This window comes from Squalius cephalus, assembly GCF_949319135.1.
Source record: "Squalius cephalus genome assembly, chromosome: 4".
Lineage (NCBI taxonomy): Eukaryota > Metazoa > Chordata > Actinopteri > Cypriniformes > Leuciscidae > Squalius > Squalius cephalus.
Window position 1 is genome coordinate 15094343 of NC_137125.1, and position 72089 is coordinate 15166431.

The window sequence follows — 72089 nt, forward strand, 5'->3', positions numbered from 1 at the left end:
CACAAAATCGACGCCCCTCCCACGATGGCTGATTGACAGCAGCGTTTCAAACACAGACCCGCCCTCGTGAGCGAGCTGTCAATCATAGCACGCGCCGACCGGCGCGTTCATTGTTGATAGCTGGAGTGCTGAGTAGAATGGCGTCTAAGCGATTCTGGTGTTCTGTTCATGGGTGTAATAACGAACACAGCAGTCATATTGATGTTCCTAAATCCGAACCGCTGAAGACGCAGTGGCTGAGTTTGTTTTCGAAGGGAATATTCCCCCCTGATCAACGTCAATGCTGTCATGTTTGCGCGATTCATTTCACCAGACTGCTTTACAAACGAGGATCAGTAAAAAGCTGGTTATTTGCTAAAAAGCTGCTCCTGAAAAAAGGATACCAAATTCGTGTTCCTGCTGAACCTCCAGAAGAACAAGTGAGTGTAACGTTTTATTGACCTTTATATTAATCTTTATATTAATCTTTGCAAATAGCTTGCACGCTTCACGATGAATGTGGCTATTTTTACACTCAGGGTACATTATGGCATGTTTTCTATGTACAACATTATCAATATAATTCATAATCCCACGTTTATAATGAACGACGCAGTACGCACAGAACAGAGGGGCGGGATGAGCAAAGCTCATTATCATTTAAAGACACGTGCACTTGAAACGGCGTGCTGAAAACAGAGCTGTTTTTGACCAGGTAAAATTAGTGTTTTCTTACAATACTAATGAGAATTTTTAATTAAAGTATATTACAAACTTTTAATTTAGACCCTAAAGAATCATATTAGCTTGTACAAAAATGACATTATATGACCCCTTTAATTGAGAGGGAGATGGCCTGCTGTGACCCTCAATTCACACAACACACTTAATATCCACACACACACACCCACCCACTCTGGTGTAGTCGGGTCACTCAATAAGCACAGCACTCATTGTGAACCCCATTAAACAGCGGCTAAACCCCTCCTCTATACACTTTCTTCGTCAAGCTGTTTACGAGAAAAAAAAAGACAAACAATAAACATTATCTGGTAGGAGCCAGCCCCCAAAGAAAGAAACAGTCAGTTCACAAACATAAAATAATAATAATAAGAATACACAAAAAGAATATTCATTTCAATCTTGTTCTGTAACTCAAAAGTAAACTTAAACCTAAACAAAAGGAAAGGAAATTACATACAAAACACACAAAAATGAGCATAAGACAAAATAAAGAAAAATCTCAATTACAATTCGGAGCAAACAAGAAACAAATCAAAATGAAACAAACAGGGCCACGATCGCCCGCACACAAAGAGCAAGCCAGTGAGAAAACAGCCACGCTTCCACTTTAGTTCTTACTGTGCGTTCACACCGGACGCGAATAGCGCGTCAAATTCGCGCCTGCCGCGTCTAGTTATACGCTTGACCACTTTGTGTTAATTCGCGCGTCAGAGGCGAAATCCGGAGGCGAAAGTTTCGAAACCCGTTGGCGGCCATCTTTTTTAGATGTTTATCGAGCATTAGCATTAATTGAGAGAGTCACCGCTCGTATATGCTCTGGAGAGCAGAAACAGCTGCGTAGGGACATCGTCGCTGTACTCGGGTCCACCAGACCCTCCGGAGGGTTTCAGGAGTTTAACAATTTGCTCCAGGAGCTAGGTTTGGTGGACCTAACGGTGAGGACGCTGACGAGGACAGCGTAGGCCGTATAAGCCTCGGCCTCGAGTGGTCTCTGCATGACAAGCCCGCGCTGTACAGCCCAGCGCGAGGTTCACCCTCGCCCTCACCCACCTAATCTGTCACTTATTTTTGTTTTGACAATAAATGGAGCCAGCCTCCAAAAGTGAAACCTGCCCTGTGATTTTTGTTTTTGTTTTTATACACTAAATTGTGTTTGTTGTCTTTACCAGTGATGGGAATAACGGCGTTATAAATAAACGGCGTTACTAACGGCGTTATTTTTGTCAGTAACGAGTAATCAAACTAATTACTGTTTCCTCCGTTACAACGCCGTTGCCGTTACTGTCAATAAAAATGCGGCGTTACTATAATTGAGCTCACTGAAGCGGTTTTCATCCGAGTGGGCTCTCTCTGTGTGTGTGTTTATGAGGCGCCGGACTGGACAAAAGCGAGGCGAATGCCGCGAGCCAGCGCGCTCGACAGTGCGCGAGAGAGACCGAGTGTGTCCGAGAATGCGCTCGACATTGCGCGACAGAGACTGAATGTGTCCGAGCAACGAGCATAAATACTTTATTTATAAATAAATTACACATTTCAGCATTAGAATAATCTCTGTAGCATATTGGTATCATATGCAATGTTTTAATTAGTTTATATAGCCTAACATAAACTCCAAAATAACCTGCAGGGAATGTTCAAACATTTGTTTGACCGGTTGTTGTGCGGCAAACACGACTAGAATTTGGCTAATAGTAGGGAGGTTAAGCCCAAAAAATAGGCCTTTGACTTCAAGTCATGATGCAAAGGTCGTCTTTGGTATGGAAGTACCTTAGGGTCATACAAATAAATTTATCCTAAGACACAAGTGAGATCACACTTTGTATCAGAAATAAACTTTGCTTCTGTTATCACTATAATGACACATTTGGTGTCAAAGTGTACATTTTTGGGGTCAAGGAATCCAATAAAATTGGTTTCAAGTTTAAAAAAAACAAACATTTTCCCCATACCATGACAATTGGGGGTAAATATGCACATTTCACATAAAAATTGTGTCATCAGAGTGACTTTACTTATCTTTTCCTTCAAAAACTTTAATTTTGTATTTAAGCAGTGCAGCTACTTCTGTACATTACATTTGTCCTAAGTAGCATGAGATTTCGACCAGTCAGGAGTAGCCTATAGCAAATCAGTTCCTGCAACAACACATCCCATCTGCACCAGGAGCTGTGACAGCTGTTGAAGGTCAGAGGTGACAGGTTAACACTTTGAGGTTCGTATGACTTCCTCATTAAATAGAAAAATGCTTTTAATGTTAGATAACTAGTAACTAGCTAACTAGTAACTAGTTAGCTTCATTATAACTAGGTCGCTAGTAACTAGTTAGCTTCATCATAACTAGCTAGTGACTAGTTAGCGTCATTTTTATTGAAGCAAGCACATAGCCTACATGTTGCTAGCTAGTTAGTTAGCTTCATTATTTGATTTTTTTTACTTTTGCGAATGCTTGTTAATGCTCATATTATCTCTCTTATGATGTTAAAGCAACTTCATTTCTTTTTTCAGATTAGCCATAATGGAATGCCGTGACTAGAGTTTATGCTTCCTATGTCAGTCCGCCCTAAAGATTGAAAAAACATTAGATCCCTCTTAAACCGAGGACCGTGACGTCGCACGGTATGGCGCAGCCGGGGCCCCACCCTGGAGCCAGGCCCGGGGTTGGGGCTCGTATGCGAGTGCCTGGTGGCCGGGCCTCCCCCCACGGGGTCCGGCCGGCCTCAACCCGAAGGAGCGACGTGGGGCCGCCTTCCCGTGGGCTCACCACCTGCAGGAGGGACCGTAAGGGGTCAGTGCTGAGAGGATCGGGCGGCAGTCGAAGGCGGGGGCCTCGACAACCCGATCCCTGGACACGGAAGCTAGCTCTAGGGACGTGGAACGTCACCTCGCTGGCGGGGAAGGAGCCTGAGATTGTGCGTGAGGTTGAGAGGTTCCGACTAGAGATAGTCGGGATCACCTCTACGCACGGCTTGGGCTCTGGAACCACACTCCTCGAGAGAGGATGGACTCTTCACCACTCTGGAGTTGCCCATGGTGAGAGGTGGTGGGCTGGTGTGGGTTTGCTTATAGCCCCCCAGCTCAGCCGCCATGTGTTGGAGTTCACCCCGGTGAACGAGAGGGTCGTTTCCCTGCGCCTTCGGGTAGGGGATAGGTCTCTCACTGTCGTGTGTGCCTACGGGCCAAATGGCAGTGCAGAGTACCCGGCCTTCTTGGGGTCTCTGGGAGGGGTGCTGGAAAGTGCTCCAACTGGGGACTCCGTCGTTCTACTGGGGGACTTCAATGCCCACGTGGGCAGTGGCAGTGACACCTGGAGGGGCGTGATTGGGAGGAACGGCCCCCCTGATCTGAACCCGAGCGGTGTTCAGTTATTGGACTTCTGTGCTAGTTACAGTTTGTCCATAACGAACACCATGTTCAAGCATAAGGGTGTCCATCAGTGCACGTGGCACCAGGACACCCTAGGCCGTAGGTCGATGATCGACTTTGTGGTCGTTTCATCTGACGTGCGGCCGTATGTCTTGGACACTCGGGTAAAGAGAGGGGTGGAGCTGTCAACTGATCACCACCTGGTGGTGAGTTGGATCCGATGGCGGGGGAGGAAGCTGGACAGACTCGGCAGACCCAAGTGTACTGTGAGGGCCTGCTGGGAACGTTTGACCGAGTCTCCTGTCAGAGAGATCTTCAACTCCCACCTCCGGTGGAGCTTCGACCGGATCCCGAGGGAGGCTGGAGATATTGAGTCCGAGTGGACCATGTTCTCCACCTCCATTGTCGAAGCGGCCGCTCGGAGCTGTGGCCGTAAGGTCTCCGGTGCCTGTCGAGGCGGCAATCCCCGAACCCGGTGGTGGACACCGGAAGTAAGGGATGCCGTCAAGCTGAAGAAGGAGTCCTATCGGGCCTGGTTGGCTTGCGGGACTCCCGGTGCATGTTGGACTCCGGCAGGGCTGCCCTTTGTCGCCGGTTCTGTTCATAATTTTTATGGACAGAATTTCTAGGCGCAGCCAGGGGCCGGAGGGTGTCAGGTTTGGTGACAACACGATTTCGTCTCTGCTCTTTGCAGATAATGTTGTCGTGTTGGCCTCATCAAACCAGGACCTTCAGCATGCACTGGGACGGTTTGCAGCCGAGTGTGAAGCGGCTGGGATGAGAATCAACACCTCCAAATCCGAGGCCGGAAAAGGGTGGCTTGCCCACTTCAGGTTGGTGGAGAGTTCCTGCCTCAAGTGGAGGAGTTTAAGTATCTTGGGGTTTTGTTCACGAGTGAGGGAAGGATGGAACGGGAGATTGACAGACGGATCGGTGCAGCTTTTGCAGTAATGCGGTCGATGTACCGGTCTGTCATGGTGAAGAAAGAGCTGAGCCGCAAGGCGAAGCTCTCGATTTACCGGTCAATCTACGTTCCTATTCTCACCTATGGTCATGAGCTTTGGGTCATGACCGAAAGGACAAGATCCCAGATACAGGCGGCCGAAATGAGCTTTCTCCGCAGGGTGGCTGGGCGATCCCTTAGAGATAGAAGCTCGGTCACTCGGGAGGAGCTCAGAGTAGAGCCGCTGCTCCTCCACATCGAGAGGGGTCAGCTGAGGTGGCTCGGGCATCTGTTCCGGATGCTTCCTGGACGCCTTCCCGGGAAGGTGTTCCGGGCGCATCCCACTGGGAGGAGACCCCCGGGAAGACCTAGGACAGACTATGGAGACACTATGTCTCCCGGCTGGCCTGGGAACGCCTCGGTGTCCCCCCGGAAGAGCTGGAGGAAGTGTCTAGGGAGAGGGAAGTCTGGGCATCTCTGCTTAGACTGCTGCCCCCGCGACCCGGCCCCGGATAAGCGGAAGAAGATGGATGGATGGATGGATGGATGGATAGATCCCTCTTCATCATTCAAACTGAGAAACAATCCTGAAAGATTGCAATCATGTTACAAAGAAGCTTTAGATAACATCCAGGAGCTGAAGGCATTATGGGATCTGCCTGAGTTTATAGAGGACATTAGTGGTGGTAGTCAGGATGTAGTTTAGCTGATGATTCAAAATCCTATGGTGTGGCACAAAAGCTGCAGTAATGCGATTGATAAACAAAAAGTTGAGAGAGCAAGAAAAAGAAAAAAGCATGAAGAGTCTTTGAGTCCAGTAAAAACATGGCGCATGAGTGACAAGTCCACCACACTCGCTTTACCCAGACCCTCAACATCATCATGTGAACCATTTGGTAAACTGTGTCTCTTCTGTGGTGAAGTGGGCAAAAAAAAGGAACTGAGGAGGGCTGCCACCCTTGGCTTGGATAGAAAAGTGAAAGAATGTGCTCAGGTGGTGGGTGACAGGCATCTATTGGCTGAACTAGCTGCTGGTGACATGGTTGCTATTAATACTGTTTATCATAGTGCATGCCTGACTAGGCTATATAGAAAAGCAGAAACTGTTGGATGTGACTCAACTGAAAGTAATGCAACTCAGGTCATCAGAGCACATGTCCTCAATGAGTTGCTCGAATACATCGAGGACTATCGTCGCTTAGGGGAATCACTGGCAATGTCTGACTTGACAGCCCTCTATGACGAGCGCATTGCTGATCTTGGATTTCCAAACATCAAATGCAACACCACACGCCTTCTGAAGGATATTGAACGCCTGATTCCTGACATCAGATCAGTACAAATAAATCGTGTCTGGTCTGTTGTATTTGATGATGACCTGAGCAAAGCTGTTGCTAACATGAAAAACAACACTTCTACCGATGTCTCCATCATCTTCAAAGCAGCCAAAATCCTCCGGCAAGAGTATCTCCCCATAAAGAATGCTTTTACAGGTGCCTTCTCAACTTCCTGTGAAGCTGATTCTATCCCTCCCATGCTGAGATTGTTCTTACACATGCTTCTTGATGGATCAGGTATTGATCAGCCACCTCCTGGACCTGAGAAGCTCCAGGCTGCAACATCCATTGGGCAGCAAATAATTTTCAACTCTGTAAGATGCAGATCCAAGAAACATGGCAGTGTTCCTCGTCACATAAGAGAGAGGGAAACACCAGCTTCGCTATATCTGGCAATGAAACTACACCAGCAAAGTGGTAGTAGATATCTGGTGGAGGCCATGCATAAAAGAGGAATGTGTGTCATATGACCGCTTGAAAACATTTAGCATAGATATAGCGAATTCAGTGATCAGTCACTAGGAGCAGATTGGTGTCGTGGTCCCACCTCAGGCAGTCCACTGAATAAAACGGCCGATTTTGTCAAATAGGGTGTCAAATTTCGTTCAACCTACCCTCCATTAGATGGCAGACATGTCATACTTCATCCCCGACTCAAAAAAACGTCATGCTTCTATACAAAATCTTCGAGCTAGAGTGCATTGAATCAGTGCGAACAAAAGCGGAGCTAGTGTGCGAGTGAGCCATTTTATCAGAGTAATATTGTCAACGTTAGCGAGTATTTTCATTAGATTATTATTATTATTATTATTATTATCTAATGGCATCAATAAAGCTTACCCGCAATGAAGTGTTGGGTCTTCTATTCGTGGACCCTGATTCTGAAGGGGAATATCTGCCTGATTCTGAAAGTGAAAGTATAGCCCTACACCAAGCACAAACGGTGAATCCTTTGCCCAATTTAGATGGTCCTTTACCCAATGTCAGTGGTGGGAACAATGTTTCTCGGGGTCGGAGTGTTCATCGCGAAGTTAGCAGGCGTGTTAGTGTTGTGGGGAACGAGGCGGGAGATTTTTACCGTGTGTGCCTCTTCACAATCGCGACAGTATTGTGGTGGAAACTTTGTTTGTCTAATGCCACTGGGTATGTTAGACGAGGTCGAAGTATTCATAGGACAGTTAGGGGGCAACGTGGAGGCAGGGTGGGGAGTCGCAATGACAATGACAGTAGTCCGAGCTGTCCACACTCGGCGTGCGCGCGAGGCAGATCTGGCCGCGCTGCTCGCAGCAGGAGCAGAGACGGTGTGACACGGGGCAGAGGGGCTATTATGCATAGTCTATCGCAAGCTGATGGGAATGCCGGCTTTTGAGTACTTGGCCAATGAGGATGATTTACTATATGTAGTAAATAGAAAATCTCTACAGCAAAAGGCCAACCGCTACTTGCATTCGGTTTGTTTCTACCATTTATTAGTAATGATTTACACAGTTTGTTTACTACTTACTATGTACCTGAGCATTCAGTATTGTGCAATATAGCATTCGGAAGGTGAGGGACATTTTGGGGGGAAAGAAGTGCTGCATTTGATCATTTTATCATTTAAACGTGACTTTTCATGAAAATTCTATAATCCAAGATGGCCGCCACCATAATGACGTCATAATATGCAAATTAGATGGGAAAATGTAATCCCTACATAAACTTTGGGTCATCCTTAATATTTCTCTAATTTACAGAAAGTCTCTATCTTTTATCACTTTTAAGATATAGCCTTTTGAAATTAAGATGTCAAAATCGAACATTTTAGGAAAAAACCTCTGGTGCCGAAACACTGTGTGTTTGGCATGTGTTTTTTAATACAAATTGCATACTTCACCTCCAATTGTCATGGTAAGGACAACATTATTGTTTTTTAGTCTTGGAACCTATTTTATTGGACTCCTTGACCCCAAAAATGTACACGTTGATACCAAATTTGTCATTATAGCTATAACAGAAGCAAAGATATGGGCCTCTCAAGTATGGTCGGCGGCCATTTTTAAAAAATGTGTGTATATAAGATACAAAATGTGATCTCACGTGTGTCTTAGGATAAATTTATTTCTATGGCCCTAAGGTACTTCCATACCAAAGGGGACCTTTGCATCATGACTTGAAGTCAAAAGTCACTTAACCTCCCTACTATAACCTCTGATGATGACGTTCTCTGTAGGTTATAAAAATAAAGCCCCAAAAGATTATAAAGATTATATTTTATTATTATTATTTATGTTGGTACATTGTTCAGTATTATATTGCGAGCTTGCTTTTGTTAAACTTAATATTGTGAGGAAGAAAATACTTCAAGTAGGCAATACAGTCTACCAGTTGTAAAGGTGTGTGAGTTTTATCATTTTAATGATATGCACTAGTGTATGTGTATGTAGGCTATACTATTACTATTTATTTATTTTTGGTACATTTCTTAAGAAGCATGTTCTATTTAGTGTCCATTTAATTCATTTAACATTTCATATTGGGGGTATTTTTTTTAAGTAACGCAATAGTTACTTTCCCTGGTAATTAGTTACTTTTGTAATGATGTAATTCAGTTACTAACGCAGTTACTTTTTGTGAGAAGTAACTAGTAACTATAACTAATTACTTTTTTAAAGTAACTTACCCAACACTGGTCTTTACATTAGATTAATGTTTCATATAATCTAGAATAGATATGGAATAAATAGCATTCAATACAAAATGAGTATCTCTCATTTATTGAAATCGAGTTTTTATGTGAAAGATTTGCTTTGTTGTGCATTTTAGTCATATTACAAAATAATTTATTTAAACATAAAATAACAAACTGTCACTTCACCACGTTACAGCAGCAAGCAGGCTCCTGATTGGTTAACGCGGCGCGAATTGACGCAGAAGTTCGGATTTTTCAACTCGGGCGGCAGACGCGAATTCACGTCAAACGCGTGAATGCGTTACGTCAACAGACGTGGATCTCGTCCCGCAATATAGAGATGAAACCCTTGCTCTCGTCACTCAATCTGTCGAACATGAAACAGAAAAGTTACTAATAAAACTATAAGACAAACCACGCGAATGGCTCTCATACATACCGGAAACGTTCTCAGCGCAGCACTATGCGTGTTCGCTGGCCTAAACATGCCGCCGGTTGCTCGTCAATGAACTACAGAATCAAAATAGTAAATACACATTCCATTGACGAAAATCCTCAAAACAGACGTAGGTTACCAACCTCAAAGCCCAGGGCAGCCTGTGCACGGCCGCACAGAGCCGAGACGGCACTTCAGCTACTCTCCCATTCATAAATGGCGGCCTCCGTAAAGGGGCGGTACGGGTGTCAACGCATCCCAAGTGACAAAGACCTCCCCATTTTATACCATGACACCAGACTGCTGATAGGTTCAATGTTTTCACATGACATTGGCCAATGATCAACACGGGTACACTTCACCCTGCTACATAAACATTCACCTCAGGCCTACACACATCTAGAAGACATCCAGATGGAAATGAAAATACCAACCAAGCACCTAAAGCAAGATGTAGTAGGCTACTGAATGGGAGGGGAAAAAAAAATCAGAAACCCCCCCCCAAAAAAACGAAAATCCCCCCCATGTTGAAATGCAAGTGGTTGGACTATTATAACTAGGATTGGGTACCGAAACCAGGCACCGATATGGAACCGGTGTTGTGCCGAATTTCGACTCCTTGCCAAATTATCACCCCCCTCGTTGAAGTCAGTACCTGATTGCCTAATCCTAACCCCTCCCCCACAACTAATCTAAACCTACCAATACTAGGGGGGTAATAAATTGGCGGGGGTCGAAATTCAGCACAACACCGGTACCCAAGTAAACCAGTATGTAACCGGACCGAATCAAAACGCGGATTTCATTGCCTCATTTCGGTGCCACTTAAATTAAATATTTGCCATCTGGTTCTTCTAAACGGACGTAAGAAGTATCATCACCACATGTGATCGCTAGTTAACCATTCAACGCATACGATCGATCACACTGATTAGAACGTTCAGATCGCGTGATCATCAACTTCTAAATTCAAATCTGCCTTCGCGTGTTAGTTGGCACTGAGCCCGAGAGACAGCTCAGCGCTGTCATATATCACAACTATACAGTATTTTCAACCACATAAAGAATATTTTAGGTTTCATAATTTTAAATACACATAAGAATAGTTAACAAGTTAACTATTAATAGCATAATAGCATTTCTTTTTTAGTGTTATGTAGTGTTAAATTACTGTAGTTGGTTAGGTGACTTATGCTTTATTGTGAATTTGTCATGTAAATTTGTTGTTTTCCATTTAGGCTACTTATTTAAATATATTTAAGGATACTTTAAAATTGTAATATATTGTTCGATTTTAAGAATTTTTTATATATATATATATTAATTTTTTATTATTACTTTAGTAAATGTCTTGACTGAACTTAAATGTCAAGTTGGCATAATTAATATTTTTATTAAAAACCATTCTTTCAGTGTAGGCCTATTTGAACTTAAAGCCCCACTGAAGTGCCTTGGAACGCACAGCTTTGTATGATGCGTTGACGTAATTTCCACTGAAACAGGAAGCTATAATAATAATAATAATAATAATAATAATAATAATGTTTCTTTTTTTTCAATAAAAAAAAGCTGTTCTTTGATGTCATTCACCATCGTTTTGAGGCTCTTAATTATTATTATTTTTTGTAAGTAGGCTATCGGTTCAGACACCGGTATCGATTTGGTATCGATTTGGCACTGGTATCGATTTGGTATCGGTATCGAAAAAAACTTAAACGATACCCAAGGGGCCGGAGGAGGGGGGGGGCCCAACTGCAATGAACCAGCTTTGGGGGGGCCCAGCTTGCAAAAGGTTGAGAACCCCTGTTCTAGAGCAACAGTGTCTATGCTGACCATAACCTTCCAGCTACCAGCTTTAAACATAAAGGAAAGCGGTGAAGGAAAGCGGTTAGGCAAGATTTTTCCTCCAGTGAACACTTGGACCCCCAGATAGTGCTCTGAATCCCTGTGCAATTCAGAGTTCTTTTGGCACCACTGGATAGGATACAGCGCTTCGAAAGAGTTGGTAGCTAGCATCTGATCAAATGAGGACCCGAGCGAGACACTTATCACACTTACAGCCTTAGTGACAACGGGATTGAGGTATCTCGAGTTGTTTTGTTTTGCTTTGTAACGACAATGAGAAGAAACCAGCCACAGATTAATTTTCTTCCAGAATATTAATTCAAACAGAATATTAATTCAAGATTTGGTCAGGACTTCTATCCTCATCCATCTTGTCACGGGATCCAGGCGCCGACCAGTCTGACTAATTCCAAGAGCCCCCAGCACTAACACATAACTGGTCAATGGCTAGCTTTGTGGCCGACTACAGACTGGTTAAGATAAAGACAGAGTCCTCACATTCCAGATTCAAATTACCCAACCCCGAGCCATGAATCATTCACAGTCTCCAGAAAGTCTGCTAACCAAAGACTTTTATTGGTTAACTGAAGGAAGAACTGGTCAACGTTTGATAGTTTTGCAAGACGGATCAGTTCAGAAAATGGTACTGCTGACCCCTGCGGCCAACGGACCCCATCTTGGTCCCATAAGAGATGAACAAAACCTCTCTTCAGCAGGAACTATCCATGACCTCAGATTGGAATGTCTAAACTTTACACACCAAAAAGACTTTACCTATCAAGATCCATAAAACTCATTCAAGAACAATTTTCAACGGACTTAAAAACATCATACATCATTCTATGTGTTTCTACGATATATGTGTCCGTTTAATATGCTTTGATCCCATATAATTCATGTAATTGTTATAATTATAATTATTAGACGTGTGAATGAAAGTGTGTACTGTTTCATATCAATGCTATCTTACGAACACAACTAGCAAGATGACTGAAATTAAATCTGTGTAAAAATGTTCATATTCTGATAATTAGAAATCATGCCTAAAATGTTGCATCTGGTCTTTTAGTTTCATTAGAGAAACCCCTCAGGGAATACATGATTTATGACTTTGAAAACAAAGAACAGTGTCTAATTGGTCCGCTCTCTTCAGAAGGGGGGGACAAATTTTAGTTTAAAACAGACCCAAAAACAACTCTCTCTCTCTCTCTCTCTCTCCAAGTTCGCTCTCTAAGTTCGTTCCTGAGTTCGTTCAAAATGTTGATAGAGAAGAGCTCTCGACAAATGCAGAACTAAGATGAAGAAGAGCAGACGATGGTTATAGCCTAACCATGTAACAGACGAGCAGATCAACCCAAATTAAGATCCGATGGGTTAGATTTCATTTCCAGTCATCGAGCTACTTTCCGTATCTTATTTTCTTTCTTTCTTTGTGTTATTCTTTCTTTTCCGATTGAAAGTCTCGGTTTTAAGTTAAGTTTTGCTGCAAAGTTTCGGTCCACGATTCACGGCTGCAACGCACGCTTTCAACTTAAAAAGACTTTTCAACCATCCGACATCCACGCCACAGACATTTATCCAAGCACGAGGAGGCCAGCCGACGAACGAGGGAAATCCCCTTTGACGCTCACCAAAGGAATTCCCAAAAGGAAAAGCAAAGACGCAAGTACCTCCAGACTAAAATCTTAACTGGTGCAATTGATATAAATTTAATAACCTGCTGAAAACGATAGAAGGGTTAAATTAATGATTGATGGTTCGTTCCAGGTCATGTCTTAAGTGCATATAGAATCTTGAGATTTCATCATCTCACTCATCATCATCTCACTCTCTTCCTTTCTGCAACTCGTATGAATGTGTGTGTGTGTGTGTGTGTGTGTTTGTGTTAGTGATTAGCTTTATGTGTTAGTATATAATCAATAAAGTATTGTTTGTATTTGAAAAGAGATTACTTGTGTATCTGCTTACGAATTTATTGTCTTGAACTTCGATCAAAGTTACCTATGCTTTTACCCTTGATTATTTCTTAATTTATTGTTAGCTGGGGGATTCTTCTTTCTTGGCCAGGAAGATATTATATTTCCTAGAGTTAATAACTGTTTATGCTTTCTGTTCATTGGATGAACTGATAGACTGATCATACTATTGATTCTGCTACAGTAAATTCTGAAAATAATTAAATTATTAATTATTGATCATAATTCGTTATGAATAATAATTAATTCGATTTATACGGGCGTATAAACGCTACAGCTTGTTAGAGTAAAGAGGCCAGTTTGTGTTTTATTCAGCCACTACTCACCCTAGCAACAAATCAGGCCTGCAAAAGGTGCCATTTATACACTACACCCTAGTGTGTTTGGGTCCACAACCTCTAGTTTCACACCATGTCTGAATGTGTTTATAATTCATTTCACCGCTTTATGGTGCTTATGAAATTTGTACATAAGACAGATTTCCCTGACCATAGAAAGTTACTGATTTATATACCTGGCAGCCAGCCGCTACTTGGCTTCTGGAAGCTGATGTTGCCGGCTAAGGTCAATGATAGAATTTAGCTGCTAAAAGCTATCAATCTAACGTGCTGCTCTTGGTCAAAACTACGAGAAAGAAGTTTTTACTGATTGTGAAGAATAAATTAATACGTTACCTCCTCCACATGTTCATGGAGGCGGCCAGCAGCACCACGAACAAAACTGTCCAGTCAGGAGAAGAAGTGAAGTGAACAGGCACGTCAGCTGAGCTGAGCTGCACCTGCATCAGTGGCATCAGTGACGTATCCCAATGTTACAGTTGTTGCAGTGTTATGAACAGAGAAGCGTGTAGCCAGCGCAGCGGAAGAACGGCTAAATTTAACTCAAGGTTTTCAAAAAAAAGTGGTGGGTACAAAATGACTCATGACGAAATCTGGTGGTACCTGTCCCCACCGAAATCGACGCCTATGAATTTAGCAGTTGATCACGTGATGCACTGACCATTCTAATCACACCGTGTGATCGTACGTGCGGAATTCAAAGTGGGAGTACGAGTATAGACAATCTCTTGTAGCAGCTCCAATTAAAGCCCTTTCAGAACTGGACTTCCTTGATAAAAGAGTGCCTTGCCATTTTATTTCATTTTTTCGGATTGTGAGCACACAAAAAAAACGTGATCTGGACATCGCTAATAGACATAAAACAGTCATTATGTTAGAACTAAGTTAGAACAAACAATTGTTTTATGTTTTAGCCATGTCTTTATCCCAAAGTGTCATACATCTTTATGAGAGATATCCTTCCACCGTGAAGTGCCGAAATGTGACTTGGACGTTGAGTAACACAAGACACACGAGTTCCAACGTTAGCTGATATCTTATACTTTATTTCTAGCAGAAAATAGTATGATTTTAACCATAGTAATTTTGGTGTAATTGTCCTAGCCAACAAATAGCTTTTCAGACATATGAAGCTTCTGTTTTTAGATTCAATGGGCAACAATCTACGCTTTATTTGACAAAGTAAACAATGACAAAGTTACCTAAAGAAACAATAATCAAGAAGGGCTAAGGCCCTAGAATGAACGGGACAGAGCTTTTGGGGTGGGCGTAAGGGTGGGAAGTAGATCCGGGCAGTGCTCGGAGTGGAAATACATTAAGTGCTAGTAGATCCGAGTGTTGAAATGGCCTTCCGGTGGGGTTGGAGTATGTGAGAAGAAACAAGACAAGGCTTCTGACTGAGGGTCTGTGGCAGGAAAAGCATCCATAACGAGGGGCTGGATCAGCGATGTTGTGATCATCCACGGTGGTATAGGATCCACTTAATTGTAGAGCCAGCTCCACACACTGGCAAAACGTTCCTTGAGGACCATCTATGGGAAGAAGTGATTCTTATAATTCTGTTTATAATTCTCTTATAATAATTTTATTAGGCATAAATACACAAAGGAAATGTGAAACTAAACTAGAAACAGGTTGATTAGCAACTAAAGTAACCATGATCGTAATTTAAACTAAGAGTGCCTTGCTGAAAAATCCAGAATAAACCAGCATTGGTCCAGGCTGGTTTATGAAGGTATAGTGCTGGTCTAGCTGGTGGATCAGCATAGTCATGCTGTTCTCAAGCAAACCAGAGTTGGCGAAGCTGGTTGACCAGCATGGTTTTGCAGGGTTGAATGTGAGTTAAAGGTTAAAACGTATGATTTGTTGAATTGTGATTATAACTTTGTCATTTATTTTGCTCCCTCTGCTGAAAGTGAACTGATTTTTTTTTATTGTTTGTTATTGTTTTTTTATTTATTGTCATAATTAATGTAATTATGATTACATTATTAATCAATGTTTCTGGTAAACTGGTTAAAGGATCTGTACACAAATCAGTTAAAATCAATTAAAAAGAGCTTGTGCACATTGCAAAACAAGAAAGAAAAAAAAAAAAAACAAGAAAAAAATGCCTAATAAAAGCATAATCATAAGCGGTTTGTTTAATAACGGGTGAGTATGAGAAGAGCTCTTTCAATCAGACAGTTAATATCAACTTGATAATCAAAGTTCAAAACTGCAAGTTGCTGTTTTTAAATACTTTCATACTCATTTAGGAACTCACATATTTCAAAATCCAGCTGTTAGTCACTGATTCCAAAAAGTGCACATAGTAAAATGTATGTGAGTGCAGTCAGGAGTATGACATACTGAAAATAGTAATAGCAAGCACTTTCAACAATTGCTGAAAGAGAATTCAACCAAAGTCAATGTCAAGTGCCCAACTAAAGAGCATACTAATCATCATAATGGTGACTTCAACATGTACCATGTGAAAGAAATAAAGCCAAACTGGTTTGTTCTGTAGTAAGTGAATATGGTAATGCTGTTTAAATATACAGTTTTCATTTATATGCAAATGCTTGTTTGCACTTTTTAATGTTACATGACAGTGATATATGAATACTCAAGTTAATTTTTGTCTTTTGTGGTTTTTAAACTTCTTATCTTATGAACAGGCCAGCTTTACCACCCCTCCCAACCACATGATTGCCACCTGATTCCCTTTTATTCTGGGAAAGAGTATAAGCAGTTACTCTTTATGACATCTTACTTATATTGGCTTATCTCAGAGGAGTGAACTGAACTACAGAGAAAAGTGCGGTAAACCAACTGAAGAGAAGATTTCTTTCCGGTAAAAAACAAATTATATACTTGCACTGACGATCTATATTATATAATATATCATATTCTCTGTTTTCAAAGTCTAATAGAGTTATTCTAGTTGATGGCAATAATTGAACCAATGGTAATATCTACTATTGACATAACTGCATTCATAGGTTTTTCAACAGCATGAAGACCACTTTTATAATAATAAAAAATATATAATATTTTAATAAATAAATGGGAATGATTGTTTACATTGAAAATCTATTTTATAATCATATCCTTTACATGTCTCAATTTACTTTAATTTTGTACAGGTCAATTTCAGATTCAGAAAGAAGAATGTCTCGCACTGTCATACCCGTGACCTCCTCAACGCTGGTCATCCAGTTTCAACCACCAACACAAACAGGGACAAATGTTCCTGTGCCTGTTTATGGACAACAGCTAGCAGGAGTTTCACCTCTTCATGGACTTCAGCCTTTTCTGAAAGTCCAACAAAAAGCCCTTGGGGTGAGAAATTGTTCATAAACCCAAATAATTTATTTTTGTGTATATGAGTGAGGTAAGGTAATTACATAAATTCTAAAAAGGAGTTGTACACACATGAACAAAGCATTTTTTATTGAAGAATGACAATGCCATGGTAATGTAGGAAAGACAGCAATAGAAGACAAGGTTTATCATTTACAGTGTAAAATCCTAAAAAAATTATAGTGTATCAGTCACAGAGAAGAATGTTTTAGGAGTTGCAAACTAACAAAAAATGTGAAGTAATGAATAGATTTTGCTAGTCCGCAAATCAGTATGTGATTTCATGCAATGAGAGTACCTAGATATTTTTGTAGAAAAAACATAAGTCCATACTACAGCTGTTATAAATTTATTTTCTACATTTTATTTTGTTCCCCCAAATGTAATATTGTTTTACCTTTTAAAAGACTCTCTTGTCCTTCACAGACTGTCCAGGTAATGATTGGTCTGTTGACTCTCCTGTTGGGAATCGTGTCTTCAATTCATGCAGAATCCATCTTTGTCTTTAGTGGTATTCCTTACTGGGGATCTCTCATCGTAAGAAACAATTATACTATTAAGTGTTGTGTCTTTTATAATACAAGTCACATATTCCAGCAGAAGCCTTGATTTTTGTCTTCCTCTCTGCTCTCAGTACATTTCTACAGGCTCACTCAGCATTGCTGCAGAAAACAAACCGAATTCACCCTGTTTGGTATGTACACAACACTTGTTATTATTCAGGGTTTAAGCACCAGAGGTACTGGAACTCATAGTAATTCATAGTAATTTTCTGTACTGATTTCATCTTCCTTAATTTTCTGCCAAAAAAGTGTATAGGCATCAGTGACCGTAATTCAAAGAGCCCCCAAATTTGTCAGTGTCACGATCTCATCCATGTGCCTTGTGTTTTGTATGTACTTATGTCAAAGTATATAGTTTTATCCCTTTTTTTTTCTGTGCAAAAGCCAAAATAGATGAGAAACACAAGACGTGAATGGCAAACAAGACACACCTGGGAACAACCAGAAACTAATCTGGGTAACAAACAAGGCAACAAGGGAAACAGGAACTAAACACAGAAACAAATGGGAACAGAGACATTTCAAGAGAAAAATCCATACAAAACAAAAGGCACCCCACCAGGATCGTGACAGTCAGGAAGGTCTCAAGTGTGCGCATCTACTCAGGTGCATAGACACACATCTGTCTAACACTAGGTGGTGCAATAAAAATTATTAAAATTTTCTGAGGGAAAAAAAAACATTTTCAAACTCCTAGGATGTTGGTCCAATATTCACAAAATTTTTATTTATCGAAACGTGACAATATAAGTGAATTATACTGTCTGGCAATGTTCATTTTTCACAAATGTATCCTTATCTCCAAACTTAATGAAATTTAATAGACATAGGCCTGGTTTCAAAGACAGGTCTTAGATTAAAGCCAGTATTAGGCTTTAGTTCAATTAGGACATTTAAGTAGGTTTTATAAATGTGCCTTAAAAAGCATTACTGATGTAGCCTGGGTGCCAGCCCGAACCCCGCCCACAATATTTTTTGGTCGGGAAGTTCGGTCTGGACTCGATACGTTGAGGAGTAATTATGCTCGGCTCCCAGAAGGCCGAGCCAATCAAATTGCCAGGGCGGGCTTTAATCGATGATGGACAGATGATCTGCGGTTACGTAATCACCACGTCATCAAATAGCGCTTGGGTTGAATTGGTTTTCAACAAAGATGACTGCAGCTGGAGAATTAAGATGTTTAGATTCCGCTATCTCGTCTGTTATAGAAGGAAACGACAGCGCATTCATTTTAAAAGACGAACAGAGAACTGGTGGTAGGCAGATCGAGGCTTCGTGAAACAATGAAACAGTTGAAGCAAATGTGCCATATTGTGTCGAGGCTTCGAAACAATCCGACACCCGTCTCAACGGGCGACACTTGCAGGTGCTGATCTGAAACAACCTTGACGAGCCATTAAAAATGTGTTTTTTTATTATTGTATTTTTGTAATATGTGAAGCTTGTAACCTGTAGGCTCCTCACTGTGCATAATGTTATTTTGGTCATGAAAAATGAATATTAATAAAAGAAATCAAGCCACAATGTCTCTTTTTTTTTTATAGATTTTTATTAAAAAATATTCATTTCTCTGCTGTAGAAGGACTTAGCCTAGTTCTTTTTTTCAAAGATAATTTCTCCAGCCTTTGACAAACTCCGCACGAGGTGCGTGCCGTTGACTTCACTTTTATACAGATGTGCGAGTGTATGGTCTGTTCCCGACCCTGTTATATAAACTTTGATATATCCTTTTATTGAAACGGGTGCTTTTACTTTCACTTTTGCCGCAGAGACCCTTTTATGTCCTATAAATGTGTCGTATTTTTGATAATCCGCGCAGATTTCAGCTGATGATTCTGTTTAAAGTTAATAACAAATCATGAATGAAAGAGAACTTACTGCGTTGCTCTGATTGGTTGTAGGTCTATCCAATTGAGTGCAGAGGTTTTTTTGTTTTTCCTGGTTCGGTTAAGACACGCCTCATAATCAAAGCTCTATGGAGCAGTATCAGACTCACATTCTGCCTAGAATATGAGTATGACGAAGTCAGGCTATTACTGATGTGCACCTTGAGACAAAATAATGGCACTGACATGTAAGATATTCCAGTGCAAGTTGCTTTCAGTTAAAACAGATCAAACATGCATTTTAGTCTGGGACTAGACTTAACTGTAACACTACTAGACTGTAGTGGCACCTATAGGCTATAACTGAAATTCTTCTTTATTGTTATTAGGATTAACCCCTTGAGATGTACCATCTCGTTTTCGAGGGGGTCCTAGCAAACAACATTTACATAATCAGAGCATAACAAAAACAAAACAAAACAAAATTACAATCAATTTTCAAAAAAAAAAACCCCAAACAAACAATAATGAAAACATTACATCACCTAGTTATCAAAATAGAAAATAATAAACAAAAATATACTGATCAGAAAATACAATTGTAAAAAAGAAAAAAAAATACATACATACTACATACATACATATATATACACGTGTATATCATATGTGCATGTCAGCATGTCTTGCTGCTGTGTGGTTTGCGTCTGTAAGCTGTTCCACATTGCTTTCCGTTTTGAATCTCTATTCACTATCATTCCTTGTTGTTTATATTGCTAAACATATCGTACTCATCAACCAGATATCTGACATTATCTAATTTTGTCTGTCACATTGATCTGACTCCGCTAGCTTTAATCTAAATCTCCATCGCTTGCAAAACGCGCTAGCTTTCCACTAGCCTATTAATCTGCCATCCGTGTTTGCCGTCTTTTTTTCTCTCGAGCGCTCGCACCTTTGAGTCAAACAACTGTGGTGAGTAGGATCAGTCTACAAAATCGGTGAGTCTTGTCTTCTATTATTGACACTTGCACTTCATGTCACATGTATAGTATAGCCTTCTCTGTCAGCAATGAGGGATTTAAATGTGATAAATGCAGGGAGATAGTCAGGCTGACGGAGAAGATTTCAGAACTAGAGACACTCATCCAAACTTTAATCAAGGTTAATTATAAGAGTGCAAGGGCTTTAGATACTGCTTTGAATGTGACTAGCTTAGTGAACTCTGTACATTGTTCGGTTCCGGCTGTAGAGCCCGTGCAGCAGGGCAACTGGGTGACGGTGAGACGCTGTAGTCGTGGGGCAAAACACCGCTCTTCTGTTCCGATTACAACATCAAACAGATTCTACCCACTCAGGGAAACAACCAATGAGAATCCTGTTGAATGTGCCCTAGTTATTGGCGATTCTATTACACAGAACGTGAAAATAGAGACACCAACCACCATAGTCACATGTTTGTCGGGAGCAAGAGCGCCTGACATTAAAGCAAATTTAAAAGTGCTGGCTAATGCTAATCGTAAATTCTCTAAGATTATTATTCACATTGGCACTAATGATGTTTGACTTTGCCAGTCGGAGATCACTTTTTCCAGGCGCAGTGAGATGAAAAAAAAAAAAAATCGCAACTTTTCAGAATGCAAAAAACGCACCGCAGGTCATGTGACAAGAACCAACCAATCAGCTTCACCCACTCCGTAACAACATTGAAAGCTCAGTCAACATGAAGGATGGGGGTGCACCCAAACACTACAGGTGTTTTTCTCTTCTCCGTAAATAAATCTTGTAGCAAAGCTACAGCAGGCATTTTTCGGTGGTGGAAATCTGTCGTTTTGGAGAGCGCAGTGCATGGTTGCATAGCTTGCAAGACACTCTTTTAAAATCTGGCTATCATTTTTAATGTTATTATTTGAATAAAACTTGGTGAATTGATTTTATTGTGTAGTATTAGTACTTTTTGAACAGGATTCTGTGATAACCGTGATCATTTTTGTCACTATAACCATGAAATGAAATGTTCATGCCATTTCATCTCTAGTTATGATCAACTAAAATCAACTATAATTGTGTTTTAAAGTATAATATTTAAAAGTACATTTTTCTATTAAAAAAAAAAAATCTCTGATTCTGTTCTTTTCTCCGACATTTAAGGGTGACATATTTAGGCCAACAAAAACAATTTTAGGACTAAAACAGTTTTGATAGTTGTTAATATGAGAGTTATGAGAATTTGAGTATTGTATTACATGAGTAACTCTCGGCCACTTTCCTTTTTAAAAAGTAGCTCTCAAATGAAAAAAGGTTGGAGACCCCTGATTTAGATGATTTAATGAGTTTAGACAATTCTTCCTCTCCTATAGCAATGAATGACAGCTCTGAATTGCGGTGCAAACTCATCTTGCGACAAAACGCATTCACTTCCATATCTGACAATCAGAATATATCATACAATTGATAGTTTACAAGTTTGTGAATATTTTGAAAAAAATAAAATAAAAATACACTATCTACATATCTGTCAGCTGCGTTACACATCTCCAAGGAATAACTTCTAAAACAATGTTCTAAAATAAGGTCGCCTTAAAAAAATCATGCTGGGTGCTCAGCTAGAATATAGGCTAGTGCCTCCAGATTATATTGGCTACATTAGAATATAGATTTAGTTTGCTATTTGGCGCTAAGAGATCACGTTATCTGGAAATCCAGCCCTGATTGCTGAGTGATGCGCAGAGAGGGAAAGGCGGCTAAATAATTATAATCGTGTTGTGCTCATTTCATTCATAGAGTGCACACTCATTTGTGTCAAAGAACAAGGCTTAAAACTTTTAAACAGACATCTCAGCTAATAAAAAATATGTGACTGTTACGTAACTGTAATGTAATCTGATGACCAAACTGTCGTCGTGGCGACGTAACTAGTTACTTATGGCAACGGAAAAGGGAAATTCCTGGATCCATTGCCACAATGTAACTTTGTAACATTGCCAGTTAGTGCAACATCATGGATCAATTTGTGTTGGCAATCAGTTGGTACTTTTTATTATTATTTATTTATACTTCTATGGGCAAAGTATAAGTCTATTTCAACAGTTGTGAATGATGAATTCAGACTTAAAATGACTTCAGTTCATTTATTTTGAACAACACAAAAACAATAAAATACACTGAAATTATTAATAAAACAGCATTACTGCAAAACATGAACGAAAGCATTCAAGACAATCTGTACTTTCTGATATTATAACCAATATTGCTATGTTAGCTTAAGCGCTTAAGCTAACATAGCAATATTGGTTATATATATTGCTTTCGTTCATGTTTTGCAGTAATGCTGTTTTATTAATAATTTCAGTGTATTTTATTGTTTTTGTGTTGTTCAAAATGTTAGAGTGTCTCTAGTTGTGTTGTTCAAAATGTTAGCTTAACATTTGCTAGCAGAAATTTAGGAAAATACCAAATAGTCACTCACAGAGGCATATATATTAACAAAAGTACTTAAAGTAGACTCTTAGTAATGTTACTTAACCAATCTGAGCAGTTGTTGAACTTTTTTGATATAACTGACGAGAAACAGAGAGAAATGTCGACGCTGTCCTCTCCAGCAGCTTGAATTATGTTTCCGGTTACCATGGCAACTCAGCTGTCGACCACCAGCATTATACATAACAATAAAAAAAGGTTTGCTCTTTCCAGAGTTCAAGTAGGCCTACATACTTAATTTTATACATTTTTTGAAAAATTCGTTGTAAAGTGTAAAGCTCCAGAAAAACAAATACCTTCATCAGAATGAGAAATCATGCACTGCATTTCACGTCACTTTACCATAGAGTAGAATGTAAAAACAGTATAAAGAGCAAATTATAATCGTCTTACTTGATGAAAATAAAACAATTTTTATCTTAAGAGTACTTCTCTATTGGGATGTTTAATTACACATTTTAATTAGTAAATGCTGCAATCATCAAAGGCTATATAAAGAATGTGTAGGCTAAATGATGGTAATGCAATTACATAGGGCTGGGAAAAAAATCGATTTGATTTAAAAATCGAGTTGGTAGGTCAACTCGATTCATATTTTCAAAAAATCGATTTTTTTAGATTTTTTTTCTCCCCCTCTTCAGTATAGCGTACAATATACATTTTGCATTCGCCAAATCTTCCTTCAGGGTTTCCGTAGCACGCTCCCTGCGGCGCAGCCCTCGATGCTTCATGACAGCAGGACTAGCATGTTTAATTTTTTAACGGTCCTCCACGACGACGGCGCGCGAGTGAGTGAGAGTGTGTTCGCGAGTGAGTGTGTGTGACTGTGTGTGAGTGTGTGTGCGCGCGCGAGAGTGAGTGTGTGTGTGAGTGTGAGTGATAGGGAGTGTGTGTGTGTGTAGGCTATACGAGTGAGCTTGTGTATGTGCGAGTGAATGAGTGTGTGTGAGACAGCTCGCGATGACTGGTCGGAAAACGACGTGTAGTCTGACATGTAGTCTGACAGTGACTATCTAACAGACAAAAAAAAAAAACCGATTCAAATCGTAAATCGAGTTTTTATTAAAAAATCACAAAAAAAATTTTAGGGGAAAAAAAATCGCCCAGCTCTACAATTACGGGCATGTAACGTTGCAGTTACGTCATGAAATAAACAAAACATTATGAATAGAGAGAGCAGGCCTTGCTTATAACCTTATATAACCTTATAACTGAAGAGTTGTGAGTTGGTAATTTGATGATAATGAAATTACGGGCACATGACGTTGCAGTTATGTTGCCAGTAGGCTAAGTCACGAAATTACCAATTTATTACGTATAGATTACGTATCTGGAACCTTAGGAGGATGTAGCCTACCCAGATAGCCACTGGACGCTGTAACGGAACAGGGCAGCAACCGCAAAACGATAGAGCCGGGTCTGGCCCGCATCCGCCTCACGGACTCGTTCCTGAGTCCAAACGCACATCGGGCCGAAGCCGTTTCTGGTCTGTTTTTAGGGGTTGTTGCGGATATGTGCCAGCGCCGATCCAGCACCACCTGATCATCCCGTTAACACAGAACACAGCCAACAACAAACACAGAATTAATGGATAAAAAAAACGCACAGGCTATTAACACAACTTGGAAAAAAAAACAAAAAACATGCACTTAAACAAAATCACTAGGTGGGTGCTGTGGCAGCTGTTGCTGTTGCTTCTCCTGGCGCCCTCCTCTCCTGTCTGCCGAAAGGGCAAACCACCTTATAGCATGCCTCCATGTTTCAGCTTCTGTTGCAGTTGCTGTCAGTGCACATTTGCACCCGCACCTAATCTGTCATTTATTTTTGTTTTGATAATAAATGGAGCCAGCCTCCAAAAGTGAAACCTGTCCTGTGATAAAAAAAAAAAGAAAGTTTTTATACACTAAATTGTGTTTGTTGTCTTTACATTAGATTAATAATGTTTATAATCTAGAATAGATATGGAATAAATAGCATTCAATACAAAATGAGTATCTCTCATATTGAAATCGAGTTTTTATGTGAAAGATTTGCTTTGTTGTGCATTTTAGTCATATTACAAAATAATTTATTGAGATCAAACATAAAATAACATTATAAACTGTCACTTCACCACGTGACGCTTCACCACAAGCAGGCTCCTGATTGGTTAACGCGGCGCGAATTGACGCAGAAGTTCAGATTTTTCAACTCGGGCGGCAGACGCGAATTCGCGTCAAACGCGTGAATGTACAAAAAGCACTAATAAAATCATTCGCGCTTAACGCCCCAGACGCTCAATTCGCGTGAACTTGACGCGCGAATGAGGCGTATTTGCGTCTACCGCGCCGCAGGAATTTTTTACGTGCGTAACGCGGCTTTGCATTGACTTTACATTGAAATCACTCACGCCTGACTCGCTATTCGCGTCTGGTGTGAACGCACCATAATAGTAATAAAAAGAATAAGAAGAATAAACAGAAGGCATTATTGTTGGTGTAAGCTGTTTTATGAAGACGTCAAAACTGGAAGAATTGAATCAATGGAAATCTGTGCGAAAGATTGTCATCCTCTTTTGTAAAGGTATCCTACGGTATATGTCGTTTATCCTCGTACTTCCTAGCGAGTAAAAGTAGGCTACTTCACTCATCTCCCCACTACACAGGGTTCGAGTTAGATGGGAGCCTGGAGAGAGAGAGGTCTGGCTCACATGAAAGCAGAAAACTCAAATATCTGTGGGGGTCTCTGAAAGTACAGCAGCATAATATAATAAAGCCTGATATAGCCTAACAGGCAGGATGTGACCGAGTTTTAGGCAATGCATAGTCTACATTGATGGCAGTAACTTTCACCTGACCCGAACTGTCGGCAGTCTCGGAATTCGCACATGTATATGCACAGATAGCCTAGGCCTACAGAACATGGTTTGAATTGGCTCGGTAGTACCCGGTCCCCTTAGGCACTGCTAGTTCACTCGAAATCAAAGTCTGCCTATGATGGTCAGTAAAATAAGCGCATTTATGCTGCCCCCTTAAACGTATCGGGCCTTATTGTCGATATCATTAAGGGACTGTTCGTTATTTATTTAAGGGGCCACCGGAGGAGTTTTGGGAGCGTTTGTCAAAAAAGACGTGACTTGACATGTGTCGCTGGTGCAGAGTAGTAGTATAAAGTTTGAGTGAATGTGAGTTTCTCAATGAAGTGTTCTATACAACAGTATACGTGGTTGACTTTAATTGCAGCTGGCTGGGCATTGAACTGGGCTTAATGGAATGTATGACCTTTATAACTGGTGCTGGTTAGTCATTGAACATGGGCTTCATGGATTGGCTTTAAGTTTTTTTTCTTTTTGAGCACGTCCGAATACCAGGACATAATGCACTGGATCTCATAATAGGCTCCATGGAGAGACTATAGTGGGCTCGCCCTTCTATTGAAAAAGACGTTAGGCTACCTGCAAGCTGGCCAATGATTTCATTGCCGAGTTTGCGGCAAAGTAAGCAATAAAATGTTTATTTTTTTCTGAGTCAGGATATGGCAAGTCAATGTCTTTTTCAATTTATAGAAGGGCGAGCCCACTATAGTCTCTCCATGGAGGTGCGCAAATTGTTTTTAATAGCCTATTCAACTTCGAAAAGCTTCGTTCACCCGATGCGAGTCACTGATTGCAATTTCAATCTTTTTAAGTTTTAAGTGCTGTAGCCAAGCCTATCTGTCCCCTTTGGAATTATATCTCGAGCCTATTATGAGTGCGTTATGTCCTGGGATTTGGACATGCTCAAAAAGAAAAAAAACTTAAAGCCAATTCATGAAACCCAGTTCAATGACTAACCAGCACCAGTTATAAAGGTCATACAGGTCATTTAAAAAAATAAATAAAGTTTTGTCAATCCATTAAGCCCAGTTCAATGCCCAGCCAGCTCCAATTAAAGTAAACCACATATACTGTAATAGAACATCTCATTGAGAAACTCGCATTCACTCAAACTTTATACTACTACTCTGCACCAGCGACACATGTCAAGTCAATGCATACAAGTCACGTCAGTCATCATAACCAGCGACACATATCATGTCATTGCATACAAGTCACGTCAGTCATCATAACCAGCGACACATATCATGTCATTGCATACAAGTCACGTCAGTCATCATAATTCGGCAAGAAGCTCTTAATCGTCATGCCACGATCGTTAGAGTAGAACGGGTTCTGTATGGTATTTAAAGCCGACCTAACCATGAGTCTCTCCCCGACGGTGTTGCAATGCATTCCGGGTGAACCATAACGTTAGTTGACCGCTAAGAATCTCTCGTGAATCTCGTGTGAAACGCTGTTGCCGGAAGAAAGCACTGAACGCAACAGGATACACACCAGAGAATGTCTAGTAGACGGGCTCTGGTGATTCGAACGAATTTGAAGACATCGTGAACGAACCCTTTCAGTTTGATGGACGTCCTTATCTTTTCGAGGCGAATATACAGAAGATGATATATATATATATATAGTACAGGCCAAAAGTTTGAACACACCTTCTCATTCAATGCGTTTCCTGTATTTTCATGACTATTTACATTGTAGATTCTCACTGGCTACTTTGAAGAAACTAGAATATAAGACATGTTTTCAGTTATTTCACACTTTTTGTGTACATAATTCCACATGTGTTCATGTGTTCATTCGGGAAAGGGGGCAGGAAAACAGGTATGACAGAATGTTCCATGTCACCCTCTTCAAATCCATACCCCCGACAGCAGACAGGGTATTCACCTAGGGGCATGAAGATAGTGGTTGGATCACCGTTGCACAAGTTTTTAAACAGGTAAGCCACTTTTTTGACAGTTTTTTTTTTCACAATTAAGACATGTGGGCAATTGGATGATGCTTTTATCCATAACATTCAAGTTACATCATCATAAAGAGCTTAGTCTAGCAATAAATATTACTTTATGATGATGTAACTGTCATCTATTTCATCTAAAGAGCTTAGTCTACTGTAGCAATAAATATTACTTTAGATTAATTCGATTTAGTGTAAGATGAAACAATCTAGTAGCCTTCAATTTGATCAGTACACTATTTTAAAGATAGCATTAATCTCTGTTAAAGGGACATTATTTTATTATCAAAAAGCAATATTTTTAATCATAAATATGTCCTCAATGGTGTACAAATAGCTATGCCAATGATCTGACTTATCCTCGTAAACGAAGAATTTATTATCCTTATATACATGGGACGGGTAGGTCCACGGAGGCTTCCCTGTAGTTCTGCCATCTTGAAAAACTATAATAGCAGAGAGGGACAAAAAGTACTAGGCCAAATTATGCGTTTCCACAACGCATTTTCGTTCAGAGCCAGCGTCACGTGACTGAAACCAGCAGAAGCGGAGGCGCAGAGCAGAGAGAGGGGCTCGTCACTGCCCCAGTAGCGGCAAGTTTAAAAGGCTACACTGCACGGTTATTTATAATGGAGGACCATACAAATGCCGAATCACAGGATAAGGAGTCCTCGTTGTAGAAAAAGTCCAAAATAGACCGTAAATGGAAACGTGATCGGAGATTACAAAGGGTTAATGTCGGGAACTCGGGATAGCTAATGCAGGAGAAAGCTTTCAAAAGAGACGCTGAAGTTGCCTGCTTTCTTCTCGACAGGTAAGTCAATGTTACAGTCTTAATTACAAGCTGTTCATTGCTTGGTTGTGTACTTTATTAGTTTATAGACAGTAGAACATTTACTGTATAGTTAAAAGTTAAACAGGCTCTTTGATGAATAGCAGCTATTGAGTAAAGTAGAGAAGGTCCTAAAATCAAGGTTGTAAGTTTTGTTTGTTCAAAATTAACATTCGTTTGTTCGTTGTGTCAAAGTTGCATTTGTTTGAAATAACAAACCAGTTCACCCGAAGGAAAACTCGATGAAGTGCTATTAGAAGCTTAGCTTTTTGGTACATAACGGCTACCGTAGATGCAACACGCATTTTAAAAAGTGAGGCGCTGTAGAGCGCTATTCGTTTGAATGCAAAATACAATTTCACCACTAGATGGGAGAAAATCCTACTTAATGTCCCTTTAAGGCCTAACCTTTTACTATCGTTTGTCAATTGATTTCGATTAATATGCGTGAGGGAGAGAGAGCAAGACAGCGCTCGTGTTGTTTGAAGACGGTGAGAGTGCGCGCGCATGCGCGGCCGGGTCTCTCTCTCTCTCTCTGCTCGTTCGTGTTGTTTTGAAGACGGTGAGAGTGCGCGCGCGCGGCCGGACGGGTCTCTCTCTCTCTGCTCGTTCTTATATTCGCCCAGCAGAGCAGTCATTCACCGATCAAAATAAGGCTTTGGCGGGACAAACATTTTTGCTTTAGCGGCCGCGAAAAAATGCAGGAAAACCCCTGTATCAGTCGGCCTATGTAGCTAAGGTGCATGGCAATATGGAAATTTGGAAAACACTGTCGAACAATCCACAATATTAAACGACGCATTAAACAATTCACACGTCGCCTTAATGTAACAGACAAATAAACATATTTATGTAGATAAATGAGTCTCTTATTACTATGGAAAACCCTTCCACGTCGCTATTTGTTCCATTTAAGAGGTGAATTCGTAGTGCAGCAGTTAAACTCCGCTTCTCTGCGTGCTCCCGCGGCCAGGGGATGCAAATCCTGGCGGGAATAAGTGCCTTGGCACGACACCCTAGCCGATAAAACATTGTTGACATTCAAATGGACTTTCATCTGTGTTTTTGCTTTAACTGTAAATGCAACAAGTGCAAACATTAAAATGCCACCAGCTGGTAAAAGCGGAGAAATGGGCATTTTTAACAGCTTGCTAATAACTACGTTATGCCTGTTCGACTGCCTTGCTAACAAAGTTCACAACCAAATCCTTCTAAACAATATATTCAAGTCAACCACTCAAAATAAGCGCAACATATGCATGATATTGACTTAATAAATTAAACTTTCGGTCTGTTCAACGCCATGCTTTAACCAGGTTTACCGAAGCTAACGTTACCTCACTGGTTTATATTCGCTAAAAGCTAGTTCCTGGCCTCTTAACTAATACTTTACAAAAAAGTTTTTGGTTAACATTCATCATACGGTAAAATCATCCCCAGTTTATTATACATTGAGGCAGATTCTTACCTGTCTTTTGTCCACACGACACCATAATGGATCCTTAAAGGGGGGGTGAAATGCTCATTTTCACTCAATCTCCTGTTAATCTTGAGTACCTATAGAGTAATATTGCATCCTTCATATCTCCAAAAAGTCTTTTGTTTTATTATATTTTTAAAAGAAAGATAGGCTGTACTGAGGCTTTCCGGAAAAAAACGAGCGGCTGGGGGCAGGCCGTGTGGGCGAAGCTTAGCTGTGCTAACACGCCGAGCTAGTAACAACACACAGAGACATTTGTTCAACAGTTTTACTCACCATCCGGTTCCAACGCACGACCGCGAACCTTTATCATTGTGACTGCTCGATCCTTAAGCATTAGACGATCTGCAAATCTGTCGATCTGGGCTTTGTTTATAAAACAATCATCGTTGAAATGCAGGGAACAAACAGTCTTGCACAACTCCGTTTATGCTCAGGAAAACAAACTCCATCCACGGGTCCCTTAACGCTGGGTTCTTTGGGAATCTGTGCAGGGTTGTCTTGCCCTGGCAACCAAAAACACACTTCTTTGGCTACATTGACTTCCAAAAGCCGGGCAGGGTGCTTTGATGGCGAACTGCTTTCACTCTCTTGCTCTGGTCTACGAGTGCGCGCGCGCCCGCGATCTTACCGGAGAAGTGCCCTTAGAACCCATATAAGGAAATTCCGCCCTATCTTACGAAAAAAACTTTCCGAAACTTGTGACAAACCGGAAGGAGTATTTTTGGTATTTATAAATTAACTTAGTTTTTGAAACTTTGTCCATGTTTAGCATGGGAATCCAACTCTTTAACAGTGTAAAAAACTCAGTATGCATGAAATAGCATTTCACCCCCCCTTTAACGGACAGCAGACTCAAAGGCGGCAAAGTTGTTGCTGGGCAAACTTCTTTCGCTCGGTGATGGGGGTGGAGCTTTCCGGATGTGCGCTGCACAGAGTGCGCACTTCTTACTTTAGGGTTTGAACATTTTGTGGGGAAACCTGCTGTGGCAAACTTGTCTGTTGAAAGTTGTATAGTGCTTAAGACCACTATTAAATTGCTATGGCTTCTAAATAGATTAAGTCTAAAAAATTCATATAAAAAGTGGACCTAGCCCAGTGGCTATTGTTAAAAATAGCATCCATGTCTGACATAATCAATTTTGAATAATTAATAATTATATATGAAAACATAATATCTAAAAATAATATATAAATATCTAATAATAAATAACAAAAACTAAAAATGCAAACGCTACAGAAATTAGAAATATAAGATATTATATTATATTATAAATACTATATATTTATATCTAATATCTATTTCTATTATATAGAAAACATAATATCTTAGGAGTGGAGCCCAGCTGGAGCCCACTTAGTTTAGCCCATCTACTACTGCCCATGTGGGGCCCAACAACAAAGCCCACACTGAGTTGGGATTGTGATAATGAAATTACGGGTATGCGACGTCGTGGTTATGTTGTCAAATAGTAAGTCATGAAATTAACAAAATGTACGAATACATTACGTAACTGTTACGTCGTGTGTTAGCTGCATACCCAATTGTATTGCACTGTATGTCGCGGCACTAATATTGCACTAATTATTGCAGTGTGAACTGATAGGGTCCTACCCAGTGGGCTATAAACTTTAACACAATTCTTTCTGGGACTGGTTAAGTAGGAACATTAGGCCACCTGGGGAAAAAAAACATAAAGGTAAGCAAATTCTTAAGAATTTATGTTTAATTAGCCACCAATTGTTAAATTATTGACTATTGATTACAACAGCATTGAATTTTTTATGAATGTAACAAAATATGATTAACATCTTTGTAACCTATTGGCCTACTAATAATTTTGAATAAATGATGATACAATCTGATACATATTATCAACAAACAATAAACAAAAAATTCGATAACTCATTTGACAAATCAGAAAGAGCTTGTTGATTTCAAATGGTTGGAACAAATAGGCTACAAACATTACGAAAAAATGTTTTAAATTCCTACGAAACACGTCAGCTTTCGTCCTCGCTTTCAGAGTGGAAGAGGGAGGGAAACTGAAATATGTCAATTGTAGATTTTAATAAAAAAAAATGTTTTTACTTATAAAAAAGTCTTTACTTATAGATCTGTCAATGTATAATGCACACAAAGACGGCTTTAAGGATAGCCTACTGTAAAATTTATTTTACAAAAACATGCACTGTGAGTTCTGAACTCTTTTCTCATTCAGTCAGGGACTGTTTTGTGCTTGCAAATGTAGTTACAGGAAATGAGCCTGGTGCAGGTCTACAATTTTGTTTCTGGTGTCCTTTGACAGCTCTTTGGTCTTGGCCATAGTGGAGTTTGGAGTGTGACTGCTTGAGGTTGTGGACAGGTGTCTTTTATACTGATAACAAGTTCAAACAGGTGCCAACGAGTGGAGGACAGAGGAGCCTCTTAAAGTAGTAGTTACAGGTCTGTGAGAGCCAGAAATATTGCTTGTTTGTAGGTGACCAAATACTTATTTTCCACCATAATTTGCAAATAAATTCATTAAAAATCCTACAATGGATGGGTCAGTACCAGGAGGGTGGAAGGCCTAGGAGAATTATGGTGAATCTGTTGCGTCTTAAGGATAAACAATGTATTCTTTCCTCTGCTAAGAAGCTCAAGGGGACTAACATTTATATAAATGAAGATTACTCTGAGGCTGTGCTTCAAAGAAGAAAGGAACTGTGGCCAAAGCTTAAAGCTGCTAGAGCCCAAGGTCATAAGGCAATTCTAAGGTATGATAAATTGGTAATTTTGCCAAGAGATGAAAGGATTCAGGACTGAGATACATTTCAAGGTGATTGCATTCCTTGTATTATACTAATGTGTACAACTAAAACTAGTAAAGGTTTGGTTTTGGCACATTTAAATATTTGTAGTATACGGAATAATACTCAAGACATTATTAATTTAGTGCATAAACATTCAATTAATATATTAGCCCTATCTGAGACACATCTCGATAGCTCTATTAAGAATTCTGAATTATCACTTAAAGGTTTTAATGTTTTTAGAAAGGATAGAAATAAATTTGGTGGTGGTGTAGCTATCTGTGTGCAAAGTAACATTCCTTGTAGGTTAAAACATAATTTAATATGCAATGACATTGAAGCTATATGGATAGAAATCCATGTACCTTATATGAAACCAGTGCTTGTTGGATGCTGTTATAGACCTCCTGATGCACACGTTGACTATCTGATATGCTTAGGTGAAATGCTTGATAAAATCTCTGATGTCAATTGTGCACTCTATTTGTTTGGAGATATGAATATTGATTGGAATGATGACAAATGTACAAGAAAAAGAAATTGCTTTCCTATATAAGTGTTTGTAATTTACATCAAATAGTTAATATGCCAACGAGAATCTTTAGCAATAAGGTGGGCATTACAACAGCAACATGTATTGACCATATTTATACTAATGTACCAGAATTATGTACTGATGTAGTGTCAATACCAGTAGGGTTCAGTGACCACAATCGCATTGCTGTTAATAAGAAAGCTAAAGTCACTAAAGCTAAAACTACTTTTAGTAATTATAAAAGGTCTTATAAAGTATCCGCTATCGAAAATATTGTGGGAGAAGTAGCAAATGCTGACTGGAAAAATGTTTACTGTGAAAACAACCCTGAAAATTCTTTAAATGTTTTTATGAGTGTGCTCTTGAAGATTGTTGATAAATATGCACCGATGAAAAATAGGGGATCAAAATCACATACTGCGAGGTGGATTGATCCAACATTGAAAAATATGATGAAGCAAAGAGATGAAGTTAAACATGTTGCTGTGATAACGAGATCATTGGACGATAGATTAAAATACTGTAAATTAAGGAACGAAGTTACTAAAATAAATAAAAGGAAGAAGAAAGAGTATTATAAAAATAGAATTGACAGTGTTAAGTATGATGGTAAAAAACTGTGGCATATTCTAAATGAAATTATGGGTAGAAACAGAAATGCATTACCTTCTTTTGTAGAGTCCGATGGACGTTTTATAACTGAATCCAAAGACATTGCTGATTATTTTAATAATTATTTTATAAATAAAGTTAGTAATTTAAGAAAAGGTTTTAGTACACAAAAATGTAATTACTGTGAATTGATTAAAAATGAAATTATGGCTGATAAAGTGTGTAGATTTAATTTTAATAGTGTGCAAACTGCAGAAGTTATGGCCCTGTTAAAGTCTCTTCCAACACATGGTAGTCCAGGCACAGACAACATGGACAGCATAGTATTGAATAAAACAGCTGAATATATTGCTGCTCCGTTATGCTATATATTTAATCTGTGTATAACGAGTGGGATCTATCCATCTTTGTGGAAGGAAGGGAAAATTATTCCATTAATAAAAGACAATCGATTAACTTTTAATGGGCATAACTGTAGACCTATAAGTATTTTGCCTGCGCTCAGTAAAGTCCTGGAAAAGATTATTCATACACAAATTTGTAATTATTTCCAGAATAATAATTTGATGACTATGTTTCAGCATGCATATAGAAAGGCACATTCTACCAGTACAGCTCTTACACAAATGACTGATGGATGGCTTAGAAGTATGGATAATTCGGAATTAGTTGGTGTGGTCATGTTGGACTTCAGTGCTGCTTTTGATGTAATAGACCATCAAATTTTAATTGAGAAATTACAGAGTTACGGATTTTCTCCTTCTGCTGTTACATTAATGAAAAGTTATCTTTCATATAGAATGCAACGGGTTTTTTATAACGGTTCCTTATCTAATTATAAAAGTTTAGTTTGTGGTTTACCACAAGGTAGTTGTTTAGGTCCTCTTCTGTTTTCGGTTTTTATCAATGATTTGCCCTTAACAGTCAAAACAGCATCAATGACAATGTTTGCTGATGACTCAACTGTTTACTATGCTTCAGATTCATGTGACAAACTTAATCAGGTTCTGTCTAGAGAATTAGATTCAATGTATAAGTGGGTTAGTGGAAACAAATTAGTATTAAATATATCCAAAACTAAAAGCATGATCATTGGATCAAAACAAAAATTGATGCTTAAACCAAAATTAAAGTTACATTTAGCCGGGCAAAGAATACAAACAGTAGAAAAGGCTAAACTGTTGGGTTTGGTTATTGATAGTAGTCTTTCATGGACAGAACACATAAATACTATTGTTAACAGAATAGGATGCGGCATTGCAGTAACAAAAAAATGCTGTCAGTATGTGAATCAGAAAACTTTAAAAATAGTAACAGAGTCATTAATATTGTGTCACTTGTCGTATTGCACTGAGGTGTGGTCCTCAGCATCAAAAAAGGACTTGACAAAAATTCAGGTTGCACAAAATAAAGCAGCAAGACTTGTTCTGGGCTGCTCAATTGAAACAAGTAGAGATCAGATGTATTCTACTCTTTCATGGCTCACTTTAAACCAAAGAATAACAGTTACTTTAAGTACTATGATATATAACACATTGAAAATGAAAATGCCTATTACTCTGTTTAATCAAATAGTGTATTGTAATTCCGTGCATAACCATGACACCAGAAAGGCAAATAATGGTCATATAACGACCCCCTATCCAAAAACTAATTTTATGAAGAAAACAGTATTGTATAGAGCTATTGTCATTTGGAATAACATTCCCATTCAAGTGTGACAGCTTTGTAATAAGCTGTCATTTAAAAAAGGTGTTAGGTGTTTTTTATTGATGTAGGTTTTGTTATTTTGATTTTAAGCAAGGTTATTATAATAATGTTATATTTATTCTGATTATAAATTGAAATTAAATTGTATGTATGTATGAGTATGTGTTTGTTTGTGTATGTAGGTATAGATATGAAATATGTATGTGTTAATTGTTATGATGAAATGTTTTTGTTGTTATGTAATAATGTACATTTTTAGAGCGGACCCCAGGGAGACTAGCTGACTGCATAGACTTTCAGCTAATGGGATCCTAAATAATAAACAAATAAACAAATACAATGTGATTTTCTGGATTTTTTTTTCTCTCTCATTTTGTCTCTCATAGTTGAAGTGTACCTATGATGAAAATTACAGGCCTCTCTCGTCTTTTTAAGTGGGAGAACTTGCACAATTGGTGGCTGACTAAATACTTTTTTGCCCCACTGTATAACAGTATCATCAGCATAAAGTTGAACCTGACAACTTTTGAGAATTAATGGTAAATTATTAACACAAATAGAAAAAAGAAGTGGTCCCAGTATTGAACCTTGAGGGAAATAATTGAAGATAACTGAACTTAACATAACTGAAGGATCAGTAAAGTTGATAAAATATGAATCTTTTTGGGTGGACTGGTCCAACTCAATTGAGGGCATACGTTTTTATACACATTTTTAGAATTTATGCGAATCTTGGCATTTCCATCCAGCGTTTTTTTTTTTTTTTTTTTTGTGATATCCCAAAATGCACATAATACTTGGTGGATGGAACCATAGCTAATGAAGATTGACTGGACTATGTTGTAAAAAACATGATTTCTTAAATAGATACATTTCAATCATATCCCTTAATTATCCACATGAGACATTGGTGCTTGGACCCTGATAAATTATGCTTGTGGGTATATTTTATTTGTTTGTTTATTTTTATCACACTCCATATACCTTTCCATCTACGCTAACAAGTTAAAGTTATAGTTCATTTATTAATCTATTTTATGTCTTTTTTTCTACCTACAGGTGAAAGGTTCACTTGGAATGAACATTTTCAGTGCTATAACTGCAGGCATCTCCTTTATCATGATTTCATTGGATTTGACTCTAGGGCCATTGAACACTTACTGCGACAATAATTATGATTGTAATTATACTGAGGAGGACAAGTATAAGGTATGTTACCAACTTTTATTTGCACATTTATTTAGTAATTACAATAAAATCACTCTGCTCAGTAAAGTTGTCAAAAGTCAAGCTTTAATCTGCTCTCATTTATCTAGTCTTTTTTTATTATTATTATTTATTTAGCTTTTCATAAACAGGGAAACATTAAACAATCACCATATGTTCTACAATAAGTGTCAAAAACAAAGCCTCCCCCAGCAATCAAAAGTAGATAAATTATATAAGTACAAGTCCTACAATGTGACAGACTGCTCAATTATAGTAAATATATGAACATATACTGTAAGCATGAGGAAAAGTGAAATAAACAAAAATGAATGAATAAAATTACTTTGTTAATACAAAGTACTAATATATACATGCTTATACATATTGTACATATATACACACATATATTAAATAAAATATATACTTGCATAACTATACATCAGTGAGCCTAACCTACATTTACACACCCCGTATACATTACCTACTCCAACACATTTATACTTAAATATACCTGAATGGCATCACATATTACATACATTCAGTAACCTCACATACCTCGATATTCATACCCGCAATGAAAAGGACTTAGTTTAGTGGGCGAAAAAATATATATATGCGAATGGGAGAAATTGCAAATGACACCCATCTTCAATCTCTAAAGATGATTCTTGTTCCCAGTAACTTTAACACTAACCAGAACAAAAATAAATAAATAAAAATAAAATAAAAGACGGTAACCAACTTTATTCAACTGATTGTCGGAAGCACTAGTTCCTTGCTAACATAACATGTATTATCTAAGACTAGTCGAAGCACATAGAGCGCACACTTTCCTTGACCACAAAGCCCATATGAAGTTAAAAATTAAGATTAAGTAAAGATTTTATTGGGTTCCATATTTTTACAAATGTCTTGGGTCTATTTACTAATTTATATCTCAGCTCTTCGAGGGGTAACACATTACTCAAGTCTCTAAGCCAAGTCTCAAATATGGGTACCGACTCAGATTTCCACTTCTGTAAAATTGCTTTTTTTGCTAAGATCATGCATAATGAAACAGCCTGAGATACATATTTATTCCTATACTTGAAGTATCTCCAAAAATGCCCACTTTTGGCTCAGGTACCAAATCAACTGTATATGCCTCTGAGAGAAATTCAAATATATGCTGCCAAAAAGGCCAGACTTTCTGACATGACCAGAAAGCATGAGACAACGTACCTTCTGCGATTTTACATTTGGTACATGTAGAGGATACGTTTGGATAAATCTTATGCAATCTGGTCCTCGAATAATGAAGCCTGTGGACAACTTTAAATTGGATCACAGCATGTCTAGCATTAATAGAACATTCATGAATTTTATTAAGAAAACCCTCCCATGAATCACTAGACAATTCTATAGCAAGTTCCTTCTCCCATTCTTGCTTAATATGATCAGTGTTTGTGTTTACCCTATCTAGTAATAGAGCATAAAAAAAAGAAACAGCACCTTGTTCCACTGTACTACGTTTGCTTACATTTTCAAGAGTTTGGTGTATTGATATGTTTTCAAAACCTATTAAATGTTTCCTTGTAAAATCCCTGATTTGTAAATACCGGAAAAAATCTGTAGATAACAGATCATGCTTTAATTTAAGTTGAGAAAATGAAGCAAATTTATTATCAATATACAAGTCCCTTATGGCAATTAAACCTTTTTGCTTCCATTGGGAGAACACTTTATCATGTAAGCCTGGAGTGAAGGCATGATTTTTACAAATTGGGCTGTCCAAATATATATGTGGAAGATCCAAAAATGATTTAATCCGTTTCCATATTTTAAGGGAATTATTTATTATTAAATTCTCATTATAAGACATTGATTAAACTTTTTCTGGACTATTCAACAAAGCTTCTAAAGATGTCTTCCTACATGAAGTTCTTTCTAGCCAGACCCATTCTGGTATTTCCTCAATATTCTCTGGAGTTTGTCTCCACCAGGAAAGGAACTGTAAATTAGCGGCCCAATAGTAACATCTAAAGTCGGGAAGACTAAGGGCCCTATCTTGCACCCAGCGCAATTGACTTTGTACACCGACGCATGTATCATCCCTATTTTGCACCCGCGCAAAGCGCGTTTTTCCCTCCACAGAAGCACGTCGCTAAACTAGGGAATGAACTTGCGCTCCCTGGGCGGTTCAGCGCAAAAAAGGAGGCGTGTTCAGGCGCAAACGTTCCTTCATGCTATTTTGCAGGTTTAGAAAACAGTTGCGCCACTAACCAGGAAAAAATAGTTTAAAGTCAGTGGCGCGTTGCGCATGTTATTCATATGCTATTTTAAGGGCGCATGCTTGGCCATAATCAATGTAGCGTGTGCACAACGCGCATACACTTTGATTCTCTCATCTACACAGAAGCAGCAGTTTTCATTTTTGCAAATCATACATTATTACGATAGATAGATAGATAGATAGATAGATAGACAATTTATTATAAAAGCATACATCTAGCTTACACATTTACCCAAATTATCATACGCCTTTTTAACCGAAGTTAATTTGGGTGGGTTTCTCCATCCCCAACGTCCCTGACGAGAGCGTTGCTCTCCTTGGCTGTGAACCGCTCCTGGTGTGCGCCTGGCAAATCCGCTGTTATGATAGGAATCCGCTTTAGAACAAGCGCGTCTGCTCTTAAAGGGAATGTGAGATGACGCTCTGATTGGTTTATTTCACGTTACGCCCAAACCACACCTATGAATAATGAAGCTCTTCAGACCAACCCATTTTAGATTTGCGCCTGGCGCAAGAGTCATTTATCCCGCCGGGAAAATAGCAACAGCGCCAAGACCAGCCCACAAAGTTACTTGCGCTTTGCGCTTTGACACTTGCGTTTCAGATCGTTAAAATAGGGCCCTAAATCCTCCTTTTGCTTTTGGTTTACACAGATGTTTTTTGGATATTCTGACAGCTTTATAATTCCATATACTGTAAATGAAATAATAATAAACTCTAATTTTGAAAATAGTTTGACGGGTATCAGAATTGGAATGGAAGTAAATAAATATAAAAATCGAGGGAGAGTCACCATTTTGATTGCGTTGATCTTTCCTGCCATGGACATAGGTAAGGTCTTCCAAAATTTTATATTATCTTTTAGCTGATTAATTTTTACATGCCAATTCACCTTGAGCAATGCATCTGCCCTCTTTGTAATCGTGATTCCCAAATGTTTAAATGAATTGTGAGCAATTTTAAATGGGATAGAGTTTAAAAAAAGAGTTGTCGATATCCGAAGTTAAAGGCATTAATCACTTTTATCCCAATTTATTGTGAAACCTGATAATTTGTTAAATGAATTTAAAAGATTCAAGAGAGGAGGACACTTCAGGCTTTGATATATACAAAAGCACGTCATCTGCATATAAAGATATATATTGGGGTCTATCATTTATTAAAATGGGGGCGATTTCAACATTCCGTCTAACACTTTCTGCCAAGGGTTCCATCGCTATTGCAAATAAATATGGGGAAAGCCTTGACGTGTTCCTCTGTATAGTGAAAACGAGGCTGACAGTGTCAAATTTGTAATTACCGAAGCTTCTGGTTTAGCATATAGAATTCCGATCCATTGAATAAATTTGGCCCCTATCTAGTCTTTTTACAAACATTTCAGAAGTAGTTTATAGATCTCTTGCTATTACTGATAATTTGCGATGCAAGAAGGCATTATACATTCATTTTAAACTCAGTCCAGTTTGACCTATAAATATGTTGTATTACTATATGAACCTCAAGGATGATAGATTCTGAACTTCTGAACAGCCTGTGTACTGATGTGAGTGCTAATCATCAATTATTTTGTCATTATTATTTGTGCTAATGTTGAATTCTCTCTCAGACTCTCTTCTGGGGAATCAGTGGTGTATCATTGATATTCGCCTTTCTTCAGTATATCATCTCCTACTCTCTGTCAAGATTTGCCTGTAAAGCCACCTCCTGCTGTTCTCCACAGGTGAGTGATGCGCGAGTCTTTCAGTTGCAAAATTACTTTAAAGGTCCCATTCCATGGATTATTTTTATTATTTTATCATGTTTCCAGGGGTGCCCTTATAATGTTAGTATGTTTTTTAGATCAAAAATTGTTATAATTTAGAAGTAAAAGGCATATTTCCTAGCCTGATTTCATTCCCTGGTTTGAACACCCTGTTTGAAGGGGCGTGTCTGCTGTGAGACTTCAGTGTAAACGCCCTCTGCTGTGATTGGCTGACATGCTTGCATATGAAATATCTGGCATTACATGTGGAACTATCTGGAAAACTTTTACTATTACAGCTATTATACGTTTTTACTATTACAGCTATCGGGATTAACGAATCGTGAGAAGTTTTTTAAGTATTTAGATCTATTTCAATCACATAGAAAATTGCAGTGATGATGAGCATTGAGCAGATAACAGTCTGTTGATCGCGTGAAAGATCTTATCATTGCAACGCAGTTTCTGCACTCTCTAATGATTTCACCAATGCAAACATGAGGCATATAAATACAGTAAGAGCTTCGTTGTGCAGTGTAACAGCGTCATTGATTTCATAACGAGTTTTGGCAAGTGTCCATATAAACTCGCGCTGTGTGTCACAGCTTGGCCGATTGGAAAGGGATTGTTCTGTGATCGCTTTCTGTATATTAATCACAGTTTAAGTAAGATTATTTTCATCCTACTAAGAGAAACGATGTGAAGTTGATCGCTACTTCCATATTAAATCACTACTTGTACTTACCGCTTGCTGGAATATAGTTGAAATTGCCCCCTTCGTCAGTATGAAACGCTGAGAGAAGCCTGCTTGATATTATCCCAGGTTAGAAAAACAGTCCGTGGTGAAATGGACAGAGCAAACTAACAACTTCGAATTAAACTTTTGCGGTATCCGATTATAGATAAACATCAACCGTCTGTTGACATTTCGCCATCAATACGCCTGTGTTCCTGTGGGCGGAGTTTAGTCTAAACACGGTTCTGGTGACATCACTAAAGCAGGATGTAGAGGGGTGTAGTCCAATCCAGCCGTTTTTTGTAGTCAACTTCTGTTAAATAAAATATCTCGCTTGGCATTGAACTTTGAGCGTTATAATTTTACAGATATTATTTATACTCTAACAACAACATTACACACTAACTAAACTTTGAAACATGGAATCGCATGCAACGGGACCTTTAAGATATCCAAATGAAAGCATAAGTTTCCACACCAGGACATTTCAGAAGGATTTCAGTCTTTTACTTTTCCATTTGAAGTACATTGATGTCTATAATCCTGAAATACTGAAACTGTGTGCCAGTGTCTTTGCATGTAAGAACACATAAAACAATTTGTGTGCATTTTTTCCAAAGGTGCCGTTTGTTCCACAAGTGTTAACTCAACAACCCTGTTGTTTTGGGCACAATCGCTTCCATGATCTGAACAACTCAGAGGTAAGAGAAGCTTGTAACCCCAGTTTAATTAGACTTTGAGTAAAACGGTACTAAAAAAAACAAAAACAAAGCAAATGTATTATCTGAATCTAGTGTCACTATATATGATCTTAAAGTGTGTGGATGTAATGGGTGCATTAATTGTTTAATAGCATCAATAAATAAGTGATCTGTAAGCAAGGAAGCTGATCATATAGCTCATATATACTTTTTTTTCCTTTTAGATATCTGTGGTCAGCAACCCTACCATGAATCTCCTTCCTGCAGAAAATCCTCCACCATACAGTGATTTTAAAATATAAATATTAAGACAGAGTTGAGGTGGGACACAAGGGTTTTTCCAGTGATTTCCTGTCCATTATCTCTAATGTCTTTCATTAAAAAGAGAACATTACAGAAAAGAAAAAATTATAATAATTACAGAATTTATAAGTCACAAAGATGTAAACAATAGGGGTGTAATAGTACACAAGTCACGGTTCGGTACATACCTCGATTTTGGGGTTTGGTAGAATTTCGATACAATAGGAAAAATGGTCACACTTTAATTTTAGGGTCCAATTCTCACTATTAACTAACTGTCAACCTTTGTTATTAATTATTGCTTAATAAACAGCGATGCATTACCCCTTCTTCTGAATTGGAGTGTGGATCATCTGTGACTTGACTATTTGTCATCTGACTGCATGTCACTGTTCAGGATGAATACATGTATCGTTACACCCTTAGTAAATAATAACTATTCAAGACTAGATACTATTTCATAATTTCTTACGTTTAAGTCAAGAACTTTACCTAATCATCAGTGAAACTGGATAGATTGTTTTGAACAACTAATTGCTTAATACAGTATAAACTGTAAGAATAAAGTATACAGAATGAAAAAATGGCTTATTCGTGTCTTTTTGTGTGTGTTCCCTTTCACCTTTATTTAACCAGGCAAGAGACTTAAGAAAGAATTCTTATTTACAACAACAGCCTGGCAGGAGAATATCAATATCCTGGAGGAAACACATACATATTTATCATTAAAACTTGATTAAAACAAGGGTGATGGACTGTGTCATGTACAAAATAGCCTTCCTTTTTTCTTTAAAAATTGTAAACAGATATAAATATAGATATTAGTCCCATGCCGATCTTAAATTATCATGGCCGATCAAGGTTTTTTTAAACTGTTCGTATCAGCTCTATCAAGCCTGATCCTTTATTTTACGGTAGCCATCGTGCAAGTGGCAGGAATACACGGATAAAAATCTGCGGTGTGGAATTATTTTCAGTTGGAATATGAAAGCAGTGCAAACAGCCACTTGCAATATCAATGCGAGCATTTTCAACAATTCTGCGTTCAATACTACCAGTTTGATACGACACCTCAAAACAACAAAAACTCAGCGGAAAATAGCACACTTGGGAAATAGACAAGCAATGGGTCCATGTCATTTTGCGGGACAATTGTGAGGAAATAACAGGAGGATGCAAGATGCAAGTAAAAACTCAGTTTATTATTAAATGGTCAGATGTACTGTAGACACAGGTCGGGGACAAACACTCGGGTGGGTGGAAATGAAGCAGGGACGAGATGGCGATCCGGTGGTGGTGCGGTGAACAGCGTGCTCGAGTGAACAACCAGGAACCGTGGAACATCCAGACGACACGAAGAAACTGACGAAATCCAGACGAAGAACTTTGCAGACGAGGCACAGGACACACACAGAGGAACAACCACAACGATCTGACAACATGAGAGGGAATTTACTGGGCATATAAAGGGAACTGGGATTGATGACAGCTGGAGACACTAATCAACACAACGAGTAACCACACCCACACAATTACACTCACACAGACACATCAGCATGAGACAGCCGATTCATGAACCGTGACAACAATGCAAGAAATGTGAAAAAAAGCAATGGATGGTATAGTGGAACCAAACATGGGCTTCATCACGCACATTCTTCAGCTCATATATGAGGGTCTGCTTTATCAGTGTCACATCACAGAAACACTGGCTATTGCGAGGAAGATTTTAGGGCATTTTAAATGTAGCCAGTGGCGTCAGGTACTTGAGGGAACTGTATGAAACAACAATTATATAACGGTCGATTACGCCACCCGGTATATACCGGGAACTCAACCCCAAGACGGGGCGCACAGGTTCGTAACGAAAAGAAATGGGTGAGCAGAGAGTCATAGGCCAGGGAGTACTAAAGATGAAGCAGCTTTATTCAAATACAAAATTTAAAACCATCAATACATTAACATCAAGGCTCAATATTCACATGTCAAAAAAAAAAGAAAAGGAAAAGAACCAACACTTTTAGAACATGCTACACTTCCTGTTGTCGAATGCGCATGCGTCGCGTCTGAACGCGTTGTTGTCTTTGGAGCTCCATCGATTTGATTTATAATTCTTGATTTTACTCTTTAAACTTACTTACAACAAACATTTTCTACTTTTCCTCACTGAGAAGCACTACTGCTCAAACCTCAAAGTTACAACGCGGACTGTTGAGCAGATGCGCCTCAAGCCTATTAGTGATCCAACGCTGGATACTCCTATAGGTTACGTCCGTGGATCACGGCTGAACGCGTCTTCTCAACACTCACTTACAAACATTTTTCGCCTATCGTGCATCTACTCTACACCCGTACCACTAAAAAGACGGATTATATCTAAGACTTCAGACATAAATTAGTATTAATATTGTTAGCATCACTGGTAGCGTAGTTGCTAACTTACTGTCCATCTGTTAAAATGGCGAATATATCAGATGTAAGTAGTCTACCTTTTGGTGCAGGTGAGGACACATTTGAGCTGCACGCAGTGCAGTCTGAGCTGGAAGCTGTTGAGAAACAGATCCACGGCCTTTTAGTGAGACAAGCCGAGCTAAGAGACCGGCGGTTAGCTCTTGAAATATCACGCGCCGATGCACACAAATCAGAGATTAACGTTACTAACCCGCTGATTCCGACCTCGTCTACTCCATGCGTTACTCAGCATCGGTCCCGAGCACCGAGGTCGCGATCAGCCATGGTCTCGTTCACTCCGGCTCCAACACGCCACCACGAAGCCTGGATATTTCCGCAGTGGAAGACGCGAGTCAGGTCTAGACCAAGACCCTCTCCGACCCTCCCGGTTTTCGAGTTATCCACACAAAACCGCTTCTCACCTCTTCACGAAACAGAACGCGATGCTGTGATCATCGGCGATTCCATCGTTCGGCACGTCCACGCTACATTAGGTAAAAGTAAGGTGCACAGTCACTGCTTTCCTGGTGCTCGTGTTTCTGAAATCGCTGCTCACGTTCCCGAGATTCTGAACGATAACGAGCGCGTCGGAACTGTGGTCTTGCACGCGGGAGTGAACGACATCAGGCTGCGCCAGACGGAAGTTCTGAAGAAAGACTTCAGGAATCTGATCGATACGGTACGCAGCACATCGCCTGATATAATGATCATTGTGTCAGGACCGCTTCCCACATACCGACTAGGACATGAAAAGTTTAGTAGATTATCCGCGCTAAATGAATGGTTAACGTCATGGTGCAATGAGCAGAAACTGCTCTTTGTAAATAATTGGAATCTGTTTTGGGCGCGTCCTAGGCTTTTCCGTGCTGATGGCTTACACCCAAGCAGATTCGGAGCGGATCTTCTGTCGGATAACATCTCCAAAATGTTAAAAACCTTTTGACTAGTAACCAAAAGTCCAAATCATAGTCTCTGCTGCACCAAATTAACTGATATAAATACTAGTGTAGAACATTGCATAGAAATTGTGTCTATTCCTCATTTAGTGCGATCAAATAATAAATCTACTGCAGGATCTAGGAAAAATCTAATTGTTATTAAAACAGAAAATGTTGCTATTAGTAAACAAAAACAACGGGTTATAAGTTTATTTCATTTGAAGTACTTGTACTAAATGTTACGCTCTTAGATGCTAGAAAAACATCCCTATTATCTTTAGCCTTGGCTACCGTATATAGACCGCCAGGGCCTTACGCTGATTTCCTAAAAGAGTTTGCAGATTTTCTCTCAGACCTATTGGTCAATGTCGATAAAGCATTAATTGTTGGAGATTTTAACATACACGTAGATAATCAAAATGATGCGTTAGGGGCTGCGTTTATAGATTTATTAAACTCCTTTGGGGTTAAGCAAAATGTTACCGGACCAACTCATCGTTTTAATCATACACTCGATTTAATTATATCACATGGAACCGATCCAACCGATATAGATATCATTCCACAAAGTGATGATGTAACTGACCATTACATGGTAACTTGCATATTATGTACCCCTGTAATATGTCATGCTGCGCCGCGTTATCGATTAGGCAGAACAATCCTTCCATCCACCATAGATAATTTTTCAAATTGCTTATCTGATCTGTCTCAGCTGCTGCCTGAACCCAAACAAACAGATGAACTAGAGGAACTAACCAGCACTATGAGCACCATTCTCTCTGGAACACTGGATATTGTTGCACCTATTAGACTAAAAAAGGTCAGAGAGAAAATTAAAGCACCATGGTACAACAATACTACGCGTGTCCTAAAGAGAGAAACCCGTAATTTAGAGCGTAAATGGAAACAAACTAATTTAGAGGTTTTTAGAATCGCTTGGAAAGACAGTACGTCACGTTATAAAAAGGCCCTAAAAGTAGCCAGGGCTGAGCACAAACTAATAGAAAATAACCAAAACAATCCTAGGTTTTTATTTAACACCGTGGCTAGACTAACAAATAAACAAGCGTCACCTGAACAAAATATTCCGTTACAGTTTAGTAGTAATGATTTCATGAATTTTTTCACTGAGAAAATAGAAAACATCAGAACCACAATTGTAAACGTTCAATCCTCAATCGCGCCTTATAACTCAGCCTCGATTATCACCCCGCAAGAACAATTACAGTGCTTTACAACTATAGAACAAAAAGAGTTAAATAAACTTATCACTTCATCTAAAACAACAACATGTTTACTAGATCCTATACCAACTAAACTACTGAAAGAAGTGTTACCTATAGTGGAAGAGCCTCTCCTCAATATTATTAACTCGTCTTTAACTTTAGGTCATGTTCCAAGAACATTTAAACTGGCAGTTATAAAACCACTCATTAAGAAACCACAATTAGACCCAAATAACCTAGCAAATTATAGACCCATTTCAAATCTTCCTTTTATGTCCAAAATACTAGAAAAAGTTGTGTCTGCCCAACTAGGCTCTTTCTTACAAGAAAATGACATCTATGAAAAGTTTCAGTCTGGATTCAGGCCGCACCACAGCACAGAAACTGCGCACCACAGCACAGAAACTGCGCTCGTTAAAATCACAAATGATTTACTCTTAGCTTCTGACCAAGGCTGTATCTCAATACTAGTTTTACTTGATCTTAGTGCTGCGTTCGATACTATAGATCACACAGTACTCTTAGATCGACTACAAAATTATACTGGTGTTCAAGGACAAGCATTAAGCTGGTTCAGATCATACCTATCTGACCGATACCATTTTGTCTATTTAAATCAGGTGTGGGAACGTCCGGCCCGCAAAACAGTTTGATGCGGCCCGCGAGTCCCCCCCCCCAAAAAAAACTCCAGAAACAAAAATCTCAGCAATTCCTTTTCCTGTGATAGAAAACACAAAATAGGCAAAGTGGCAAGCAGCACGAGTCCACGAGCCGTGAGGGCAGGGCGAGGCCAGTAGCGCGAGTGTTAACGAGTCACCTGCGCGCCGCACCGGTTTCAAGTTTCTCACGGATGTGCTTCGGGGGCGCGCGCGCCGTACCGGTTTCAAGTTTCTCACGGATGTGCTTCGGGGGCGCGCGCGCCGTACCGGTTTCAAGTTTCTCATTGATCAGCTTCGGGGCGCATAAAAGGATCGGAACGAAGACAGCGGAGGACCAGGCATGGACTTTACTGTGTGTGTGCAGACTAAATCACACGACTGTGTGTGTGTGTGTGTGGTAGTCGTCCACGAGGGGCTGCTGCTTTTACTTTCGTTTTGTCATTTGCGTATTAAAGTGGAATGAGTGTCCGACAGCAAGTAGAATGTGTGGCCGACTGAAAAAAAATCTTTTAACTATAATCAACCCAATTTGTCTTGATCTGTATTATTTCCTTTGTATAATGAGCTTAAATATTGCTGCGCAGTCGTGTGATTTAGTCTGCTTGATTAACATTATTACAATGTATTCCTATTAAACTCTAATATGTAGCCTATATAAAAAGGTCCTCGAATGTGTTTGAATATTTCACCAGCATCAGCCTTTTCACAGTTTGTCTCACTCCGCTTGTCTGTGTTTGCGCAACTTGCATCATTAAGCCAGTAGGTGGTGACAAGTGACTGTCTTTATGAGTGAACAATTGAAATTTAATTGACCTGATTTAATAGTGCCAAAAACATTGATTAACTCAAGAAAGAAACAAGTTGCCGAAACCAATCTTTAATGCTAAAAAGTTTACATCTATGCAAAATAATCCTTGAAAGATTTCTCATTTAAGGCCATTCCTGTTTGGAATATGTGTATGTGATTGTGTATTGTCAACAATAAGCAGAAACATTTTGCATTTCCATTTTGTAGTAATGTATTTCAACATTTATCCTCATTCTCATGTTTAAGAATCTGTTATCTTGACAAATAATTTATGTATGCTGCCCACTGACATGCTTTTAAAGCTATTGTTATCAAAAAATGTTGGCCTTAAAACACCTTAAAATGCACATGTAGGTCCGAGAAATCAAAATTTTCTCGGGGGAGCATGCCCCCCGAACCCCCCTAACTACCTCACATTTCAATGTGTGTGTCTGTGTGGTAATATGGGCTGGTGTGGCTACAGTGCCAGGACTGATTTTTTTTAACCAGTCTGCCCCCCTGCATATAGGCCTAAATATATACATTATTCTCTGTATCGAATCATGATATCTTGTTACGGGCTCAGCCCCTGATGTTTTTAAAACCTAGAAACGCTCATTACAATGGCCCTTAAAGAATGTTAAAAAATTGTAAATGGCCCTTGATAGGAAAAAGGTTCCCCACCCCTGATTTAAAAGGAGAAAAATCGATCATAACTCCAGTAAACTATGGAGTGCCGCAAGGATCTGTGTTAGGCCCTCTATTATACTCAATATACATGCTGCCACTTGGAAATATTATAAGGAAACATGGAATTAGTTTCCATTGTTATGCTGATGACACTCAAATATATATTTCATCACGGCCGGATGAAAACGCTAAATTATCCAAATTGACAGAGTGTGTTAAAGATATAAAAGATTGGATGACTCGTAATTTTCTTTTATTAAATCCAGACAAGACAGAGGTACTACTTATCGGTTTAAAAAACCGCCCACAAAACCTCTTACAATACAACTTTAACATAGTAGGATGTCCTGTTACTTTATCCTCTACAGTAAAAGACCTGGGTGTTATACTTGACTGCAACCTGTCTTTTGAAAATCATATTTCATATGTTACAAAAACAGCCTTTTTCCACCTTAGAAACATTGCTAAGCTACGTAATATGCTATCTGTTTCTGATGCAGAAAAGTTAGCTCATGTGTTCATGACCTCGAGACTAGATTACTGTAATGCTTTATTAGCTGGTTGTCCTGCATCCTAAAATAAACAAGCTACAGTTAGTCCAAAATGCAGCCGCTAGAGTTATTACTAGATCAAGAAAATTTGAACATATAATTTTATCATCACTACATTGGTTACCTATAAAGTTCCGTATTAATTACAAGGTATTGCTACTGACTTATAAAGCCCTAAACGGCTTAGCTCCAGTTTATTTAACGGATCTTCTATCGCCCTATAATCCATCGCGCTCTTTAAGATCACTAAATTCTAGGCTTTTGGTCATACCTAGGATATCCAGATCAACCAAAGGAGGGAGAGCATTTTCACATTTAGCTACAAAACTCTGGAATAGTCTTCCTGATACTGTTCGTTGCTCAGACTCGCTCTCCCAGTTTAAAACTAGATTAAAGACGCATCTCTTCAGCCAGGCATTTATATAATATTTTTAATCTTACAGTTAAATCCGGCCTCTACTTCATAAACGCCAGAGGAGAACTGGCCCCCGACTGAGCCTGGGTTCTCCCAAGGTTTTTTTTTTCTCCATTAGGTCACCTGATAGAGTTTTTCGGTTCCTTGCCACTGTTGCCTTTGGCTTGCTCAGTTGGGGATACTTAATTTAATTAATCAATCAACAATACTATTGATCAGCATTACCAAACGTGGACGTTTTACACTAGAAACAAACACTGATGTACTATTTTATTTAATACTGTGAAGCTGCTTTGATACAATCTGTATTGTGAAAAGCGCTATATAAATAAAGTTGACTTGACTTGACAAAACTTCAATATAAAGAAATAATAAATACAAAAAAAATAAAAATACACGAGAAAGCTTAATTGAGAGGGAGATGGCCTGCTGTGACCCTCAATTCACACAACACACTTAATATCCACACACACCCACCCACTCTGGTGTAGTCAGGTCACTCAATAAGCACAGCACTCATTGTGAACCCCATTAAACAGCGGCTAAACCCCTCCTCTATACACTTTCTTCGTCACGCTGTTTACGAGAAAAAAAAAGACAAACAATAAACATTATCTGGTAGGAGCCAGCCCCCAAAGAAAGAAACAGTCAGTTCACAAACATAAAATAAGAATAATAAGAATACACAAAAAGAATATTCATTTCAATCTTGTTCTGTAACTCAAAAGTAAACTTAAACCTAAACAAAAGGAAAGGAAATTACATACAAAACACACAAAAATGAGCACAAGACAAAATAAAGAAAAATCTCAATTACAATTCGGAGCAAATAAGAAACAAATCAAAATGAAACAAACAGGGCCACGATCGCCCGCACACAAAGAGCAAGCCAGTGAGAAAACAGCCACGCTTCCACTTTAGTTCTTACTGTGCATTCACACCGGACGCGAATAGCGCGTCAAATTCGCGCCTGCCGCGTCTAGTTATACGCTTGACCACTTTGTGTTAATTCGCGCGTCAGAGGCGAAATCCGGAGGCGAAAGTTTCGAAACCCGTTGGCGGCCATCTTTTTTAGATGTTTATCGAGCATTAGCATTAGCATTAATCGAGAGAGTCACCGCTCGTATATGCTCTGGAGAGCAGAAACAGCTGCGTAGGGACATCGTCGCTGTACTCGGGTCCACCAGACCCTCCGGAGGGTTTCAGGAGTTTAACAATTTGCTCCAGGAGCTAGGTTTGGTGGACCTAACGGTGAGGACGCTGACGAGACAGCGTAGGCCGTATAAGGCCTCGGCCTCGAGTGGTCGCTGCCTAACGAGCCTGCGCTCTACAGCCCGGCGCGAGGTTCACCCTCGCCCGCACCCACCTAATCTGTCACTTATTTTTGTTTTGATAATAAATGGAGCCAGCCTCCAAAAGTGAAACCTGCCCCGTGATTTTTGTTTTTGTTTTTATACACTAAATTGTGTTTGTTGTCTTTACATTAGATTAATGTTTCATATAATCTAGAATAGATATGGAATAAATAGCATTCAATACAAAATGAGTATCTCTCATATATTGAAATCGAGTTTTTATGTGAAAGATTTGCTTTGTTGTGCATTTTAGTCATATTACAAAATAATTTATTTAAACAAAATAACATAAACTGTCACTTCACCACGTTACAGCAGCAAGCAGGCTCCTGATTGGTTAACGCGGCGCGAATTGACGCAGAAGTTCAGATTTTTCAACTCGGGCGGCAGACGCGAATTCACGTCAAACGCGTGAATGCGTTACGTCAACAGACGTGCATCTCGTCCCGCAATATAGAGGTGAAACCCTTGCTCTCGTCACTCAATCTGTCGAACATGAAACAGAAATAAATAATTTGTCAAAAAAATAATTTGTCTCTTTTATAGTTACTAATAAAACTATAAAAGAGACAAACCACGCGAATGGCTCTCATACATACCGGACACGTTCTCAGCGCAGCACTATGCGTGTTCGCTGGCCTCAACATGCCGCCGGTTGCTCATCAATGAACTACACAGACTCAAAATAGTAAATACACATTCCATTGACGAAAACCCTCAAAACAGACGTAGGTTACCAACCTCAAAGCCTAGGGCAGCCTGTGCACGGCCGCACAGAGCCGAGACGGCACTTCAGCTACTCTCCCATTCATAAATGGCGGCCTCCGTAAAGGGGCGGTACGGGTGTCAACGCATCCCAAGTGACAAAAACCTCCCCATTTTATACCATGACACCAGACTGCTGATAGGTTCAATGTTTTCACATGACACTGGCCAATGATCAACACGGGTACACTTCACCCTGCTACATAAACATTCACCTCAGGCCTACACACATCTAGAAGACATCCAGATGGAAATGAAAATACCAACCAAGTACCTAAAGCAAGATGTAGTAGGCTACAGGATGGGAGGGGGAAAAAAATCAGAAAACCCCCCCCCCAAAAAACGAAAATCCCCCCCATGTTGAAATGCACGTGGTTGGACTATTATAACTAGGATTGGGTACCGAAACCAGGCACCGATATGGAACCGGTGTTGTGCCGAATTTCGACTCCTTGCCAAATTATTACCCCCCTCGTTGAAGTCAGTACCTGATTGCCTAATCCTAACCCCTCCCCCACAACTAATCTAAACCTACCAATACTAGGGGGGTAATAAATTGGCGGGGGTCGAAATTCAGCACAACACCGATACCCAAGTAAACCAGTATGTAACCGGACCGAATCAAAACGCGGATTTCGTTGCCTCATTTCGGTGCCACTTAAATTAAATATTTGCCATCTGGTTCTTCTAAACGGACGTAAGAAGTATCATCACCACATGTGATTGCTAGTTAACAATTCAACGCATACGATCGATCACACTGATTAGAACGTTCAGATCGCGTGATCATCAACTTCTAAATTCAAATCTGCCTTCGCGTGTTAGTTGGCACTGAGCCAGAGAGACAGCTCAGCGCTGTCATATATCACAACTATACAGTATTTTCAACCACATAAAGAATATTTTAGGTTTCAGAATTTTAAATACACATAAGTATAGTTAACAAGTTAACTGTTAATAGCATAATAGCATTTCTTTTTTAGTGTTATGTAGTGTTAAATTATTGTAGTTGGTTAGGTGACTTATGCTTTATTGTGAATTTGTCATGTAAATTTGTTGTTTTCCATTTAGGCTACTTATTTAAATATATTTAAGGATACTTTAAAATTGTAATATATTGTTCGATTTTAAGAATTTTTATATATATATTTATATTAATTTTTTATTATTACTTTAGTAAATGTCTTGACTGAACTTAAATGTCAAGGTGGCATAATTAATATTTTTATTAAAAACCATTCTTTCAGTGTAGGCCTATTTGAACTTAAAGCCCCACTGAAGTGTCATAAAGTGTCATACATCTTTATGAGAGATATCCTTCCACCATGAAGTGCCAAAATGTGACTTGGACGTTGAGTAACAAGACACACGAGTTACAACGTTAGCTGATATCTTATACTTTATTTCTAGCAGAAAATAGTATGATTTTAACCATAGTAATTTTGGTGTAATTGCCCTAGCCAACAAATAGCTTTTCAGACATATGAAGCTTCTGTTTTTAGATTCAATGGGCAACAATCTACGCTTTATTTGACAAAGTAAACAATGGCAAAGTTACCTAAAGAAACAATAATCAAGAAGGGCTAAGGCCCTAGAATGAACGGGACAGAGCTTTTGGGTGGGCGTAAGGGTGGGAAGTAGATCCGGGCAGTGCTCGGAGTGGAAATACATTAAGTGCTAGTAGATCCGAGTGTTGAAATGGCCTTCCGGTGGGGTTGGAGTATGTGAGAAGAAACAAGACAAGGCTTCTGACTGAGGGTCTGTGGCAGGAAAAGCATCCATAACGAGGGGCTGGATCAGCGATGTTGTGATCATCCACGGTGGTATAGTATCCACTTAATTGTAGAGCCAGCTCCACACACTGGCAAAACGTTCCTTGAGGACCATCTATGGGAAGAAGTGATTCTTATAATTCTGTTTATAATTCTCTTATAATAATTTTATTAGGCATAAATACACAAAGGAAATGTGAAACTAAACTAGAAACAGGTTGATTAGCAACTAAGGTAACCATGATCGTAATTCTGTCAGGTCCATTAAGTCAAGAACGCACAGACAATAAAAATACTTTAAGAATTTTTATTGAATAGATTGCAAACAAGTTGATGTTCTTGAATTGAAATTTGGCGGTATGGCTCTGTTCAGGGAGTCCTCTGACCTTTCATGAGCACCATGAAATAGCAGAGAGTCAGAGGACAGCAGCAGCAGCATTAGGGAACGTTCACACAGTTTAGGACTGTGAGAGCTAAAATATCCCCCTGTGAACAGAGCAGGCAACATGACATAAAGAAAATGCCACGTTATGCATAAGGAGGAGCTGGGGAGGTGGCGGGCAGCAGAAGCGAGCAGCAAGCATGTATGAGCAAACTGAATGTGCTTTAAATAAGGCGCCTTGTTTGAGCTTGGCCATTGAGCAGCGAGGGGAGTTAACGAGCTAATGCAGCTCAGCTGGAGCAGATCAGTTGATGGGACAGTGTTGTTAGCAAATAGTATTAGCAGCGTCTTGACTACCTGGCCTGCCAGAACTGACGCTGACGCTCAATTTTAAACTAAGAGTGCCTTGCTGAAAAATCCAGAATAAACCAGCATTGGTCCAGGCTGGTTTATGAAGGTATAGTGCTGGTCTAGCTGGTGGATCAGCATAGTCATGCTGTTCTCAAGCAAACCAGAGTTGGCGAAGCTGGTTGACCAGCATGGTCTTGCAGGGTTGAATGTGAGTATGCCATCTGTCTGTATGCAGGCAGTGATTTGGGGACAAACATTGTTTTTGCTTGCATATTTCTATATTTAATACATTAATGATGTAAAGGAAAACAATATAAGGTTAAAACGTATGATTTGTTGAATTGTGATTATAACTTTGTCATTTATTTTGCTCCCTCTGCTGAAAGTGAACTGATTTTTTTTATTGTTTGTTATTATTTTTTTATTTATTGTCATAATTAATGTAATTATGATTACATTATTAATCAATGTTTCTGGTAAACTGGTTAAAGGATCTGTACACAAATCAGTTAAAATCAATTAAAAAGAGCTTGTGCACATTGCAAAACAAGAAGCAATAAAAGCATAATCATAAGCGGTTTGTTTAATAACGGGTGAGTATGAGAAGAGCTCTTTCAATCAGACAGTTAATATCAACTTGATAATCAAAGTTCAAAACTGCAAGTTGCTGTTTTTAAATACTTTCATACTCATTTAGGAACTCACATATTTCAAAATCCAGCTGTTAGTCACTGATTCAAAAAAGTGCACATAGTAAAATGTATGTGAGTGCAGTCAGGAGTATGACATACTGAAAATAGTAATAGCAAGCACTTTCAACAATTGCTGAAAGAGAATTCAACCAAAGTCAATGTCAAGTGCCCAACTAAAGAGCATACTAATCATCATAATGGTGACTTCAACATGTACCATGTGAAAGAAATAAAGCCAAACTGGTTTGTTCTGTAGTAAGTGAATATGGTAATGCTGTTTAAATATACAGTTTTCATTTATATGCAAATGCTTGTTTGCACTTTTTAATGTTACATGACAGTGATATATGAATACTCAAGTTATTTATTGTCTTTTGTGGTTTTTAAACTTCTTATCTTATGAACGGGCCAGCTTTACCACCCCTCACAACCACATGATCGCCACCTGATTCCCTTTTATTCTGGGAAAGAGTATAAGCAGTTACTCTTTATGACATCTTACTTATATTGGCTTATCTCAGAAGAGTGAACTGAACTACAGAGAAAAGTGCGGTAAACCAACTGAAGAGAAGATTTCTTTCCGGTAAAAAACAAATTATATACTTGCACTGACGATCTATATTATATTATATTATATATCATATTCTCTGTTTTCAAAGTCTAATAGAGTTATTCTAGTTGATGACTAATTGAACCAATGGTAATATCTACTATTGACATAACTGCACTCATAGGTTTTTCAACAGCATGAAGACCACTTTTATAATAATACAAAATATATAATATTTTAATAAATAAATGGGAATGATTGTTTACATAGAAAATCTATTTCATAATCATATCCTTTACATGTCTCAATTTACTATGATTTTGTACAGATCAATTTCAGATTCAGAAAGAAGAATGTCTCACACTGTCATACCCGTGACCTCCTCAACGCTGGTCATCCAGTTTCAACCACCGACACAAACACCAGCAGCTGGAACTGGGACAAATGTCCCTGTGCCTGTTTATGGACAACAGCTAGCAGGAGTTTCACCTCTTCATGAACTTCAGCCTTTTCTGAAAGGCCAACCAAAAGCCCTTGGGGTGAGAAATTGTTCATAAACCCAATTTATTTTATAATTTGTATGTGGTATTTCAGTCTGAGGTAAGGAAAGTAAAAAATGAAATAAATTCTAAAAAGGAGTGGTGCACACATGAACAAAGCATACACGTTTTTTTTTTTTATTGAAGAATGTGACTTATTGCCTTGGTGACAATCTAAGATAGCAATATAAGTTCAAGTTGATAATTTATTTACTTTAATTTGTCACATCATTGACACAAGTGTACAATGAGTGAAAATCTTGTGTGCATAGATCCTAGCAGCAATGCAGAATAAAGAATGCGACATAATTAACTACAATTATACAAAAAAAAAAAAAAAAACTCTCCACTGTGTCACCGTTGATGGTGATGGGGGCGTGTACTCATTTCTGTACTCTGAAGTCTACTATCCATCTATAGACAGATAAAAGTAGAATGGAACAGTGATCTGATTTGCTGAACAGGGGCGTGAGAAGGCTCTGTATGCATCATGGAAAGGAGTGTAACAATGATCCAGAATACGATTTTCCCTTGTGTTGCAGTTAATTGGTTGATAGTACTTTAGCAGTACTTTCTTCAGTTATGCTTTGTTGAAGTCCTCAGCCACTATAAACGCAGCCTCTGGGTATGCGGTTTCCTGTATGTTGATTATTGAGTATAATTCTGAGAGCGTCAAATCAATGTCCGGAGGTATGTGTACAGCCATAACAATAACAGCAGAGAATTCCCTTGGGAGCCAGAAAGGTCGACAGATGAGCATGAAATATTCCAAGTTAGGGGAGCAGAACGTTTTTTTTTATGTGTATGCTCTTACGATCACACCACATCTTAATGATCATAAGACAGACGCCGCTGCCTTTCATTTTCCCTGTAAGGTCTCAAAAAGCCAGGTGGATCAATGGCAGTTTCAGTATTATTATCCCAACTCTGCACATTAGTAGTAGTAAACTGAATAGTGGAGGCTGGTTTTAAAGCCGCCTGAAGCTGCCTTTACACTACACACTTCACCCGTTGGACCGAAAGTAATTTATTTCCAATGGAAAGTAGCGCGGGAGCTGCGTTACATTCACTAAAATTACTCATTTTACCATGGTGAATAAGCCGAGGTAATGATTGCTTCAAGGCCAATTTCAAAGTTCTGAAATGTTGTGTGCAGTGGAAAGGCGGCTTGAGTCTTACTAACATGCCGGCTCACCTGCCTCTTTTCTGGCGATGCTTGTGCAAGCGGTTGGTCCAGGTGATTGGGAACGCTCGGTTGTTTATTTTAAAGGTGCTGTCTGTAAGAATGACAGCCAGTGGTCGAAATAGGTACTGCAGTCCAAATTCAAAATATCAGAGATCGTTGTTTCTCCCGGCCCCTCCTCCTCAGACTCAATGCTCACGAAGTTCGCCAGTTTGAGAACACGCAACAGGAACGAACGCAACTGACAATGAAATCCCGTGGAGACTTCTACACTGTAAGTTGATGAGTTGATTTATGAGCGTTTTAATATGCTCTGTAATATGTTCTCGCTCATTGAAATTTTTAGATGGATATCAAGGCTTTTAGCTTGTGTGGAATCTGCAATATCTGACCTAGTTTGTTTGCTCATTTTCAAGGCTGCAATACGCTGTTTCCTGCCAACTGGCATCCCGGGTGTCGAAATACTATTGGGTGAACCGGCAGTGGGCGAGATCACACAGACCAAAACAAAAACAGACATTAAAACACAGAATGTGTAAAATAATAAGTAAAATAACCGGCTGTAGAAGTGTTTTTCAGAGAAACGAATATGTGAACTCAGCATGTTTCCTAAATATCTGCAAACATATTATGGTATTTTTATGCATTAGTAGAGTAGAAAAGGTACATACATGTGCGTCTACGAGTGAAGGGTCATCATACAATGGTTTAAAGTAACGTTCCCAAGTTCTGGGGCCCGTTCTTCGTACGTTGCTTATTACATCCGAGATCAAATGACACATCCAAGATGATATCATCGTGCGAATCATGATCTGGCTAACTCGGTTCTTCGAACACACTTGCCGGATATGATTAGTATCGCTGGATTGAGTTATCTGAGATAATTGCGCGTTCATGCGCTGGTTAAAAGGGGATATGTATCGATAGTAGAAACATTGATCAGCAACGCTGCTATTGGCTGCTCAGCGTGGCCAAAGAACGCACTCGGTTTTTCAAGTTTATTCGGAATTTTAATGTTTAATCAAAACGCCAGGGAACACCTCAAAGTCTGCAAAAGCCAGGAGAGAGGGCTGGCAAATTTAAATCCGTTAGAAGTGGCCATGTTAGATGTTTTTATCACTTAATAGCTTATATTTTTGTATTTTAATAATTGCATAATTACTTTGTGTATTGTAATGTCAGTCACCATACTAGAACATGGGAACAAATAAAAGTGAAGTACAAAAATATTCTACATAATGGTAATTTTTAGTTATATTATAGTCTCTTTTATAAAAGGCACTGTTAAATAAATGGTGTTCTGTTTATAAAAGCAACCAAGAAAAAGGCTGAGAAAAAAATAGAAAAGATCTTAGTAGCCTACACTGTAAAATAATTTTTGCTGCGTTAAATTAAGGCCGTATAGTCATTTCAACTGTTAAATCTTGAGTAATGATGAATTGCTTTGACTTGTGAAAGTGAAAACTGATAAACTTATGTTAATGTACACATATTTTGCCATGAGTTATTGATCACATTTTTCCCCAGTGTAGTTCATTGTAATGACATTGTGTTTTCCTCTTTTGTGCACTTTTACATAATACACACTTGTATCTGTTCCCAAGAAAGTGGTGGCTGAAATATGTGCAGTAAGTGGACATTTTCTAACTTTCCAAAGGAAAGAAAGTATAAGACTTTGTAATGTCCATTTGTTTCCATTGCACTGGCCAGTGAATAAACCCTCTCAGATAACTGTCATATGGAGGAACTAGCCTACCTGCAAGTGCATAAATAACTTTACTTCATTTATACTTGAATGCTTTATGGCTGCAATATAAGTTGCAGGATTCCACATCTACAGAAAGGCCTACAGAAGAGTCTTCACAGACAGAGGAGACATAGGCCTACAGCTGGGCAGTGTATAGCCAACTTTTCCTTTTTATTTGTTGCATGAGGCATGTGTCTAATATCTCTTGTTGCAGGCACTTGACCACTGGCTTGAAATAAAACTCAAGGAACTAAGCATATTTGTCTTTTATTAAACATTTAATGAAAAGTGTTTTTTTTTTTTAGCAATGTTGTGTAATATGGCACATGCAACAATGTCACAGGCCCTGTCAGGTGTGCAACCCTCAGACTTTTCAGACACTGAAATCTTCCCTTTAGTTAGCCAAAGTTCATTTCATTGTGTGCCCTTGTCCTGGCTAGAGCTGCATTGTAACTGGTTTGGGTCAGGGAATGGGGTCATAAAACACCTGTCTGCAGGAACATGTCATAATCACCTATGAAAAAAATGCAGTTCTGTTAGGATCAGCATAAGTGTATGTAATACATTGAGCTTGATATTTAATTGTGGAACTTTTCTTACCACTTTCAAATAATGTGCATAAATGTGAATCTCTGAAAATTCTTAAGTCATGCACAAATCCTGGCCATTTTGCTTTCACATTTGTGATATGGAAGATTTTAGTCAACTGCCTTTTTTTTATTTGATATAATATTACTAATCTGGAATATTAACTGGGCTGCACATTTACATTGTGAACCCCCTTTCTGTTCACATAATCCCCTTCATTGAGGCCTTGGTGGCAGTCTATGGTAGCATAGTCTATGGTACCAATCACGTTAGTGAAGCCTGAGTGACATATCTGTAATCGTCATGGTCATGATTGTATGATCTTCATAAAAAAATATTATCGCCTAAAAAAAAAATAAAAAAAAATAAAAAACTGCTTTACAACATTGGGTCTTAAGTGGCTTGGAAATGGCACAAAAAAAAAATAAAAAAATAAAACTGTTTTTTAAACATAAAGGCGACAAAAAACGACAATTTCACGAATCACGAGAAAAAATATATATCTCAGAAAGAAAGTGCACTATCGCGCTGCGCTGTCCTTCCCGTATCAGCTCCGCTTATGAAGCCGGGATCTATGGCAATCCTGTTAACATGAAATAAGCCTGCTCCCGAGCAGGTTTAAGATTGCGCACATGTTGCTATGACAGCAAGTCCAGGATGAGCGTTGAAGAACCAAACAATCCAAGATCATGCCAAATCACCAACAATCAAATCCAGCTAAGTGAGTTAGCGACGTACGAAGAACGGACCCCTGATGTTTGATCTTATATCCAACAGGGTTTGGCAGTCATAGATAATAATACGGCAGTCATACATACTAATACTGCTGACATCCAAAACAAAAAACAAAACTAGAAACACAAAATAACAAAAAGCGTTGCATGTTGCTCAGTGCCATCTTTCTCATGACTATACTTTACAGAGTAAAATTGTATACATTTATAGTGTATCAGTCACAGAGTAGAATGTTTTAGGATTTGCAAACCATCAATTAAAAAAAACAAAAACAAATTTGCTCATCTACAAATCAGTATGTGACCTAGATATCTTTGTAGTACAATCATAAATCCATAACTACAGCTGCTATAAATTTATATTGTTCATGTAAAATTGTTCCCCAAAAATTGATACTGTTTTACTTTATAAAAGACTCTCTTGTCCTTCACAGACTGTCCAGATAATGATTGGTCTGTTGACTCTCCTGTTGGGAATCGTATCTACAATTTTTGTAGATTCCATCTTTGTATTAAGTGGTATTCCTTACTGGGGATCTCTCATCGTAAGAAACAATTATACAAGTGTTGTGTCTTTTTTAATGCAAGTCACATATTCCAATAGAAGCCTTGATTTTTGTCTTCTTCTCTGCTCTCAGTACATTTCCGCAGGCTCACTCTGCATTGCTGCAGAAAACAAACTGAATTCACCCTCCAGTTTGTGTTTGGTATGTACACTACACTTCTTATTATTAGGGGCTTAAGCAGTAGAGATACTGGAACCCTATTGTGTTTGCACTGATATTCTGTAGTGATTTTGTGATTTATATTTCCGATTTCATTCCATTTCTGCCTTTTTAAATGTTCTGAAACTCGTTTTCAAGTTTTTTTCAAACTTTTCCAAACATGAAACTATGCTAGCCACTATATTTCTGTATCCTATTGTCTCCTGCATTATCGCTTTTGACAGAAGGATGCCAATATAAGGCTGTTGGTCCAATCTTCACTAATTTTTTCTCATTGCATTTAGGAAGGTTGCTAGCAATTAATACAATACATTGTATTAAATAATGAATACATTTTTCAGAAATTGATATTTATCTCCTGAACGCAACACCGAAAATTGAATGGATATAAATTACATGACATTTGAGCTACAACTTAAATTCCTTTTCACTGTAACTGAAGGATCGGTAAAGTTGAAAATGAATTTGAATCTTCTTTGGTGGATGTCAAAACAATAGTATGGCTCGGCTACATAAAAAAAAAAAAAAAAAAACATGTCTGCTAGCAGCCAATTAAATTTCAGCGACTAATAACGCAAAATCTGAATGGCCTACCTTTATGAAAATTGACATATTGATGTACATAATGTGAAAATGAGCATGTGTACCAAATTTTGTGTATAAAAAATACATTTATAACATTTTGAGCTGATATTGTATTTATTATTGTGTTGACATTACAGTTTAAGCCCAACAGTTCACACAAATGCACTGTTTAAAAAGGTTAGAAGGCCACACATATTATACAAATAAATAATACAAATAAAAAGGACCTTAAGATAAATACTTCTGGACTTCCGGTGACGTCATCAAACTGATGGCATCTTGAAAGATTAGTTCTCAGACAAAGTGATAGAATTTAGCCCCAAAACACGAGAAAGCGCTGAGTCGCCATTAAATGTCTGCTCAGATGATACTGTACTATATACTGTTTGCTGTAAAAACTACAGTATTTTTAATAATGTAGTTATTAGATACCTTTCATTCATATCCCTTAATCATCCACATGAGCCATTGGAGCTTGGACTCCGATCACTGATGCTTGGGGGTATATTTTATTTATTTATATAAGTAGTGTATTTATCACACTCCATAAACATTTCCATCAATGTTAACAAACTAAAGTTCTTGCTAATTTATTAATCCATTTCATGTTTCCCCCCCCTACCTACAGGTGAAAGGTTCACTTGGAATGAACATTTTCAGTGCTATAACTGCAGGCATTTCCTTTATCATGATTTCAATGGATTTGGGTCTAGGGCCGATGAACATGTACAATTACTGCAATGATTATGATTGTTATTATATTGAGAACAAGTATAAGGTATGTTACCAACTTTTCTATTCACATTTGTTTAGTAATTACAGTAAGATCACTGTGTGCTCAGTACACTTGTCAAAAGTCAAGTCTTAATCTCCTTTCATCTGTCACTTCTTTTTTCCAACATTTCAGAAGTAGTTTATAGATCTCTTGCTATTACTGATCATTTGCGATGCAAGAAGGCATTATACATTAATTTTAAACTCAGTCCAGTTTGACCTATAAATATGTTGTATTACCATATGAACCTCAAGGATGATAGATACTGAACTTCTGAACAGCCTGTGTACTGATGTGAGTGCTAATCATCAATTATTAGGGCCCGAGCACCGATGGTGTGACCCTATTGGAATTGCTCCGTTTATTTTTTCATTATTATTTGTGCTTTTGTTGAATTCTCTCTCAGACTCTCTTCTGGGGAATCGGTAGTGTATCATTGATATTCGCCTTCCTTCAGTTTATCATCTCCATCTGTCTGTCAGCATTTGCCTGTAAAGTCGCCTGCTGCTGTTCTCCACAGGTGAGTGATGATGCGTCAAGTCTTTGACAAACGTTTTTGTCAGCTAAACCCCTTCAGATATGGAATGGAAATTGTTTCTTACAAGGGTGCTTACACTTGGGTTCACGCTTTACAAGAACCAACGAGTACTACAACTTACAATACAAATATTATTTCTTAAATTCTTCACTTTCGAATGTTTAAACCCTTAAAAGTGAACTATAATATTTTTGCGGTAAAATATCCAAAAACCACTAGACCAGTGTTATATATTTTGTTTAGTTGATTACTTACAATATCCCAAATGTTTCCAACAATTTGTAAATCATGAGAAAATTATGATTTTAACCAAGGAAACGGGACGCGTGAGCAGTGTGAGGGAGTAGAAAAGTTACATACATGTACGTCCACGAGTGAAGGGTTATCGTACGATGGTAACTTTCCCAAGTTCTGTTGTTTGATCTTATATGCAATAGGGTTTGGCAGTCATACATAATAATATTGCTTTACCCTTGGGTTCCGCTCGTACTGCCATAGTAACCATGGCGATAGACGTGGACAACTGCGTTACGTCTAGCAGCACGCTCACGCTGTTGTTGTTTTGTTCAAATATTATGAACCATGGCAAGCAGACTTTGGCACAAAAGGAGAACTAAAAACGAGGATCAATATCAGCGTGGCGTTTTCGAGATGCCAAGAGCTCCACGTACATGCTAACTTCGACTTGACAGAGACGCGAGTGGCCTCACAAGTTTAATTCGTCTAATAAACTGACCTGTGTAAGTAGTAATTCTGCACTTGCATGTAGTTCAGTAGAATGAAATGTCCTCATTCCTTTATATCCGCGGGACTTGTGTGTGGCGCTGATATCTGTCTCTCATTAGCAATCGCGCCCTGCTTCACACCACAGTCATGTTAAAAACATCAATGTATTCACTCATCCATAAACATTATTAGATCCATCAGCTTGACGACAAGATCCATAATTCCGCTTAAAGCAAATGCGTCATCAATATACGCCTTTGTTATCGACCCCTAGCGGTTAATTTACATATTGTAGCTTTAAGCTTTTACCATGTAAAACCAAAATGTTTTATGTAAATATAAAGTGAACTTAGCACACATTGCATTACCAAATGTTAAACTTGCAGCACTTGCAGAGATGTAGTTTGTGAGAAGCCGCTCTAAAAGTGTGGTACTATAAGCGGCACATGTACATGATAACAGTACAGCTTTTCACTCCGAAACATGCAACTACTAATTCAATGGAGTCAATTTTTCCCTACTTAAAAACAGTTCAAATATGTTATTTCAAGACTTTTATCAGGTTGTCCTTAAAGCACCATTTCTTGTAGAACTGCTTTCTTTAGGATAAGCGTAAGGTTCCACACCATGACATTTCAAAAGGATTTCGTTTTTTTGCTTTTTCTACTCCATTTGAAGTATATTTATGTCTATAATCCTGTAATACTGAAACTGTCTGTCAGTGTCATTGCATTTGTGCCATTTTACAGTAAGAAGACGTAAAACTCTACATGTGTATTTTTCCAAAGGTGCCGTTTGTTCCACAAGTGTTAACTCAACATCCCTGTTGTTTTGGGCACAATCACTTCCATGATCTGAACAACTCAGAGGTAAGAGAAGCTTGTAACCCCAGTTTAATTAAGACTTTGCGTAAAAACGGTACTAAAAAAAAAACATTTCCACAAACAAATGTATTATTTGTGTCTTAGTGTCACTATAGTGTCACTTAGTGTCACTATATGTGAACTGAAAGTGTGTAAAGCGCTAAGTAATGGGTGCATTAATTGTTTAATAATATCAATAAATAAGTAATATGTAAGCAGCGTAGCTGATCATATATATTATATTTCTTGCAGATATCTGTGGTCAGCAACCCTGCCATGCATCATCCTCCTGCAGAAATTCCTCCACAATACAGTGATTTTAAATAAATATGAATATTAAAAGTCGACAGAGCTGAAATGGGACACAAAGGTTTTCCCAGTGATTTCCTGTCCATTATCTCTAATGTCTTTCATTAAAAAGAGAACATGACATCAAATGAAAAATTACTTGATCAGATAATAATTACAGATTTTTTATGTCACAAATGTGTAAAGAATTACTATTCAAGAATAGATACTATTTTATGACTTTCTTACCTTATGTTAATTAAGACAGTTGTCTAATCATTAATAAAACTGGTTAGCTTGTTTTGCACAACTAATTGCTTAATACAGTATAATCTGTAAGAATAAAGTATACAGAATATATTTAGTTTGTTTGTCACCTTCCACCTTTATTTAAAGTGTGTGATATTGCATTGTCATCATTTTATTTATTTTATTTATTTATTTATTTATTTATTATTACAGGGACAGTGCATATTAATAAACATTTCTGCCAATATGCCAGAGTTAGCCAGAAGGCTATTTTTCATCTGCAGTCCCCGGACAGATGTTAAAAGTCACCCTAAAAGAGAGTAAAATTACATATAAAAATAAAAAATTAAAAAATATAGTCGAAATACAGCAAACCAACAATCAAACAAACATCTGACAAAAACATGACATATACACACACACAAGGCAAGAAACCAGCAGTGGATAGAGCAGGTCTAGAAATGTGTTAATGTTGACAGATCTGAAATTCAAGAAGCCATTTCTTTAAATGGTTCTTAAATGTACAATATGTGTTTAGATTTCTGATAGTTAAAGGAATGCGGTTCCATTCAGTAGCAGCTCGAACAGAAAAAGAAGTATGACCAAATACACTTTTTCTAAAGGGAATGATACAATCTCCCCTCGCTGCACCTCTGGTTCTGCTATGCTCAGCTGTACGGATGTTAACAAACTGGTGAAGTGGAGGAGATGATAAACCATGAATAATTTTGTATAGAAGACATAGGTTTGAGTATTTGACCATGTTTTCCCAGCTGAGTAATCTATGTTTTTGTAATATTGGACAATGATGAGAAATAATTGGTTTCTTATCCAGAATTTTAACAGATCGTTTGTAAAGTGACTGCAGAGGTTTCAGAGATGTAACACCAGCATGTGACCAGATGGGTAGACAGTAAGTGATATGTGATAAGATCATAGAGTGCATGTACATTTTTGCTGCCTGTGTGGACATTTGATGGCGAATGTGTCTAAAATTCATGAGGTTAAATTTGATGCGATTACAGACCCTTTTTACATGCGAAGTAAACGACAATTTTGAATCAATCAAAACCCCCAGATATTTGTACTCTGACACGATCTGCAGCCTTTCCCCAGAAACGAAAATATCTGGCTCAACACTAAAGTTTTTATGGGACTTTGTGAAAAACATTGCTACTGTTTTTGATGTATTCAGCTTCAGGCAGGATTGTTTCAACCAAGCTGTAATGTTATCCATGGATTTAGTGAGCTTCTCAGCCACCTGAGAGATATTTTTACCATGAACATAGACTACAGTGTCATCAGCATACATCTGCATAGAGACATCAGGACAGATGGATGGGAGGTCATTTATATAAAGTGAGAACAATAGAGGCCCTAAGATAGATCCTTGAGGAAGACCGGTGGACAGACTAAGAGCGGCTGATTTAAAAGACTGGACTCTGACATGTTGGAGACGGTCAGTGAGATAAGACTCAATCCATTTAAGCGCATCCGAGGAAAAGTTATAACTGCATAGTTTTGCCAACAAAATTGTATAATTAACAGTGTCAAAAGCCTTCCGGAGATCCAGGAACACCGCACCAACAACCCCACCTCGGTCCAATAGAGCTCTGATGTTTTCAGTAAAGAAGCAAGTCGCAGTCTCGGTGGAGTAATTGGCTCTGAAGCCGAACTGCATAGGGTGGAGGGCAAAGGGTGTGGTATTTAGATGGTTAATAATTTGTTTTGCTATTAGTTTCTCTGCAATCTTAGACACTGCAGGCAATATACTGATGGGTCTGTAGTTTGACATGGAATGAGGAACTCCACTTTTGAAAATTGGAGCAACAACAGCTGGTTTCCACATGCTTGGGAAAATATTTTGTGAAATAGACATGTTGATTATTTTGGTGATGTGGGATATGATTGATATACTTAGTGCCTTAAGCATTACCGTATCCATATCAAAAATATCTTTACATTTTGATGGTCTAAGTGATTTAATGGTCTGTGATACCTCTGATTCTGTGATGTTAATTAAACTAAAAACTAATTGACTTTTGTCTATTGACGGAATATATATGTTCTCTGGTGTAAAACAGTTCGCTATGTTAGCCACAGAATCAATAAAATAGTGATTAAATGCTTCTGCTATAACTGGAAGATTGTTTGTCGGTTTTTCATTTATTTTAATTTCTGGAGTGTTTTGTTCTTTGGGGCGATCACCCATCATTTTTCTTAGCTGATTCCATATTGTTTTAGTATTTCCATTGGATTTTTCAATTATAGTGAGAAAGAAATCTGCCTTTGCTTTTCTTAATGACCTTACAACTTTATTTCTCAACATGGCGAAACGTCCTCTGTCATGACTTGATTTAGTTTTATTTGCTAGTTTTAGGGCTTGGTCTCATTCTTTCATGATTTTTATGATGTCTGGATTTATCCAGGGTACAGTGTTTTTGTGTTGTTTGTACTTGATTTTTTGTGAGAATTCTTTAATAGTTCTCTCAAGTGTTTTTAAAAATATTTGGCTGTCTTTTTCGCAATCCACTAAAGATAAAATGTCATCCCATTGAATTTGGTTAGCTGCAGCTACAAAGTTTTGATAATTTCAGTTGCATGGGTCTCATACAGCAGAGCATATAAAACAGACTATCGAGGAGATGCTGAACTCTTGGGAAATAGACAAACCCCCATGATGTTTTGCAAGACAATGCAAGAAATATGAAAAAGCAATGGATAGTATGGTGGTAATTAACATGGGCTTCATGGTGAACATTCTTCAGCTCGTTGTATATGAGGGTCTGCTTTTTTAGCGCAGCATCACAGAAACACTGGCTATTGCGAGGAAGATTGTAGGGCATTTTAAACATTCACCACAGGCCTACACACATTAGCCACGTTTTCATTACAGAATTGAGCAGATGCCTGATCTTATGTCCAAACACACCGCGCCATCTATGTCAGGTGACCTGTAAATGCCCAAAAACAGTTTCCATTGCAGTTTTGCTAAATATTCGATTCCATTTTCGAATTGTCTGAAAAAAATGCAAGCGCAAAACCTTTTTGCGATACATGTGAGTTTTTGCAAAATTGGGGTGTTTCCATTGGATGTTTTAATGTTACTGTTATGTAACATTAAAAAGTGCAAACAAGCCTCGAAATATAAATGGAATCAGTCAATAAAATGCCTAATATTAAAGATGAATGAGAAATATCAGGTGCTCTTTGCCATCACAGCTCTTTATCTGCAGCAAAAGGGCAAATGCTGGGCTGAACATCTGATGCATATGGCACACTCAACTGTCGTCTGGTTGGTTGAATTCTGAAGGATGTCCGGGAGATGTGTGTGTCACGTTCTTTAATGGACCGCCTGGAAAACAAATGCCGGACGCCAAACCCCCTTTTGAAAACGAAAGCTGTGGTGTTTATAACCGTGACAATGGGCGCTTATAAGCTGCGATAGGGTCCAGACCTTCTGTCAGTCTGAAGGTCTGGCTAATGAGACTATAGGCCAGGGGTCGGCAATTAACTTTGGCCGCGGGCCAATTTTTCTTTTAGCCAGTAGATGGCGGGCCAGCTACACGGAGTTGCCCTATGGGTACAAATTAAATAGCCTACTCTTAACTATTAATTATTATACTCTTAACGTCTACATTGCATATCAATGAAATCATTTTAAACAGATCAAGTACTATTGTGTTAACATATTACAGCTATTTTAATAAAGGTGTGAATAGCAATGCCTAATTTGCTTACAGTCCGACTTTTGAACTTTATTCCTTTTTTATTATTATTATTTATTCGGGACACACACATACACACCTATGGTTTAAGGAGGTCTGCGCGGGACTGTTTTTTTCTCTCTTCTTTTCGTCCCGCTCCCACAAGGTTCAATTCAGCAATTAAAATACACTCTGTGTTCACCCGCATTATTTCCCGACCTGACGAGTCCGCAAAATTTAGATCTAGTTTCCAGAATCTCACATTCAAATGTCTCTAACGGAAATTTGAGAGATTAAGTATAGCAGCCTATAACAATTATAAATGCTTTGTGTTCGTGTCAACATAAAATATTATTTTAACATTGTAGGCTACTGTCAGCAGAGAAAAAAATGTCACAGAAAAAAATAATGAAATATAAATAACATAAATTAAATAGGACAAAGCCTATCACTCAAATTGTTAAGCAACATAAATGAAAACCATATTGCCCTACTGACAAATGAAGCATGCTATTTTCTGCCAACTATTTCAAACATCCTTGCAAAAAAATAATGTTGTTTATTATTTATTAACAATGGTTTCAGTACCAAACAGCCTGGTGGTCAGAATGAAGTGCGGATACGCTGTCAAAAGATGTCGGGAGTGGGCTATTGTCAGTCAGACCGCCCGCTCCGTCCAAAGTAGGCCTATAGGTAGGCTACAGAGTTCCGACCGCTACCGTCTTTATATTTTAAAATTGAATCCCGCGCCGCATGATTCATGCGCGTTTTACACAGTATGCGGCGGTGAAATCGCCGCGCGGCTACGGCTTTTCTCAAGTAGCCTAGTGGAAGAGTTTTGTGCAGCATTTAGTGCAAATATTTTTTATCAGGTAGGCTAATACATATTATTTATCAGTGTGTTATAGGCTACCCGAGTAAATAATAAGTAACGAATGATACACGGGGCCTATTTGTAAACCGTTATTGTAAAAAAAAAAAAAAAAAAAAAAAAAAAACGGACTTCCAAAATAATCCGGCGGGCCAGAAAATATTGCTGGCGGGCCAGTTTTGGCCCGCGGGCCGCCTATTGCCGACCCCTGCTATAGGCACTCAAGCTGGCGGATGTGACACTGGGGGATTAAATTAGAACTAAGTTGGAACAAACTTTAGAAAATAATATATTTTTAAACATAGAAATTTAGCATAATTGTCCTAGCCTGTCAACAAATAGCTTTTCAGACATATGAAGCTTCTGTACTTAGATTCAGTGGGAAAGAATCTAGCCTTTATTTGACAAAGTTAAAGTAGCTAAAAGAAACAATAACCAGGAAGGGCTAAGGCCCCAGAATGAACAGGGGAGTAACTTGTAACTTGAGTAAAATGTGAGATATATAAAACTGTATATAAATATATATATATATATGTATCTCAAAATAAGTTTGGACACAAAAACACAGGATACACATGGCACTTATCTATCTGGACATTGTTGTCCGCTTGAGATGAGGTCAGCTGGAAACAGTGAATACAAAATAAACAGTTTTTATTTATATGCAAATGCTTGTTTGCACTTTTTAATGATACATAACAGTGATAAAGCATTAATGAGTTTTTGTGAACTTTACTGAAACATAGGGTGTCCTCTGCCTTCAGCCCTACAGTGACCCTACAGGGGACAGTATGGAGAATGGATGGATAAATGTATGGATTTGTGAATCTTATCCAAAAGTATGACCTATTTTAAAATGACTTAATGAGTTAACCCCTTAACGCCCACTGTCGCGAATTTGCAACAAACCCCTTCCATTCAGACTGCAGGCGAGATAGCGTGTGTTTTCCCCCAATGCCTGTTTGTGCACATTCGATACATACCTAGGAACATTTTGCACGCACTGGTTTCTCGTAGGAGCGGTCGGAGTGGGAACTACATCCGGGTCACCGAAGCTAATATTTTGTTTTGCAAAATCCGCATATCAAGTGCGCAAATGTGGAGAAATTTCCCAAAATGAGTTAAGTTGTGCTAAGATAAAAATATGTACCAGCTTATTGATTGCTTCTATAGCTATGTTATTCATATAGACTTCATGTGACGAATATTTTTTACGTACTTTGTAGATTTCTGTTTGTAGCAAATTTGCGACATTGGGCCATAACGGCTGGATTGGGCTAATGGCTACATATTATAATAATGCTGTATTTAGATGGTTTCAGCCCAAAAATTTTTATTTTTTTTTTTCACAAAAAATAGCATGTTAGGATATAACACTATAAGAATATATAATGTATGCACTGGAGAAACAAGGAAAGAGTTAAACAGAGTGTAACATGGAATGTATAAAAACTACTGTCAATGTTAGGGAGTAGGAGAGTGTTTTGTTTCTTGCTGTTGTCAAGATTCATTAATTTGTCAAAGTTTATAAGTATAAAGTTTATAAGTTCTAACTACTTTGTGCCATGAATAAAATCTACATTCCTGAGATGGGAAAATGTGTTTTATTAATTTTTCCATTTTGTAAAAAATTACCCTAAATGCCCACTGTCGCAAATTTGCAACATACCAAAATTACCCTAAATGCCTGTTGTCGCAAATTTGCAACATACCAAAATTTCTATTTATTTGTTGTGCAAAAGTGAAATTGATAATCTCAACATTATTTACCATCTACTTAAAGTCAAAAACACACAGAAT

At 38.6% G+C, this 72089-nt stretch overlaps 2 protein-coding genes across 2 annotated transcripts; both read left to right on the forward strand.

Moving 5' to 3' along the window:
* Positions 1-16785: 16785 nt before the first annotated feature.
* On the forward strand, positions 16786-49144 carry LOC307156990 (membrane-spanning 4-domains subfamily A member 8-like; the record flags this gene model as incomplete). Its single annotated transcript, XM_079868720.1, has 7 exons — positions 16786-16956; positions 17404-17514; positions 17612-17671; positions 36682-36831; positions 40710-40823; positions 42201-42281; positions 49133-49144. The coding sequence occupies 7 exons, from the start codon at positions 16786-16788 to the stop codon at positions 49142-49144; spliced, it is 699 nt and encodes a 232-aa protein (XP_079724846.1).
* A 6997-nt stretch (positions 49145-56141) lies between these two features.
* Positions 56142-65821, forward strand: LOC307157405 (membrane-spanning 4-domains subfamily A member 4A-like). Its single transcript, XM_079869336.1, has 8 exons — positions 56142-56204; positions 56500-56710; positions 61397-61507; positions 61601-61669; positions 62901-63050; positions 63454-63567; positions 65100-65180; positions 65427-65821. The coding sequence occupies exons 2-8, from the start codon at positions 56525-56527 to the stop codon at positions 65499-65501; spliced, it is 786 nt and encodes a 261-aa protein (XP_079725462.1). The 5' UTR covers positions 56142-56204; positions 56500-56524; the 3' UTR covers positions 65502-65821.
* The last annotated feature ends 6268 nt before the right edge of the window (positions 65822-72089 follow it).

Coding starts and splice junctions, on each gene's coding strand:
- LOC307157405 (XM_079869336.1), top strand. CDS start 56,525: ATGTCTCACACTGTCATACCCGTGACCTCCTCAACGCTGGTCATCCAG. Junction 61,670..62,900: donor CACCCTCCAGTTTGTGTTTG/GTATGTACACTA, acceptor CCCTACCTACAG/GTGAAAGGTTCACTTGGAAT. Junction 63,568..65,099: donor CCTGCTGCTGTTCTCCACAG/GTGAGTGATGAT, acceptor ATTTTTCCAAAG/GTGCCGTTTGTTCCACAAGT.